Here is a 72089-nt window from a genome sequence, read left to right on the forward strand (position 1 = left end):
TACACGGTAACAGTTTGTAATTAAAAAAAAAAAACCTTCTCTCTCCTTTCATTATGACCACTGTTTTTTGGAAAGCCATGTATATAGTTTTCACACTGTTTATATTCAACAATTCTGCCCCTACGCATCTTTTTTGTTTAGTGACACACATTTGCCACTTTTGTTATTTTTATTTTCAACTTGTTTCATTTATCTTTGTATATACGCTTTTGTTCTTTGATTTTGCTTTATAATTATTTTTACTCCTTATTTTGTTGTCACAGTTTATCCAACATGTACTCAGATTATTTTGATATTTGTCATTGCTTGCGGCTCTTACAATCAAATTACGTCATTTCTTCAAAATTTTTAGCCAATGGCAGGTAACACAGTGTCACAATATCGAGCAGCAATAGGAATTTATTACTCAAAAACCAGATGCACAGTCAAATCAATGCTATTCTGTATCTTTGATTTTAGAAACGTACTTTTGTATCTATTACATGTGTATAACTATTACTTTCAAATGTTCAAATGTATAGCCACCCAGAGTATGAAAAGCTCTATTCATGTATATTTTTGCTTGCAAATTATTCATCTACTATTATTATTGTCTGGCGACATTGAAACCACCCCTGGTCCGAATGGTGTTCCTATTCATAGTTAAGATATTTTTCACCTTAACATTAGGAGTATTAGAAACAAAATAGAAAGCTTAACCACTTATATAACTAACTTCGATATCCTATACTTTACAGAAACACACTTGGACGCAAGTATAAGTAATTGCGAAATTTCAACTGAGGGATTTAATACAATATTTTGAAAAGATAGGAATTAGCACGGAGGAGGAATTCTTGTTTATATATCTGAATGTCTTCGAGCCATTAGACGCGATGACCTTGAACCCACTTTAATAGAATGTATCTGGTTAGAAGTGTGTGTACCTACCTGTAATTTTTTTTTTCTGTGCTGTGTATATCGTCCACCAAATAGCAACAAATCCTTTTGGAATAATCTTATGTGGTCTATAGAAAAAGCTTCTGATATTTCCAGTAAAATAATTTTAGTTGGAGATCTTAATGTAGATTTCTTTAACATTCCTCGAACACACATCATGAATGAAATTCTGTTAAAATACAATCTCACAAACACTATCCATGAAGACACTCGTATCACGAGCTCATCGAACACACTTATTGACCCAATTCTAGTAAATCCAGATATTTCAGTTCTTCACTCAGGCGTGTTACACACAGACAGTGCAATAAGCAATCACAAAGGAACATATATTTTTCTTAAATCAAGCGTTAATCTAGACCAATCTTATGAACGTAAAGTGTGGGTATATAAAAATGCCGACATAGACAAACTAAATTTACTTATTGAAAATACCGACTGGGCAAACCTCATTTGTAATGCACAAAATGTTGATCAGGCAACTGAAAACTTCTCTTTGGCATTCATGAATATAGTTAGACAATGTATACCAGAAAAATCTGTTATTATACGGCCGAAAGATAAACCATGGTTTGATTCTGCATTGCGCAAAACTCTTCGTATAAAAAATAGACTTAAACGAAAAGCCCAAAAAAGCAAAAAAGACTCTGATTGGACAAATTTTAAACAAGTGAGAAATAAGTTTAACAATATGAAAAAAACGTGCAATTGAAAATTACAACAATAATCTAGAATTATATGTTACTGACGCTAGCAAAAACAACTCGAAACTATACTGGAAATTATTGAAGGATGTTTTTAAAACCAAGGTTACCTCTGATATTCCACCATTACAATATATAACAGATACTGGTTGTACAAATATTGCTTATTCAAATGAAGAAAAAATAGATGTACTCAATAATTATTTTACATCTGTATCATGTGTTGATGATAGTGGTTCAGAATTACCTGAGGCATATCATGTATGTAACAGTGAAATTAGTAGTATATGTATTATTGAGCAAGAAATAATTGATATTGTAACAATACTTCCTACAAACAAAGCCGTGTCAAGTGCGTGTTTTATGTTGTATGCGTCGAATCTGGTTAAAACTGGTTTGGAAATTATGAAACGTTAATGATTAATGATATTTTCTTTAAAAACACATTTTTTTTTATTGTTTAAAATTTGTTTGAAGCGCTCATGTTGGACAGACTATAGTGTATAATGAGTTAATCCGATCGGGTAGTAGATCACAGACAAACAGACCGACTCATGGCAACTCATGAATACATTTAACAGGGCATTAATATTAAAATATTAATTCCAAACTTCAAGTTTACTAAATATGGTTCAAAAATTGAAGTTTTCGCAGACAGAAAGGTGGACAAAAACATTATGCCCAGATCTTCGACCTTCTAGAAAGTACTGATGAGATATAATCCCAAAACTTTTAAGAATTCATGAGTTTAGCAAGTGTAACTTTTCTTTATTGCGTGGAGGGTTCTAAGCTTCAGGCAGAAAATATATTATATAAATAGTGCACGTTTTTTAGGGTAACAGTTGAAATTGACACCCCAAGGAAAACCATTGTCAACCGACGCGTCAGCGGAGGTTGACAATGGTTTTCCGAGGGGTGTCAATTTCAACTGTTACCCTAAAAAACGTGCACTATTTATTTTATTATACTGAATGTCTTATTGATTTCGGATATCATACAAAAAATTCGGAGATCGTCGTTAAGTTCACGCTTAGAAAGCTTTCACACTCCCCACTTCTATTTTTTCAATAAGAAAGCTTCGGAAAAGATTTACCAACCTCTTTCTTGTTTGTTTGCTACTCAAAAAGTCCTTTATCATCTAAAGTTTGCACTCGCAAGGATGTTTCGTCTGTCGTTTGTTGTTTTCAAGTAAGCTACATCGGACGCAAGCTTTTATTGACGTTGTTTATTCGACTTCTTTCAAACGCACAACCGACGTTTTGAGAATTCTACGGTGAACCGTACGCGCATCATTTGAACGCATGTGATATTTTCGTAATGTTACCCGTTGTCAAGTGTGTTGCTAATGCTGAGGGTAACATTACGGATTGTTAAATGCCTCTAAACCAATCAGATTTTAGTATTTAACATGAAAGTATAATAAAAGCGAATTGAAACCGGATGCAATGCAGCTTGCACATGCACCTGAGCGCTTGACAGATCGCTAAGACAACTCGCTCTTAGGACTATGCACCCCAGTCAGAATCGACTCACCGTCGGGAAAACTCGTTATATTCACACGTAAATGTACATGTATAACTCGCCTAAGCATATGTATTTTAAGTGATCGACTTACACGGAAAGTTTACACTTCTTTTAATCTTATCAACAATTCTAAATACCATATAGGTACAGTGTATATATTTAATTTGCTGTTCTAATTATAAGCTCGGAATCTTGATTAGTGAAAAAAATGTTATAGCTTTGTAAATTGTATGAAGTATAGAAGAAATATTTAATATACGTGTATTCGCCAATTTAGACAGGGAATATCTATGATACAAGTAACTTATAGAGAATTAAGTGTTGGTGGGTTGGGGTGTGGTTGCTGATTCATATGATCTTATAAAGATAACATCCACTTCGGTATGTGAATAACCATCCCTTTATTCTGAGGTCACTGATCAAGCCAATATTACAATTAATAATAGATGTGTAGATCATAAGACTGAACTTTTGTCCCCCGCTTTTACTGAAAGTGGGGGATATTATTTTCGGTCCGTCCGTCAGTCCGTAGGGCAGTCCGTCTGTACACATGTATTTCTGTCTGTCTGTAATATTTTCGTTTCCGCGCGATATCTCGAGAAGCTTTTGGACTTTTGCAATGAAATTTTACACAGCAACTTTCCATGGCTTAAGAATCATATAAATTTTGAGGTCAAAAGATCAAAGGTCAAGGTAGTAAATTCATAAATTCTGTCTGTTTTAACACTTTCGTTTCCGCGCGATATCTCGAGAAGCCTTTGAGATTTTGCAGTGAAATTTTAAATCACAACTCCCTATGGCTTAAGAAAGACCCCTATTGATTTTGAGGTCAAAAGGTCAAAGATCAAAGTCGTAAATTCATACATTCTCTGTGTGTGTGAAACTTTCATTTCCGGGCGATATCTCAAGAAGCTGTTTTTGCAATTAAATTTGATACCTTAACTCCCCATGGCTCCACCCGCCCTTCTTAAAGTGTCCCCCCTCGGACCCGCCCCGCCCCCCCCCATCACTGCATGCTCTTCTTCTTTTTTTCCCTTAAGCGGGGGACACAGATTCTCTGAATTAGCTTGTCCTGATTACACCCCAACAGCATATTATTCTACGTCAATGTAACATTAACTGTACAAATCACAAACACTTTTTATTGGTAAGAATACAATTCAATTAAAAAAGAGAACAAAAATCAATATTCAATACAGTCAATTTATTCTAACAGCTTGGTCAGTTTCATATTACTTTGAATTTAAAGTCGACCTTCGAAACGTTTGGGCCGGAATGTGTCGAGCACATTCTGTCGTCGGTGACAACATGTACTGTGAACATATGCACACTTTGTCGCCGATATATTGTGTTAAAGAGTATTTACTAAGGTCGTGAAAAGAGAGAGAGAGAGAGAGATTGACACACACACACAGAAGGATAGGCAAAGTGTAAAGCAGATAAATAAGTAAACAAGCTGTATTTATTTAGCATAACTCGAAATAATGTAGGAAAAAAGTTTTGGTCAGAAAATTGTGTCCAGGATTGGTGTACATCACTATGATATGTCAAGATACCGTATTTCTTGAGATATCTGATAAATCAGTCTATCCTTTTTCCTCGTTATATATACTTGAAAATATATTTTTTTCAGTAGTAATGATTATTGGAAATTATTTTTTGCGTGATTCTTATTCATGTGCCGATATAATTGGTGTTGGGGTTAACATTTTTTTGCTCACCTGAGCTGAAAGCTCGTTAGCTTTTCTGATCACATTTTGTCTGTCATCCTTCTGTAAACTTTTCACATTTTCAGCTTCTTTTTATTATAAGTAGATCTACTTCTGGGCTAATTTCAACCAAACTTGCCACAAAGCATCCGTGGATAAAAGAGATTCAAGTTTGTTCAAATGAAGGACCATGCCCTCTTTCAAGGGAAGTATAGTTATGAATTAGTGAAAATTTAGTGACATCTTTTAAAAATTTTTCTCAAGAACCACTTTGTAAGAAGAGTTAAAATTCATATGAAAGCTTTCTTATAAAGTGTAATTCAGTTCTTTTAGATCATGCCCCTCGGGGAGAAGGGTGGGGCTACAGTAGGTTATCAAAGTTTTTCATAGAATAACTCTTTCAAAATCTTTTAAAATTCTGAAATACGCATGCTTTTTCTTTTCACTTGCATCCAATAACTTACTGCCCGACTATTGCATTTTCACGTGACCCACAATCATATATATATAGTACTGGATAATGCCGATGTCGGCCGCTAGTGAGTGTGGATCGTGATTGCTGATCTGTGGGAAGAAATTTTGTGGATTTTCTCCGGTGTAGCTTTAGACTGAACTGAATCGAAGTGCAATTAACGCTAATCTTTATATTACCCATGAGAGTGGTGCGAGGCAAATGATGTCAGCAGTTTTGAGGAAAGGATGCAAAACTTTTACAAATTTCAAATTAAAGCTTTAAAACTTTATTCTCAGAGAACAATATGAGGCCTTTCAACATTTTTTGGAGGAGGTGGGGGAGGTAATGATTTCAATATCCTACGTGCTCAATAATAATAATGAGTAAAACTATAAAATAAACATATGGCAGGAAATAAAGAGTAAACAATAAAATTTAAAAAAATAAAAAAAAAAGAAAATAAATGTTCGAAACTGTAACCCTTAATTTGATGATATAGACAGCATAAGTACTGATTTTACCCCATTTCATTGACCATGCAAGTAATACCAATTAAAAAATACATTTTTTCCCATACAAATGTCTGGAAATGTATACGGGGTGGAATGGGCTGATATAAGGGCATAGATGGAAAGGAGAGTGTCTGTGAAAAAAAATAGTGAGAAATGTGTCTTTAAATGCGTAGTAGAAAAGGTGTGAATAGGCCACATTTCCCTTCTAGATCTTCTGAAGGGGTAAGTGAAATATGCAGGGTAGGGTACATGTAACTTGCGGTGTTTTAGCAGGACTTGCACACTATGGATTCTCCTTAGATTCAGAAATATGTTGGGGCTTGAATAAAAAATTGCTATGTTCCAAGATTAATTTAATTAATTCTGCATAAAATTGAAATACATTCCACATGTAAGAAAAGAAGAACGCATGGTAACAAAATAATTGACCATATTTAATAAAGGAAGTGAATGCTATAAATGACATTCGAAGGAAATATTTGTGAAAAGTTTATTTTTTCCAAGCTTCTAGCTGCAATCATTTTTTCTCGAATCATTCTTAGGGGAGTACCGGTAGCACTTTTATGGAGTTCAGCTCAAAGCTAAATTGGCACGGAATTCTTGGGATGCATCTGACAGTGAATATCGCCACCCTGTACATTTTTTCGCCGGCGATAATATGTACCTGGCTACCCTTACTGTACATGTCGTTCATTGATACAAATTAACACCGACGACAAATTGATACTTTTTTCCCTTTATGAAGAATGGACGATGGAATGGTCCATGCATACATATCGGCACATAATGTCATAATGTGATAATACAATGTAAGTGCAGCGAACTTCTACATATTTTATCACCAAAAATATCGTTTTAAAGAATGTTTTACTGGGGTCGGAGAAAGAGAGATTCTTTTATTTTTTTTAAAAAAATCTATATCTCTTCATCATGTTAATTATCATAATAAGAACAACCCGAATACACGTTTTACATGCAATATGGCATTTTTATTGCAGCTGCTTCCACGGAGTTAAAAATGACACTTGTGCTTGAAAAAAAAAAAAAAAGATTTGTCATTTAGTGAACATGCAATCTCATGAAATCTTAATATTTGATTCTCGATTTGAATACGATTTTCGTGTATACTCACACGTATTGATGTACACAGAGAAATTTGGATTTATGAACTTAACAGTAGCTTATTGAAATATGCCTACTTAACAAGTCTGTATGAATTACACGTCAATAATATGTATACACATTTTATAGTGTGTAAGTATTTGAAAGTTGCCTTGTATTTCAAGTTAAAACGTTATCCAACAGAATTATTGTTGAACACCACTAATTCTGTATCAGATGTAGGTAATTTCAGGAGGGTTCACGCTTCATTAAGAAGCTTCAATGGATCAATTCCCTCTCTGGGAGCGTAATCTTTTGATCTGAACTTTCATATCAACAAGTAGCCCTATAGAGCATACGGATAACATAAAAGTTTCTGAAGATATTTTTAGGTTTGGGAGTCTGATGCACAAACACTAAATATAATATGTCAAGATGACATTATTCTGAAGTTTGAAAATGAAGATACACTTATTTGTATATTCAGTTGTTAATAAAATTTGTTTAAATAACTGAAACCATCTTAAGCAGAAATAAAACGTGTATGCATACGCAACAATATTTATAAAATATCCTGTTTACACTTTGACGCGAGTGGAACTCGTCAACACAATTTTTATAGGGAACGTGGTTTTTATTGTGAAAATTATTTAATACTCCATACTGAATCACACAATGTAACGCAAACTATAATCCACTGCACTAGTAAATCCCAAGATATAAATCCCAATGTACCAATTTGATAAAGTAATCCTTGTATTAATAGATAAACCTTTACTTTTCTTTAAGAAATAAAACCAATTTTATTCTACCATTTATTTACAGTTTAAAGAAAATAAAGAAACTTATGAACATAATGAGATTAATTCACCCCAACTTTTTTTTTTATTCACCTCACTTACCTAATAATTTCCAAGTTATATGTAATTACCAATGAATATTTTATTTTTTATTCAATTCCCTAATTAATCAATCACCAGAGCTACACCTTGGTAAATATTTCGGTGTAAAATTGGTGCTGGTGTTAATTCCCAGAAATAAGAAAAGTAATAGCCGTTTAATAATTTAGGCTATCACAAATAATTTCTCCAAAAGCCCTTGGTGTGCAATAATTTTACCAAGGATTTCGGTGAAATATCAGGTGCCACTTGGTAAATCCTAACCAAACTATAATAAATGTTTAATTACCAAATCCTCTCTAGCCCGTCTTAATTGTGCCTCCGACATCTTCAAAATAATCAACAAGTCTACAGAGCAATTAACCAATTGAACCCTATTTATACTGGTCATCCCCTCATTGACAGTTATATACTGCGGATTAATAGAGATGCTGGCTACCAAACTCCCCCTACCAGACGGCACCCCACTGTGAATAACTAGAAGTTGGGAAGCGATACAAATTAACAAACAAACATTAAGCAATGTATTTACACAGCAATTCACTACTGTAAAATTATATCATTAAACAATTATCAGGAAATATAAAGTTACAAAACTTACTTAGCTGCAAGCATAAGCGTAATCACGGGGGAAGGGCGGCTGAGGTTAGTGTCCTATCTTTTTTTTTTTTTTGAGAGGGCAAGGGAATTTTTGTGCCCACACCTACATTTCGGGTAGAATTGTACAAAAGAAGATATAGTAACATGTCAACTAGGAAATGCTCGTAGTAGGTTTCAAATTGTAAAACAAACTGTTACTTTATTTGCTTCTCAAATATTTAACTCAGTTGACACCCCCACCCCACCCCTTCCACGTAATGACTTCGTCTTCGGCAGGTTTGTGATGGAAAAATGATCTGAAAAAAGGATACATCGTACTCGTCCATTCCATTTTTTTATGAGCTGCATACCTTCAATTGCAGAAACGCGTCACGAAATACATATTATAGACTTTTTAAGCACCGTCAAATCACTAAATACAAGAAACAGAATTTCATGTAGGGAATGCCCCCCTTTTCAACACTTATGTACAGATATGTGGAGTAAATTCATTGAATCTTGATTTTGGTAATCTTAGATTAATTTTATCATTATTTACCCAGTTCTGTTAAGGATTATAACAATAATAACTTGATTAATAAACATTAATAGTAGTGTACCTCATATTTCAGTAAGAGTTACAGCAACATAGAATATTCAAATGATAATATAGTTTGTTATATTTTCAACAGTGAAATACTGTAACATTTATTGAATGAGAGTGATTTTTTGGAACCCTCAGAAGGAACCTTCTACATTGTGAAAATAATGTTGGTTTCACATAGTGTAAATAACTACAGTAAAACTCGGTTATAGCGAAGTCCTGAGGACCTGTGAAATTACTTCGCTATATCCGTAATTCGTTATATCCGTATTAGGAATTCGTTAATTTCATATAGATGGGGATCCAAGAAAACTTCGCTATATCCGTGAATTCGCAATATCCTTGTTCGTACTAAACGAGTTTTACTGTACCGAATGCGCCATGTAATACAAAGGGGAACTTATGGGAAACAATCCCGGATTCTTAAGAAAAGGTTAATGGACCACGAAAAAGGTAAATAAATTATGTAGTTAAAATAATTTAACTGTGTCTCACGGGCTGCATTTCATTTCCGATATTATTGAAAATCTTGAACTTTTATTTTCCGGTGTTCTATACTTTTCATATTCGGCAATAGAATTAAACTGGAAACTTTACTCGATATAAAATGTGTTCTTAATGATAGGTCTTCATTGACTACTGTATTAATATTCAATGAAGAAATATTGCATATGTTAAGCTTATGTGATTTAGATCTGGGATAGCCGTTCTTTTGTTTGTCTTTTTGTCTGTAAATATATTTTCGAAGTGCTACGTTTTCTACAGTTTTCGTCCAGTTTTAATATAGCTGCAGAACTGTAGCTCTCCGGAAAAAAATATTGACAGACCGGAAAACTACAGTGCCATCCATTGAAAAAAGTGTATATTTATTGCGCACAGAAAATTACGCTTTTTCTCGATTAATTTCTCCGTGTTTTTCAAAGTGCCATCTCAAAATATTACTAACCATGTGTTCTAACATATTTTTTTACTATTTCAACAACAAAACATTCCTTATAGCCATTGTAACTATCCCTCCTGGGTCTGAAATTGAAACCGTCGAAAATTTTGCCTATGTACACTGCCATTTTGGGCGGCAAGATAATTCAGTCCAACGCGCTTCGTGCAGATATCAAATATGAGAGTAGTTGATAGAAATCAAAGGAATATTTTAATATCGAGCTTTTCTGCAGTTGAGGTAAGAATTTGGAGAAATTAATCCAAAATTGAGCGCAACTGTAAATATACAGTTTTTTCTATGGGTGGCACTGTAGCTCTCTGGTCATCCATCACAATTTTTTTCAGAGCAGCGAGCTACTGATCTGCAGCTAGTTTTAATAAAACTTGGAACATAAATTGGTAGACTACATAAAGATAGAATATAATTAGGCTTATTATATGTACTAGGGATGTCATCGAGTACTCGACTATCGTTCGGTCATAAAGACTATCGACTAAATTGTTTTTACTCGGTTACTCGTTAAAATGTGCTATTGTAATCTAAATTCATTTATAAATCGCTTTTTTTTTTTATCTTCGGTTGTTATCAAAGCTTAGACCCTTTGATTTGCGAAACGAATTGTTTTTAACTGAATGATTACATACTTAATGTCTAATTAAATTAATTCCATGGTGAACATTAAATTCCACCATGGAATTAATTTAACACATTTGTTCACACAAAACTTGCATAATTAAGATTTATCACAGGCTTCTCTTAAATTTTGATGAAAAGAACAGTCTAACTGTTCCACTGTCAAGCGGATCAATAAATGAGTTGGAATTATAGACACGATTGATCGTTCAATTACTTATACATGTATTAGCATCTGGAGAAGAAATTACACGCCATAGTTAGTATTTGATAAAGTGAACTTAAAGACAAGATATGCGGTAGAGATTTTAATTAATATACAGAAGCATAAATTATAGGTGTGACAGTGGCTTGCTTTTAATATTGAGTGTACAAGCATTTTGACAAGAAAGTACAGATAAACAGATAAGACAAAAATTATTTTAATGAGCACTCGATTATCGCTTGACTAAAGACCCCGGTTATTCTATTAGGCTACCCGAGTAAATTAACATCCCTAATATGTATATTTTTAAAGATACGTAGATATATATATACATGTAAAGGAAAAAACTGTCATTATGCTAAAATGTTTAAAGTAAATTATGTTGAAATGCAGCACAGTTAAGGCTACAAAAGGGGGGGGGGGGAGCCTAATTTGTACGGGAAATATTAATTATGACATCATACAAAACCAACAATTCTTTAAAATAACACAAAATGAAATGATTTGCTATTTTAAACTGTAGTAGACCATCAAACTACATCAAAACTTACTATAACATGCTGTTTTGTCATTAGTTAAATCCCACATAGCAAGATATAAACAAGTCAATGATTGCGATGCACTTGTCGATGTGACGTCATTTCGTAAAACTTGACGCAGTTTGTACGCAGTGAGAGGCGGATCAAGTAATATTTTTACAACGAAAAATGTATTCTATAATTAAATAAAATATTATTTGCGGATATTTAAGTGGCCATAAACTTGGATGCAATGTCTTCTTTAAGATTTTATTCATATATTTTCTGTACATTTCCTATTTAATTGATACTGCCGTATATTTGTATGCAAGTACATCGGAGGGTAATGTAAGGGTCGTAACAAGTAATAGCTTTTCAAAAAGCTTGCCTGACTAATCAATCAATATCTATGGAACGTATATGCAGGAGAGGTGCTAAACGTTTCCATCATCAAGGAGCGACATAGTTGCGATACTTCATTATCCAAGTTGACTTTCTCAAATTTCATAACCAAATACTACAGATTAACGAATATCTAAGACATTCCACTATTTGGTCATTTATTAGTTAGGGCACGGGCTGACTAGTTACGTTGAAATGAAACTGCAAGTGCGCTAGCGTAGATTATAATCAAAGGCGGATCCAGCACAGGCGCGCCGGGCGTGCGCCCCCCCCCCCCCCCTCCTGTTTGAATTTTTTATATGTAGAACTTATATGTTCATTATCCTAAAATCAAGGAAAAAACACCTCTTATTTGTAAGAATTTGTCAGCTTCCGGGGGCTTCGCCCCCGAACCCCCATCAGAGCTTTGCTCTGGACCCTCTGGGGTTTCAATACAGCCCCCCAAAACCCTGCCTTCTACTGCACCCTCCCGTTATGAAATTCCTGGATCCGCCACTGATAATTCTGGGAAAATAGTTAGATGATTCGTTTTAAAGAAATTCATATTACATGTACTCTCTTACTAGAGGGCGCACTTCTTCATGGTCAGTGATAGATTGATGAGACGGCCTCTATTTATGTTTTCCGTCGTTCTCGACGACGAAGTAAATTATGAACAGTTTTAACTGGGAAAGTTGTCTTGAAGTGTTTGAGACAAAAATGCTTCAATGCTACTCTAGAAATCAAAGTAAATAACCTGTACACTTTATAGCTAGCGCAAAACAAGATACAAATACCCCCCCCCCCCCCCCCCCGGACAAAACTCACGCGATGATGGTCTTACCATATACAAGTGCATGTATTATAAATGAGCTTAAAATACCTCTTTATGTACAGTTTTGAAGTTGTTAGCTTTTCTTTTCAATCGATTTCAGGACCTTTCTCATAATTAAAATAATGTGCTTTTTTATGAAATGAAAACCAGTACAGATCTTGATGTCTTCTTCATTTTGCCGATTCTTTACTTAAAACCTTACGGGAGTGAAGCCCATTCCTCTACGAGTACTGACCTACACTCTTGTCACTGTATTAAAATGAAACCCTTGTTCATCACAAAGCATGAAATAATATGCTAATCGCTGACTTTCTAAGCTTTTTTAAAAAACCTGACCTTGTAACGTACATCATCAATAAATGTAATGTTGAAAGAAAGGCTAGGTGGAAAACAGAATCAAGAAGGGATGTCCCATTTACTGGGTGGAGGGAGTTTGTTTATGATTAGACTAGTCCACTGATGGAATAAATAGTAAGAATAATCAGAAAATCCATTGCTTTAGTGTTGCTTGTCCATATACAATGTGTTCTCTTTAAAAAATGAGATAAAATGTACTGTTAATAAAAAAAATCTGGAGCTTAAGAATCATGTTAAAAGAATAAACTTTATTTATTACCATAGAAGTTATCACACCCATTCAATAGAACAACCCAAGAAAAAGGCGCGAAGATAATTTACATGTGACACTTGGCGCGAAATGATTGTGTCACCCCTTTCGTAGAAGGCAAATGGACTGATCCACTAGTTTAGAAACGCAGAAAAAATGTTACACGGACATGTTCGTACAAAGAATCGCAAAGAATAAATATGTGCATGCAAAAAAATTGAAGGAATTAAACACATCATTATTTTGCAACAGTTATACGATTCTTTCTTCTGCAAACTGTATTTGTTTAAATGCAGTTAACAAATTCCGATGTAAATCAGCTTGCAGAAAATCTAGTTCATTAAGAATGATCGCTTAGTTTCGGATCCCTGAAATATTAATCCTTATACTGCCTGACGCACGTGGCGTCAGGCAATAAATCGATCTAGTGCAAGGGCATACACTCAATGGATCATAGTAAACTTTTACAAATAAATTCTAGAAGTATAAAGGTGTCATAAAAGTGCTGCGATCCTGATGAAATCTTGAAAATGAATTAAATATATCTATATTTTATGCCGTTGACCAGCAAAAAATACAGCATGCAGTCATACAAATTTGATTTTAACAATGAAATAGCAGAATCTATATAGGATCGCAGCACTTTTCACAAACTACAATGCGTGTTGAAAATATTTATAAACTAAACTTACAACTTTAACTTGGTTATGCCCTTGCACTAGTGAAATTTATAAGTGACCTCAATATTGTAAGTAGATGTGCTAAAATCACGTGACTGTCGCAACACGTGACATGTCTAAATATAAAATCTAATCGTCCTCAATATGTAGTTATTAACCGTAATTACATTTGTCCAATATAAATAAGGTACTAAAAAGAATCGGCATCCTGATTAAGAATATATTTTTTAATCACAAAAATTGCTGATATTTCCATTGCGCACCTTAACTGTATTAGGAATGACTCTAATTCTTGGCCAAATTATTCGAGTATAACCTGGTTTGGGTCAGTTTACGCTTTATAATCCGCGAAGCGGAAACAGGTTATACTCCAAGAATAAGAGTCATTCCTTATAATTTAATTTTAAAATCATTAAATAACTATGTAAGTAACGGAAGTGATGGGAATCGAGGGGAGGTAATAACTGATACATAGGTATAGCAGCCATGTTGTTTGGTTACAATTGGTAAGATAGAATTATTGTTTGAATTTAAAGGTACATTTATTAAATCTGGAATTTTCCGTGAATCCCGAAGACTGGAAATGAGAGGATTGTATGGATACAGATGATTCAGCTGGTTGTCAGGGGGGTGTGTCCCCATACCAAACCAGGTTATACAGAAATAATTTGTGTTCCTTTTTGGATATTAACCAATCAGAGGCTAGAATACAAACAAAATTAAATTATACTGCGATATATATATTAATAAAGACATGTTAATGACTTAAAATATACGCGGAAGTCTGATTTTGCCGTCCATGAGATCTTACACGATGATCTTTATCTTGGGCCGAAACTGCAAGTATCCGAAAAAGCATGAGGATTGAAAATCTTTAAGCCAAAATTATGTGTTCCCAACTGCATCCGCCATTGTTCGAAATAATATCCTTACACATTACAAATATTTCATAAAAAGTCAATGTTTTGTAAATTTTCAAGAATTGTTTTGATGCTTATGTAGTGTTGTAATGATATACTGATATATCCTGATACAATGTACGTTTGGACCGCAGTCGGTACATGTAACCGGCCAGTACGGCAATCCAGAAAATTCCTTTTTTTTTTTTTGGATATGGTTTGTAAGTTAAAGCTGAACACGATTCGTAAAAGGTAGAAATCTAGGTTTGTCTGCCATATTACTTTGCATTTTCCGTTACCTGTACAGACCCAAAATAAGCCGTTAACTTGGTCACAGTTCAATGTGATCAGTTTTCATCGGTGACGGACGAATTGTATTCTACATAGCAATTGTAAAACTCTCGGGTAGCGACAAAAGTAACTGTGCTTCTTCCACGGCAGGAAAAAAAGTTACTAAAGAAACTAACATCAGTTGCACAGGTCAGTGCAAAACAAACACTAATACACGTAAACTGCAATAAAATGTAAACAAGGGTAATGTAACATAACCAACAGGAACACTTGTCGTACATTCCACGCAGGTATACCCCTGACAAGAAAGCAGTCAGGTGTAACAAATGCGAAAAGTATACCCCATTCCGTATATCGGAAATAGGAAAACTAATATGGCGTATGCATTTTTACGAGTTGTGCTTTGGATTCAAAAGCAATAAACATTGCGAATAAACACAGTCTTTTTTTTGTTTAAACGCAATAATTACTGCGATTTAGGAGATTGGATCATGTTACAAAAAGCATTAAGAATACCCAGAAGTATAATTTTTTAATCTACACATAGAGCTTGATTAAAAATGAAAACAAAAAATGAGTGTTAGTGCTCTTTTTTGGCACTTTGGATCATTTTATATGACCTTTTTGCACTGTAATTATGTCTAACAAATATATCAATTTTTCGAAGTTTTTCCTTCAATATTTCTTATCCAAACAAATCATAAAGTCTTATTTTATCCAGAATAAACACATTAAAATTTATGACAACGAAAAAGTTTCAAATTACTTTGCATAGTCAATTATTTGACCTTTCTGCATTCAGAAAATGTCATTTTTCTGGCATTAAAAAAATAACAAGCAATAAAATCATTTTAAAATATGCTATAGAAAACAAAGTTAATAAATCATTTGACTTCAACCTTAAACGTCAAGGCGAAGTGATTATTTCAAGAATACGTATTGGTCATTCAAAAAATTAACATGCATACTTATAATATTAAAACGAGGGTTTGAGCCAGAATGTATATCCTGTGACTGTCCGCTAACTATTAATCATATTCCTTTGGAATGTTCCGATTTCTCGCCTATTCAAAGGAGACTTTTAGTTAATGTGAGAATGATGTAAGAACTTTCTAACAAATGTTAATACAATTTTAGAATATAAGCATGAAACTGGTTTTTACAGGAAAATTTAGAAGTAAGTAATTCAAGCAATTTTGATGAGAAATATACATAGCTCAATTTATTTTTTAACAGTTTACGTATTTTTAAGTCCGTCGGATAGGACATTAAATGGTGCCCCTTGTCAAGGATTACAACCCCCTTGGCACGTAAAGGATCTTTTCTCTGGATTTCGAAAAAGAGTAGGCTCATCGGGGGCCGCCAAAGAAACCAAAACTTTCAAAACCCGATCATATAAACAGAATTATCCACCGAAATATGGCTGAAATATTGCCGACTCGGCGTTAAACATTAAACAAGCAGTCAATCATTTTAGAATATAAAGATTTTGCTGAATTTCAGCAGAATGGTTAAAAGTATATTACATATTCAGAAAAGAAAATTAAATGTGGGGGTTTATGATGTAGTTTAAAAAAAATATTAAAAATGTGTCAATTTTTATCATAAAGTGAGGCTATTTTTTATCTGGACTTTCACAATAAATTTGCTACATTTGTCACAAGATGATAATAGAATTCATGGCAGATATTTTGATAAATAATTTGGGACAACATAAAACATTTCACTGCACAAAATAACTCTGTGTGCAACTTGCATGGAAAAATAGGAATTCAAACTTAACGGTGGTGTAAATACTTCGAAAGAGAAAAATCTATCATTTTTTCTCAAAAAAAAAAAAAAAAAAAAAAAAAAAAAAACTTCCGTCAGAATATTTTTCTAATGCTTTTGGTATGGAATTTAATCTTGGAATTTTAATTGAACATAGTTTAATTGGCATTGTAGACTCAAATTTATTGTAAGAACTAAAATATTATGCAGATTTTTTTTAAATAGAGATCGAACCAAAAACATGCTCAAAAGCTGAGGAGCGAACCTCTTTAAACGCAATTTTCTCAGCGGGTTTCCGTTCAAACCCTTACTCCTAAACTTATACCAAACCTCTTATAATTTTTGATATTCTTTTCTAACTTATAGAACAAGAATGAAAAATGATATATATGTTTTAATATCAACATACATGTATCACGAAACATTTTTTTTTTCAAATCTGTGTGTATCGATACCTATATCGTACAAAATTAATTATATATTCAAATTAGGTTGCTTTGTGAGGAAACAATAAGAGACATGACCCGCCCCAAAATCCTCTCTCAGGATCAAATTGAATAATTCTTCAATAATAATCCACTAAATAATGACCATGATGACCAGTTATCAAAATGAAACTTATTGTGTTCTGTTCACAATGTACATGTAAGATATCACGCCATTTGCGTTGTCGGTTTATGATACAAAATACGATAGATGTGTTCGGTATAAAATTTATAATTTCTTTATTGAAAATTTCCTTCCATTGTCAAAATTCGAGTGTTGGTAAAATGGGTTGGTGCTGTCGGACCTGTACGGGCAAATTAAAAACCCGGGTTCTTAAATATTCTCCGTTAATACTCCGTCAATTGAATTGAAATGGGTGGATTATGAAGGTCGATCATAATAAGAATATTTATTAAATGAGATGTTTAACTTTTAGTAATTCTATTTGAATAATATTCAAGTTCTGTGAAATGGGAGTAAAATTTCTTGTCAAATTAGACATATATTTGCTTTCAAATATATTTTGTTGAGTGTTTTCTGCAGATAATACTAATCGGAATATTGCAGTTTTAGATTACCCTTTTAATGTTTGTTGTGTCGACATATATCCATCAAAATTCATACAATCTTTAAAATCTTCTTAACTACTGTACATTATGTAAACATTTTCACAGGGTGCACCCCCTTCCTGTAAATTATTAGGATCAATGCACAGGCACTTGACGCTTTAAACCTTTCTCTTCATTGATAAAAATATCATCATATTATAATGGTATTATGGTATGGGATGGACATTATGGGATGAATGAAGTGATTATACCGGTTTCTGGGTCACTGTATATATCTATATATCGAATTGTGGGATACCTATAGTCACTATACCTGTTTGTGGGTCACTGTACAAATGTATATATAAATGTATTCTGGGATAAATAAAGTGATTATATGCCACTCTGTGGTTCACTATATTTAAATATGCATAAAAAATTATTGGATACGAAACAAATAGATTAGATATTTTGTTAAAAATCTCATAATATAAGGTTGATAAGCTCTGTGTTGAATAAATAAATAATACATTTTGGGATGGACATTATGTGATTAATGTAGCAATCATACCAGTTTGTGGGTAACTATAATATATGTATATTACGAATTGTTGGATAAACAAGCGATTACATAAAATATATTGTGAAAATCTCATAGTATTAATTTGATAATCTGTATATTGAATAAAGAAAAAAAATACATAATGGATTGGACATTAAGGGATCAACGCGATGATTATACTTGTTTTTGGTTAATTAATAATTACGTTTAAAAGAAATTCTGGGATAAGTAGGCGTTTAGATAAAATATCTTGTTAAGAATCTAATAATTTCGGATGAAACGTTGCATAATGAATAAATAATTAATACACTTTCGAGTTGGACATTACGGGATCAATGTATAGTACATGCTAATACCTGTTTGTGGGTCACTATATACACGAATTTACATGTATATGAGGAATTGTTTGAAAAGTAGGCGATTGCAAAAAAAAGTGTAACATGCAAGAGTCTTATAATATAAGGCTTATTAGCTGTATATTGAATAAATGAATAAAATATTAGTACGATAAGATGAACATTATGGGATCAGTCAAATGAATGCGCCAGTTTGTGGGTCACTGCATGTATATGTAAGAAATTATTGGATAAGTAGGTGTTATGCATAAAATAATCTTTTTAATAATGTCATAATATTGAATAAATAAATAAAATATTATGAGATGGACATTATCGGGCTAAGGTAGTAATTATACCTATTTTGTGTCACTATCTATGCGTATATAGAAACTGTGGGATATGTAGGCTCGGGGATGAAATCTCTTGTTGAGAATTTCTAATATTAGGCTGATAAGCTATATGTTGAATAAATAGATTATGGTAATAGTAAATATATTACGATAAGGGATTGACTTATGGGATAGATGAAGTGATTATACCTGTTTGTGGGTCATTGTATATACGAATTGTGGGATATATATATATTGCATGTGATTATACCTGATTGTGGGTCACTGTATATATGTATATAATGAATTGGGGGATAAATGTAGTGATTGTACCTGATTGTGGGTCACTGTATATACGTATACAATGAATTGGGGGATAAATATAGTGATTATACCTGTTTGTGGGTCACTAATAATATGTATATAATGAATTGTGGGATAAATATAGTGATTATACCTGTTTGTGGGTCACTGTATATATGTATATAATGAATTGTGGGATAAATATAGTGATTATACCTGTTTGTGGGTCACGGTACATGTATCTATGTATATATGAACTGTGGGATAAATATAGTGATTATACCTGTTTGTGGGTCATGATATAGATATGTTTATAACAAACTTTTGGATATGAAAGCATATACGTAAGATATTGTCTTTAAAATCTCATAATATAGGGTTGATAAGCTCTTTATTGTTTAAATGAATAATTCACGAATGGAGGGTCATTATGTTATAAATGTAGTGATGATAGCTGTTTGTGGGTCACTATATATATTTATATGTATATAACGAATTGTGGGACAGGCGATTGCATAAAAATATAGTGTAGAATCTCGTAATATTACTCTGCTATCCTATATGTTGAATCAATAAAAATACATTACGGATTGGACATTATGGAATCAATGCAGTGATTAAATCTGTATATTTACTTTTAAAAATAAGAATTCAATGCTTAAATGTGGTTCACTATATACATGTATATAAGACAATCTGGGATAAGTAGGCATATAGATAAAATATGCCGTTCAATATCTAACAATGCTTAATGAATAAATAAATTATAAATAATACATTGTGGGGTGGACATTATTTGATAAATCATCTTTGTCACTATATATATTTGTGTATGTAAGAAATTGTGGGATATATATAGAGAGAGAGGATATCCCTAAAATATCTTGTTAAGAATCTCATAAATCGTATATAGCAGTGAGTCATTATGTAATATGACCCCAAAATACTTGAAAAGTAATATTTAAAATCTTATATTGAATCCAGCAAAACTGTTCTTAATGATTCATTCCATATTGTACATATGTAAATATACATATATATTTATATCAAACATTAATTCTTATGTCTTACATTGTGAAATGCAGCACATAATATATATAGCATATGATAATATTGTGGGTCATGATATTCATATATATAGAGAGCATTGTGCGATGTATATACTTTATCCCACAATGCTCTATATATATGAATATAATGACCCACAACGATATACAACATTTTTAATCTTATCTCAAAAATTATATTATATATTATATAATGACCATATATAACGCCTAAATCATGAATATGACATAGCTATGCAATGTAGAAATGCGAGATCCCACAAACCTGTTTAGTAGGTCGGTGCCCACAAACAACCTCATATACCTATATATATATATATATATATATATATATATATATATATATATATATATATATGGCTCTAAATCATCTGGGAGGACAAATAAAGAATTTTGTAGACACGTTTTTTCCTTAGATTTCTTTATGTGTATTTGAAGTTTTGACTCTTAATAGGACAAAAAAATGTTTGAATAGATAATTAAGTAAAAAATAAATATTTTATTAATGTTTGAAATGTGTGTCACGTAACACATGACAGACATATAACCTGACAGACGTATAATAAAAAGTGACATGATTAAATTACATTTCTGATGCTTAGCAATACAAATAATCTGTAAAAAATAAAATTAAACAATTCCTAAAACAATGCAAATCTTTTTTTTCACTCTTACGTAGAAGAAAAAAGATTTTTAAGCTACTTCTGATGCACAAACTGATGATCGTAACACTGACAAACTTCTTTACTTAGCCAGCCAAATCAATCATAACCTTTCATTATTTTATCAAAAAGATAATGTTGCCGTAAGAAATGGACATTATTCAGATTTTGATTCCTTATAGATTTTAAATTTGAACTTTTAAAAATAAATCTCTGCTGTACGCTTTGTAACATACAAAATTTCCACCATGTCTGTCATGTTACGATATTTCTTGAGCAATACCTGTTTGAAACGAGCCAATAAAATTTAACATTCAAAGCTTATCTTTTATTCTTGGAAATTATAATACAAAAGATATTATTATTTATGAAAATACTAATGAAATTTAAAAAAAATAAATTATTTCATATAGATCAAACCTATATCGTAACATGTACGGATGCACGTAACCCTGACAGACTCGTTTTAAAAACTGCAAGAAAACAATTACAAAATTGTATTGTTTAAGGTATAAAGACAAATTCTGCCGTATGATACATTAATATTCTTAAATAAAAATACTTTTTGGTTTAATTCACTGAACGTATAAATCTGAATGCACCCGTTTGATTCACGTAACATGAACAGATATTCGTTTTGTCCCTCACCGTTACGATAGTATTCAGGCAATGTCTGTCAATTGGTACGTTATGTAAGAAATGTCAAATTTTAAGTGTTTATGTAGTGATGAAGACCGTGCAAGTTCATAATTCAAAAAAAAAAAAAAAAAAAAAAAAAAAAAAAAAAAAAAAAATCCAAAATACACCTACTAGTTGATAATATATGATGATATGTTTTTAAAATGTAGGATAAAGACAACTTATATTTTTATGAACGTAACATACTTTGTGTAACGTAACACTTGACAGACAAACGTTCGTTGCTTCTCGGTCTCTCTCGGTAGCTCTTCTTATCGAAATGTAAATACATTTGCATAGAACACTGGAGAAAATTTAAATATTCATAACCTTTAAGTCAAATGTATAGGAAGAAGCATCTCCAAGCTCCATTCTTAAAATAGAACGTAACACCCACTTGCCATGACAGACACAGGAAGCATCCCACAGATTTGTTAATTTCTAAGCACACGTGCTTTTCTGTTGAATCTGCGATCACTTAATTGATAAATACGTAAATTTTCTATCAGTAGACAAGAAAGATAAAATAGTTTGCATAAACAATGGCCCATTTTATAACAATGTACCCGGTGTATAAAGAGAAGAAGAGAAGAAATAAATTTCAATTTTTCTTTTATTTGAGACATAATGTGCATTAAAATATTTTTGTATGTTAATTTTATCCTTCCTAAACAGTAGTGAATGAAGATATTCTGTGTACAAAGTATTATCGCCGTATATTTGTCTTTTATTTTGACATGGTTGAAAATGTCCCCCTACACATGCGTAATTCTAGTGGAATTATCAAATTCATTTCAAGAAAAAAAGTAAGTTGATGATAAAATCTGCTTATTTTATCCTTTTTATATATTTGCAATATACTTTTCAATATAAAACATTTCTTATTTCAATTTTTTTAATATATATATATATATATATATATATATATATATATATATATATATATATATATATATATATATATATATATATATATATATATATATATATATATATATATATATATATATATATATATCACGACGAAGTCCCAACCACTTAATCTTTAAGTATTTTTTACCCGTGATATCTAGAATCCTCGGATATCTCGAATTTTTTTCTTGGTTCCATTGAGTTCGAGATAACGAATGGGTGGGCGTGGAAAAAAAAATAGGTGTAAAACTATGTTCTAAATATCAACATGTACACTGGAATTCTACATCTTCAAATAACAATGGATTCCAGATTACTCTACATTAGCATATCTTAATGTACTTGCACAGAATGTCAGTATCCAAACTATGGACCTGGTTGTCTTCGTGTGTGTAACTGTGATTCACTGTCATGTAATCTGTTTAGGGGTTGCATTTCAAGTTCCTCACCAGGTAATCTAATGCACATTCTTGAATTAAAAATTAAAACAAAACAAAACAAAAAAGTTTTCCTAGCTGTTTCTGCACTTTATAAAATTACTACTAGGTTAATGGGTGTTGTACAAAATGTCACATATTCTTGATAAAATGTATATACCGAACACATAATTAGAAAATTTCCAATCATATATGGAGGGATTTGCTAAAATGTTACATAAAAGATTAAATAAACAGACTTTTTTGCGAGAAAAAAAATTCTAAAACTGTTGTGTTAAGGATTCTTAGTGGACCTCCATGAAGAAAGCAAATGAATTTAATGTCTGAGTCAGCTTTATAAGGCCAATAATCTAAAACGATATGTTTCTTTTTCTTTTTTATCGTAGAAGTAACTGATAACGCAAAGAAAAAAAGAACAATCAAATTAATCATATATCAAAGAAATAAAGTGATTGTAATATTTTAATTAATTTGAAATCTAAGAGAGTTGTGAGTTCTGGGGTCATTGGTTTGAACATAACAATGCAAGATATGGCTGCTAAATATCCATCTACAGTGTATCTGATTTCAAGAAACCTTATTAAAGGTAAGGTGGAGTATGAAGCTTTTTATATTACACGTACCTTCATCAATTTTAGCAGCTGTAGGTGATATAATACTTTCTGTATCACATATTTAATTGATGTATTTAATATATGGCTATATTACAACACAGTTTTCAGACCTTTGCACAATTAGATTACACTCTGATAAAGTTTTGGATTACAAAATTAACTTTATTTCATCAGTCAATATAAGAAATAGCACAAGCTACGCAGGATATTCTTCGTGTAACCATTCTTTTGCCATCAAATATTTAAAGATATAACAATGTTTGAAAGAAGATATTCAAGAGCTTCAGCTCTCATCTCAGCGACTTGAGGTAATATACCTTTTACTGATATATGTTATTGTGGTAAAGTGTAAATATTTGATTTGTAGATCAGAATGAAATACAGAACTTCATATGCATATCAATATCAAAATAGTAACAATTTACACATGTAAACTGTAAATGTTCGAAAGTAAGTCAATTTCACATAACTTTCAGAAAAGTATCGTTTAGCAAAGAATGTTATTGTTTCTCAGTTAAAGTTACTATGATTGTCTTTTCAATAATATGTTTAAACAATAGTAAAGCCGTCATATCCAATATGAATTAATATTAATGATTTTAATAAAAGATTGTTAATAAAATTACTAACATGCATTGATGATAATTATTTGTATTTTTAAGCAAATATCTGCAGATGGGGCGTACTAGGTTAAACTCAATCTTTAAAACGGTTAGTGGTGAATAACAAATTTACTTTGAATTCATTGATCCGATATTTAAATGAGATAAGATTACTCAGCCAGTCAAATAATTCGATTTATTCTGCCCGCATCTGTAACTTTCATGAGACGTCATTTCGCATCACAAACAGAATGCGGCGGAAAGGTGATACGTGATTATTTTTCAACGATGGTAAGAAGATGTGTGTGGGGCACTTGCAATTCAGACGAAAGATATCCCGAAAGATTAATTGGAGTTCGATTTATTCCGTTTCCGCAGCCTAAAAAGGATAAAGAAAAATGTTAAGATGGATCAAAGCATGTGGTAGTCCCCATCGTGAACTAAAGGTTAACAATGTTGACGGAAATAGAAACAAAGTTGTGTGCAGTAAAGTAAGTACATGTAAAATGCCAAATGCATGCGATTGTGGCCTGTGCTGTAGTGTTATTTATATCAGAGACATTTATGTCTCTGTTTATATATTATACATATATATATATTTGTTTATTATTTTCATGGAGGTTAAATATGCTAAACGTGATGAATTTTCTACCCCGGTAGCACTACTAATACACATGTATGTAGCATATATAGGTGCATATTTACTCAACGATGGTGTCCATTTTACTTTAATTCAGCCAAGATTAGGGATGGATCTGGTTAATGCTAAGTTGCATATTTAAATTAGTTTTAGCTTACGCTGTTTAATACAAGTACCCTTGATACTGTATACTGATAGTATAATACACTTGTTGTGAGGCATAAACTTTGATTAATGAGAAATAATCATCTCAAGAATCCATATGCATCATTTAAAAATGTTTATTTCAATATATTTTGAGTATTTCAACAGCACTTTCTTGGGGAAAATGGACCAACTCAGTTATATCCAGATCCTATTCCTGCATGTGGAAGTACATGCACTCCAAGTCGACCCTTACCAAAGAAACGGAGTGCATGTAAGTCTTCAAAACCAACACCAAAGGAAAAAAAACAAAAGCTGGAAGAAATATTTTTGGATAAGTATGAATATTTTTTATCCTTGCAAGCCTCATTATACCCATATGCTTTATAAAATTTTTCTAAGATTAGGAAATTGATCAAATTATTTATCAGTTACATTAATAAACATTAAAATTATTACACAACTGACATTGTGACAATGTAACTGTCTTTTAGGGAAAATTCGGATCCTCATGAGCTCAATGAAACTGAGTGCAGTGGAACCCTTTAACAAAGCACACAGACAAGTGAAAGATGTAAGATATTTTGTAGTTGTTTTTTTTTTTTTTTTTTTTTTTTTTTTTTTTTTTTTTTTTTATTTAACTGCCATAGTCTTTCATGAAATACAGAGCTTTGACAACATAGGTTTCATAAATTCAACATCAGGTAGTATTTGCTCTACAAATATACTTTTCTGTGTATTTATAACTAAGTCACAGAATCTACAGCCTGTAATCATAAGTTGCCCTTGTATCTGTGCGTAGTAATTATGATTTTTCTTTAAATTCATGTTGTTTCCATTTCTTCTCAAATAAAACCCTGGTAAATCACATGCCCCCTCTATGTCCATGTTTCTTGCACTATAAGGACACTTAACTTCAATGAGTCCAGAATCCCCATTATCGCAATCTACACCATCATGCCTCTAAGTGGTCTCTTAAATTTAGGCGCCATCTTGCGCCTTATCAAAAAAAAAAAAAAATAGTTGCCAATGCAAATTTTTAGTCGCCAGGCACTTTTTCTAAGGCACCAATCTTAAAAATTAAATAGAATATAGGAACCCATGACGTGCCTTAGAAAACATGGCATATCCATTGCTAAAAATAATTTCCTCTTCTTTTATTTTTTTTTTTTTTTTTTTTTTCGCTTTTTCAGAAAAAAAAGTTAAAAATGAGAAAATTTCCGGAATTCGACGATCGCTAAGTCAATTTAAAAAGGTCGCCAATTTGGCGACTTATGGAAAAATTTTAGGCGCCAATAAAAATTTTTAGGCGCCATGGCGACTAAATACGTCGCCAGTTAGAGCCCTTACCATCTGGTGATGCAGCTAAAAAATTAAATTCATTGTTAATTACTAAGCCACATTCATGTATATGTCGAGAAGGAAATTTTTCAAGGTATTTGTCTTTTCCATCTTGTTCATGTTTACGACCATAATCCATAGCAGGGGATGATTTAGAAGACCTGTTAAAAACATCATTGATAAACGAATCAAAAAGCCTTGCTTTTTTGTGATATCACCTTCTCAAAGTTGGAAGCTGTAAGCCTGCCCTTTCTGTGTTTATACCAATCACCAGAGTTGTGTTGTTTTCTTGTCTCAATCTCTATTTTTATAATTTCCTCTTGTGTCATCACTTTATTTAAATTTACAAACTCTGGGGGCAAAGTAATAGGGGATTTATGATGAATGGAAGTGTCTTCACACCCTACACTGTTGACAGGCTCATGGCGTTTAAGATCCCTAGTCTGCAAAAAAAAAAAATCAATACATTAAATTTATTATACATTGATTATACATTTCATGTATTACATAAATTTTATTTATTTCAGTAGTGTCTCCTTTGGAATTCTTGTCCATGACAGCAGAGGTACAATCACTGAAACTGAAAGTTCTAGAACAAGAAAGCATCATTTCTGACCTTAAAAAACAACAGATAAAGGAAGTAAAATCAGAACATTTTGGATTGAAATATGTTCTAAGTAACAAGACCAATCATAAAAACTTATTTAAACACTATGATGGCATTACCTATGTTCGCTTTTTGGCACTTTTGTCTTTTTTGATCCCTGACTATTTTACCTTGAGTTACGAAAAAGGACGTAGTGATTTGAAAAATCTGTCAAATGAGGATGGTCTATTTCTTACTCTTATCCTTTGTAGACATGATTTTAGTTTGGCTGATTTATAGCAACAAAATTTGGACTTTAAATTCAGTCTGCTGGAGTAGTTTTCAACACTTGGATTGATCACATGTATATCAAATTTGGACAATTATCAATTTGGCAACACAGAGAAACAATTATAGAAAATATGCCATCAAAATTTAAGAAAGATTTTCCGAACACTTTAATAATCATGGATGGCACTGAAATGAAAACACAAACTCCATGTGCACTAGGACTACAGAGCCAATTTTATTCGGATTACAAAGGCAGCACAACACTAAAGTGTCTGATTGGTTGTGATCCTCGAGGAAGTGTAATGTTCATATCAGAACTTTTTACAGGGTCAATTTCAGATAAAGCTTTAACTAAGGACAGTGGTTTTCTGGAACTTTTAGGCAATCTAAAAGACTGTGGACATATTTTAGATGGAGATGCTGTGATGGCAGACAAAGGCTTCACAATTGAAGAAGAACTAAATAAAATTAATATAACACTCAACACTCCACCTTTCATAAAAGGGGGAAAATAAATGACATCTGGAGAAATTAAAATTACCCAAAAAATAGCCAAACATAGAATTCATATAGAGACATTGATTGCCAAGATTAAGAAATTTTTAATTGTAAAGCATGACATACCAACTTCAATGTTTTCTAAGATTAATAAAATCTGGTCTATCTGTTGTTTTTTAAAACGTTTTCAGGATACTTTTGTTGAAGATAAGCAATAAATCCTTGTGTTGTAATTTATTTTTTTTTTCTTGTTATTACATTGTATTTATTTTCTCTGTGAAATATTCAGTGAAACTTGCATACTGGGGATTGAAAAGTATAGGGCTATTTTGATTGTGATATGAAACTGTAACTTCCAAATTCACGAGAGTGTTTTGAACTTCTCCAAAGTGTTACTCTGATGTTGGTGCTTCTTTAGAAATCATATACTCCAGTGGCGTACCTTTTATGTTCATAAGCTTCTCTATGTCATCATTGTCTACTCGTGGAAGTCTTAAAAATATTTAAAAAAGAGGCTGGATAGTTGCTGGATAGTTGAGTGCGATAGTGTGTTAATATTTCAGGGACCCATCAGAAATTAATACATAGAGAATACTATGATACTTGATATAACCAAGTTTGTTATTTTTCTTAATTTAATTTAGAGTCAAAATTTGAATTACTTGTAATTTTCGTATAAAATGGCAAATGCCTGGCTTCCTCTTTTTTCTTTGGGCCTGGCAACAACAACACGGTTTAGGAGTACAAGTTTTATTTTGGTACCCCGGGGAACATGCCACTAGTGCAACTTTGGTGATCAGGTGCATTTTTGAAATTGTGCAGTTTTAAGCCTTGTAGTGTTTTAAGAAGTCCAACAATGTGTGAACAGTGACCATCGAGTCTGTAAGGAAAAGGAAGTCCTACTTTGAGGATATATGTATTAATTTTGTATTTTTACTAAAGTGTATCATTATTTTAAAAGAAATCCACAAGCTCTGTAATGGTTTGCATTAACTCGCATAACGATGTGACAAACTAAGTGCATTCACTTAGTTATGACGATTATCAGCAACTATTGTGAATATTATTCCGTTATATTTTTAATTTGATTTATCAAATCGTTGTGGGAAAAAACATACCCTACTTTGCATTTGCAATATGATTCGGTCAAAGTTGATTTTTCGACATTTATTTCGATCTGCAGCGAATACGGCGGCTGTGACTTCCTCTTGGATCGCCAGCAATTTGCATCAACTCGTATCCTATTTTCAGGCTTTGACACTCGGATATTATGAATACAACCTTGTGTGAAACAATTTAAACCCTTCTCCAACACTTTCTGGGATAAATCTTTACTTCGGTCGAGATACGACACCGATATCGTATCTGGAACATATACCACCGAATCTGTTGCCGAGGCTGAATCGCTCGCCATGTTGAATGTTTGTGATGTAGGTCGAAGATGACGTAAGGGGGAGGGGCTTAAAGATAACTCTTGGAACTATGAATTCAGGGTCATTAAGCAGTGAGTTGACTTTAACGTGCCAACGCCTACCATGACACGGTTTTTAAGGCCTCGTCCAAAAGACCTGCAACTTTCACTTCAAAGTGCCGGGAGCTTGGCGTAGGAACAGTTGCTACCTTTTTTTATCGACTAAGGGCATGTGCGGCCATGATTTGAACCAATAAATTCCAATAACGGAGCGACTACCGACTGAGCTACCGTGACGATCCGGGATATATTAAGATTAAGGATCAATTTTTTGGTGCTATTTAACAAAGCACTGAGATGATTTAACATAAAAAAATGAACTCAGATGACTTCCAGATTTACTGACATGTTGATCAGTATTTTGTCAAATACGAGCTTGCCCAAATTTTGCTAAAGTGTTTTACAGAAACGTACACCAAATGAAAAGCAATAAAATCATGAAAGAAAAAAAATAGCGAAATTTAATAATAACCACAAAATCAGATTTAGAAAAAAAAAACAGCGTCATTACTACTCGAATTTCTAGCATATAAATTCTTGAAAGCACATATGAACATTTTTGAAATCAACAAATCTAATCCCAATTTCTTTCAAAATGTAAAACATCGTTTCCGAGTAAATCGTTTGGCTTAAGCTTGTTGTTACTTAAATGCACTTGATAAGATATTTGAATAAATGAATGATTATATAGGTCACTCTGGTATCTAAATAAGCCAAATTCTAAAAAATATTTGTTTTTGCTGGGGACTCTTCCGCTTAACAATTCATTTGTGTAATTCATTATAAAATGCTAAATACCAAAAATACAAATAGACTTGTCTCCACTTATTGAGCGCTTAATGAATAGTTTTAAAAGTCAGAATTCTGCTTTTTAGGAAGGAAATGCACAAGGAAGAAATATAATGAACAGTTTTATAAATTTAATGATACCTCTTGCCCTTTGGGGGTATTGTTTTATTTAGTTTTCTTCCTGTCATTTCTGGACAATTTGGCCGATGTTCCGGGTAAGTTAATTGTAATTTTTACCTATTCTCTACGTCTTTACTTTTCTCAGTACTTCAGTTGGTATAAACAAAGGGAAGGTTTATTCTAACTTTCTGTGATATTTAAACACAAATATGAAAATACCTGCTAGAAACAGAAATTTGTCCTGGAATAGTTAAATATCCATGCCATTAGATTTGATTTGTGTATTGAATAGGGATATTTCACTTGCGGTGTGTTAGAAGGTAGCATTTCTCTAAATAGTATTCATATTTCTACATTAAATGTATGCCATAACAAAATATCTTTTTATTGATTGTGTAAATGGGATCAAAATAATTTAAGAAAATGGACAGTGGATTTTAGATGACAAAGAAAATATATGTTTGTAGAAACCGTAATGTATTGCAATTTATTCTATGTCTTTTTCTTTATCTTAAAGGGCAATTTATGGTGGGATGTTTTGTGTTTAATTCATATAATAGATATCATCTCTAAAAAAAGATCGACTTTGAAGAAAAGTGCATAGACTCTAGCAGGTTAATCTTTTTTTCACGATGAAACAACTTTGGGCTGTAGTGCATGAGGTCCAAATTCAAACCAAATTATATTAAAAATACATTGGCCAACATGCGTACATGTAGAACTAAAAACACCCTGACTTAAAAAAAACTGATTTTCTCCACCAATCAGGTGGTTGCTCTCCTAAACAAGAATAGATGATAACACCCCCTCCCCCTCTCAGGCAAATAATGTGATAGAAGCAATAATTTAATGTTTCAACATGAGTAAAAGAGACAAACGTCTAGATCTATTTATAGACTACGCTCTCTCAATGTTATATCAGAACAAGAAGTATGTCTCTGTGACATAGATATGATTTTGTTCTATTAAAAAGTTATCAGTGTTCTCATTCAGAAAGAGAAAAAAGTGCATGCTATGACTATCAAGCCGTTTAACTATAAGTTCATTTTTAAAATAAGAATTAAGTTACATCACTGCTAGTATAATCATAATTCCTTTGTGATTATAATATCTAGACCTTTAATATGCTGCAGAGGATAAAAATACAGTACCGAGAAAGATGTGTGTTTGCGTACGTATTATTCTTTTATTTGTATTAAAGGAAATGTTTCGAATTCACAGAAAAAAAGAATTAAATTGCCTTTTAAGTGAATTGTTTGATTTTTTGTGTTCAGTTTGTGAGTATCCTAGGTTTGGAATTGGATGCAGAGAAAACTGCAATTGTTCCAAAGAAAACTGTAACGCCTTTGATGGATGTATGTTAAAGTCTACAGCAGGTTAGCCATGGATGCATTTAAGATACTAAATATTCGACCCAAATCATAATTGTTTCCTGTTTAAAAAAAAACGAAACAAAATGACAAAATTTGGATATATGAGCATTGCTATTTTATTGACTTTTTAAGGGGGCTGGGGTTCATTTTTTTTAATAAAAATCTAAATTTGACACTTGTATGATTGAGGATTAAGATTTTTGATGAATTAAGAGTTTGGACAAATAATTGTAAATGTATTCTACGAACATTTCTTCCACTTTTCTGCTTGTGGTGGTCAAGTATTAAATAACATATAAAATTAATGAGATTAAAAAACTAGGAAAAAAAGATTTACGAGAAAAATCCATCAAAAATATGGGGAAAACATTTTTTTTTATTTTTTATTTTTTTATTTTTTTGTTAGAAACAGAAGATACAGCCTCAACTACCAACATGAATCTTTTTCTGATGACGTCACAAGCAAATACAACAACTCATGGAACAATCATAAAAGTCACAGAACAGTTCAAAAGTAAAGGAAGAATATTGTCCTTCAGTGTCTTAAAATATCGATCCATTGTTAAGCATGGTGTGTCTAGTTTCGTGTTTATTGGTTGTTCTGGCATCTTGTACATAGGTTTCCTCGCTGTTGAAATGATGAATTTGAAATGTATTCAAATAATGACTAGCTCTACAAATTCACAAGGTTCGGATTCATAATAATGCGATCAAAATGAATCGTATTAATATATAAACAATAAATGTCTTTGCAGCAGAATTTTTGGCCACCTTTTTTGCTTTTGTTTTATCATCTAGTTCTGGGAGGCCATTTCAGTGTGTAATGTTTGTTGTAATTATGTAATATGTACTCATTTTGGACTGTTTTACCTATAATGTATATTACAGGAAATATTGGTTTTTGGCCTCCCAGTAATTTTTTATAATGTGGATTTTTATCGTCATTTTTAATAAATGACATTTTTTGGAATCACAAAAGCTGTTCTGTTTTCTTTTGGCAAAAAACTAGCTTCACTGAAGGCAGTTTGTTTGGATTGAAAGAAGTTTTACTTAAAATGTATTTTCCTAGAAAACTCTCCTCATAAGAAGGCAAATGTTGCCCCGTAGTAGTGATCTTTTGTTGGCCACTAAGATTTTTTTGTGTTGGCAAGTATGTAATCTTATCTAGCCAATCATGTTGACTAGTTGTTGGTCCAACATCAGTCACTCTTTTTCAGTGTGTTGGGCAGATGTCAATACAACTGTGTTGAATATACTATAATACATGTAAGTCCAAAATTGATTTATAAAAGGTCTGATTTATCTAAAGGTTGGTCAAAATTTGCAGGAGAAAAAAAATATTATGGCAGCAAAGATTTTTATAAGTTGTGATATAAAATTAATGATTTTTTTTTTTAATTCGGAATTTTTCTATCTGCTTGGATATACGCCAGTTTTATTTTTAAATTCCGCTCTAAAACATTAGATCGCCTTTTGTCTTTTATTCTTTTTTAGGAAAGCTTCACTTAAGCTCATATCTTTCAAAGGTTTCAAGACTGAGAAAAAATCAACACCGAGAAAACTTTGTTACTAATAGCATTTTCAAGATTTGGTCACATGTAACTATTCACAGAATGCAAACTGAAACGGACCTTTTTTTCTGAATTTACAATTTAAAAAAAAAAAATCCTAAGAAATACACTTACATTATTTTAGTTTCTATAAAGAATAGCCTTGACATACTTAAAAAAATCTTAATCTCATAACAACAATAGAGAAGAAATCGTTTGATTGATATTCATTTACAAGAATGAACACTTAGTGTTCGAATTGTGAACTCCCTTCTGTCGCGTCAACACGATTCTGAGATCAAGGCTTTCATTTTATATTTGAAGCGTCTGTGCTTTGCTGTTGTAGCAGGTGTGGTACGTATGAAGAAAGAATTGAACACTCATTTAGTATAGATCTTCAGTATCATAACTTTTTTTATTATACTTCATTATAATTATTCTATACAATGTGTTATCTGATTGGTTCTAGATTATCACGTGACAGGGCCACAAAGCTTCATATTTTCCTGTCGTCGTCATGTTTTTCATCATATCCAACCTTTTCGGAGATCTAGAGAATTTTCCTGCAATAGTTATCGTTCATTGAACGAATACCCCCGAGAGTAGTCGACGTCACAATAGCCTTGTTCACGTCACAAATCTGTTAATTGTTTCAATAACACTACGTTAAAATTGAAAGTGAATTTCTAAGAGCGGTGCCGAATTTGAAGTTTATGTTTATATGCAATAAATGTATAATATCGTGTTTCAATATGGTTTGCCCGATTTATATCGTGTTTCAACCAGGTTTTCCACTGACAATAGCTTATACTTTAAAAATAAATCACAACTATTTCTTAGAAGTGAGCTCAGCTCAAATATTCATATAAGTCTAAAACTTGTCTAGGTAAGATTTAAATGCTGATTTAGTGTTATTCTTATACTGGGAGTCTGCATACATGGAGTGGTGATGCTTTGTGTTAATGAACACTTTATAAGACGGCCAAAAAATATTTATGATAGATAAGATTAAGTATTTTCAATGATGAGGAAGATTTTTTTTCTGAAATTTCCTTTCTCTAAAATTGGCATTCTTCTTATAATAGACATGCTGAAATGAGTTATAACAATGTTCATTGTTATTCCCGGGTGAATACTACTTTCCTTAATTCCATAGCTCAAAATTAATTTTAATTTCAAATTGCATATCGTTTTGCATGTAATTGCATTGAGTTCCCTCCTTTTTCATGGAGAGCTCTCACCTCCCCGTTTCTGCTTAATAATATAGAGTATCGTGATCTTAAATACATGTAATCAAATAAAATGTGTTATCAGGGTAAATCAACGAATATAATGTTTTAAATACAATTCCAATCGATAATATGCAATAAATGATACTTAAAATGTGATTTGGTATTAAAATTGGCACACCTTGGGTCATTTTCTGACTACACTTTACATGCATTGATCAATTTAATGAGGTATGAAGTATTTTCTCTTAACTCTCAATCAGCCACGGTCAGAATCGGGGAGGATCTTACCTTATGGCCGCGGTTTGTGAAGATACAAAACTGTATGAAAACCTTTTGAAGTTTTTAAGTTTTACTTAATCTATATTATAAAGGAACATAAGACTGAATTAGAATTCAGTTTTTACTTTTAAATTGAAAGATTAAACTGTCAAATTTTATCTCTCTTACAGAGTAAAGAAAAGACGTATACCTCCTTAAATCGTTTACATTTCACTCATAGTTTGAACTAGAAAAAAAAATATGTCGAAGTCAACATAATTCCACAAGATGTTTCATTGGTTTTATTTCTGAAGCAATATCAATCAATTTGCAGGAAGCAACGTCATTCGCTTGATGTGTGTCATGTAGAAGGATACTAGTACATGTACATCCAACACCTCTTTGGCAAAATATTTATGAAGTTTTTCGGATTGGAACCTATTCACACAAATGAAAATAATAAAAGAGAGTTAAGTAACATATACATCTAAATGTATATATTTTTTTAATGAATTTATCATAAATGTGGAAAAAAGTCCTTTATGTAAGAGAATTTAGACTCGGTTTGATGATAAAAAATTCCGTGATGCGGTTTAATTTAGATAGAACCTTAACTCTAATAGTTGGAATAACTTTCAAGCGTTGTAGAAAATACACCTGAGTCAGTTTTAAGCCCGGGTACCCAACGGAAATATGTGGAGGGCGACAATTCTTGCAGCCAAAACATTTTCAATGCTTAATTAATATAGATGGGGCGTAAATCCTTGCAAATATAGAGGTAAACGTATAAGTGTGTTAAGAGATTAAAATGCTTTTCTTAGAAAACTTTCAAAACATTACAATTGTAACAGTAAATATTTTTATAAGCATTATTTCGCTTACCTTTTAATCCTTACCTTAAATGATTTCGATAGTAGGGGTTTGTGTTCAAACTTGTTTTAGCAATATATGACGATAGCGGGAAATGGTTATCCTGTTAACATATATTTACACAATTCTCGTACCTAGTGGGTGACAATTCATCATTTGAAGTGGTATGATTGATTGATTGTATGTTGTTTTACGTCCTATTCGAGAATTTCTCACTCATGTAGAGATGTAACCATATACCGGTGAAGGGCTTCAAATTTTGACCTTTACTCGGCACACAGGGCCATTGAGCAGTGAGGGATCTTTATAGGGCCAACGCCTGTGGTGACACATGGCCTCGGTTTTGAAGGTCTCATCCTAGGGACTCGCAGCGTTCACTTCAAAGTGCCGAGTGCATGGCGAAGGAACAGTTGCTACCCATTTTTTATCGACTTGGGTCAGTCGCGGCCGAAATTCGAACTCACGGCCTCCCGATCAAGGAGCGAGCGCTCTACCGGCTGAGCTACCGTGAACAGTTATTTGAAGTGGAAAAAGAATATTTCATTTCAAAATGCCTTATTATTTTTAACACAAACATAAGAACTAGGCAAAATAATTTGTGTCCAGCTGGATTTTATCCAATTAACCGGAATATTTCGGATTTATTTAGGTTGATGAAAACTCAATTAGATCAGGAAAGAACAGCACTTTAGACTCTTGGCTGCAATATAGTTTGTACTCAAAACAGCTTTCAACAGGAAGTCACAATAAGAATGCATACAAACATACGATTTAAATAGCCATAACATTGTTTAGAAAAAAACGTGAAACTACACATCACTTTGCTGCTAGACATGCCAATCTTCAGATACATTTTTCTACTTACACTAATTGAATCTATCTCAGGACAATATGGCCGTTGCACTGGGTATGTTGCCATAAACTTGTACATATATTCGTAATATTTGTAATAGAGATATAAAACAATTGAAGGACAATCATAATTTCACCATTAACGCAAGGTTCTGTTAAGATTTCAGTGTAAAAACACTGCATAACTGATTGTTCTAAGAAGTTAAAAATTCAGGAAGGAAAATAAAGTAGTTTCTTAGGACATTACAATTCTGCCAATATGAAAAGAGTTATTGTATAGACCAGGAGATATCATTACCTTATAGTAAGATTTCTTGTCTTCAAAAAAAAAAATTAAGTTAATCTGAACATTTACTGAAAGACAAGTGGGAAAAAAAAACAAAAACAAAAAAACAAAACAAAAAAAAACTCAAAATCTCAAATACAATCTCTACAAATAACTTGAAAGAAATGATGAAATGAACTTAAAAAAAAATCTTTATTTCTTTAAATTAACATTTTAAACACACATTACAATTTACAGACCTTTGATCTGCTGCAGGGGATTTAAATACAACTCGGAACAAAATAACTGTTTGCGTAAGTTTATTTTATTTAATCTTTAATCACTATCTCTGTAAATGAAATATCGTATCCAATATTTATATTCCCCTGTGGAGTTTATTAACGGTAACAAAGAAATACAAATGGAAGTGGTTCACCATTCACCAGTGTAGGCATTTTGAAGAAAAGAAAATCCAGGATGTTTTTTCTTAGCAGGGAATATGATATGTACAAATTGTCCAACAATATGTAATTAATCGTAGGGACAATTTTCATAGGGAATATTTTCATTCATTTTGACTTTTCAAAAGAACTGTATTTGATGTATATGAAGAGGGATTTTTCTTAAATGCGAGAAGACAACAATGAAAATGGGTGAGGAGGATCAGGAAAAAATTTGTTACTTTTGCACTCTAAACAAAACAAAACAAAGCTCTACATGTATAGCGATGTAAATCCTCAACAATATTGCAGGTATAATCAATATCAAATGTTGGTGAAATTTGCTTCATGTGAGTCCAGAAATTTACACATCTGTTCTCATGTTTTCACTAGGAAGAAAACAAAACATTTAAAAATATGCAACAATAATCACTCTTGTTAAATATTTGCTTGCTACATGTAAGTTTGACGCTTAAAGGAAATTGTAAGTACATGTATTGTGTTATGCAAAATTAATCAATATTTTATCTGATATTTAGCTTGTGTATATCCAAAGTTCGGGAGAATATGCGAAGAAACATGCAATTGTACAAACGAAGATTGCAATCCGCTCTGGGGATGTATTTCTTTGTACAAGCAAGTTACAACAGGTGAGAGATGAAACCAGGGTTACTGATACCTTCCATCATTTACATTTACCACATGTCAAATCTAGAACTGAGATCGAGAGGAATCGAATAATATACATTATCAATAAATGTTTTTGCCCAGATAACATTCCTTATGAAAAGGCCAATGTCGGCCAATCATGTTGGCTGTGGATGGTCCACTATAGGAATCTCTATCACACTGTGTTGGACAAGGTCCGGATTAACCATAAACTGGCCAAACTGTGCAAAAAAATCTGGTTATGGCTACAAAGATTTCTACAAATTGTTAAAAAAAATTGTTTTTTTATTCATGTGTAATGACACAATTTACAATGTACCAAAATATCAAACAATTTTTATTTTAAATCCCAATCCAATTTTTTAATGACTTCATCTCTTTTTGTACTTATAATTCGATAATACATTATTGTATAATTTGGATGAAAAGGCTTGGTAACTTCATCTTAGATAACCAAAATAATTCTTTTATATATAATAACCCACTTGCAAAATACGGGAATGATATCATTTAGATTGAATTGGAACTGTCTTTGTCAAAGAATGAAACCATGCCGTTCAGTGAACTGAAGGCGACTGACAGTTTACTGAAAGGTGACTGCAAGGCAGAGCTCTCTTATTCAGTCACCTTTCCAGTGACCATTTAGTTGATTAAATGCAGTGTTCCATCCTTTGTTTTTCCCATTGTCCAGCTTTTTTCTTTATATTTTCTCTTCCTTCCTCCCTCTTACGTCTTCCATGATTTTCAAATATCCAAGCCAGTTTCATTTCCGAACCCCTTTTACTTCATGGATTATCTCAGTTTGTATGGTTTATAAATTTAGGGAACATTAAAATAATCAAATGTATTTACAAACAAACAAAACACTAACTTATATTGTTTTCAACTTGAACAGAAATGCTCTTTCTGATTTATAAATAACCACGGTAATACTTACTGAAAAACTTCAACATGAGAAGTTGGCCTTACACTCAATATTCAGATACATTATACTGACGATGTTTTATCAATTACCAATAGTTACTTCGATTCACATGTCGAATAGATATATCACAGTGAACTCAAATTAAAAGACTCAACAGAGTCTGCCACATCTATTTTTCATTTGGATTCTTTACTGACTTAAGATGATGAGGGACAACTAACAACTAAATTGTATTTCAAACGATGGAAAGCTTTCCCTATTTATGTAGTAATATTCCGCTATCAGCTGCATATGGGGATTACGTGTCCCAACTTATTCAGTACTCAAAAGCATGCTCTGAGTACGATTTTCCAACCAAGACAGACTACTGACAAATAAGTTGATGTTAAAGTGATTTCAACAACCTCATTTAAAGTCATCATTTCTTAAATTCTATAATCGTTATAATGATTTTGTTAACAAATATATAACTAATCATTGGGTTGTATTTTGTTTGAGGTTTTTCATTCTAATTGTTAGACCTTTGTCTTAATATTAAATTTAACTACGGACTCTAACTGATATTAATACTTAGAGCTTACGGCGGGAGCGACTGTTCAACAGGGGATGCTTACTCCTCCTAGGCAGCAGATCCAATCTTTTGAATATCCGACGAGTCCATATTTTGCCTTGTCCACAGATTCTTATTGTTTAGGGATTTTTAGATTGATCACTGTTTGTTATTGTCAAATTTCTTCATTCCCAAAATCAAAATGAATTTGATTTACCATGCCTTTACTGGATTCCTAAACTTCATAAAAATCCTTACAAACAAAGATACATAGCTGTTCCAGTAAATGTCCTACCAAGCCTCTTTCTTTACTCCTCACTGGAATATTTACTGTAATGAAGGAGAAACTTCAAGAGTACTGCTCAACAGTATATTCAAGAACTGATATAAATCAGATGTGGATACTTAAAAACTAAATTTTTGGAAAATTTGAAATCACATAATTTAACTAAAATCAAAAGCATCAAAACGTACTACTTTTCAACGCTTTATACAACCATTCCCTACGGTAAATTGAAATCCATGTTTTTTTGATATCATAGACAGCTGCTTTTTCAATAAAAATGGAACTCGTAACTATACTTACTTTGTCATTTCTGAAATTATTTGTTAAAAAGCACTCTAATTGTGCACACATGTACTCTGAAGTTGGTATTAAAAAGATGCTTCAGTTTTTGATTGACAATATCTAAAATGTATGTAGTTTTTGGAGATCAGGTTTTCCAATAATCTGTTGGAATTCCCGTGGGTACCAATTGCGCCCTCTTATTAGCAGACCTATTTTTGTATTCATATGAGGCAGAATTTATTCAAAACTTCTACATGAAAAGAAGAAAACACTTGCTGTGGCCTTCAACTCAACATTTAGATATATCGACGACGTATTATCAATTACCAATAGTAATTTTCATTCATATGTCGATCGACTTGATATATCCCGGTGAGCTTAAAATAAAAGATACCACAGATTCTGACACATCTGTTTCATATTTAGATATTTTACTAGAAAAAAGACGTTAATGGTAACCTAACAACAAAGCTTTATGGTAAACGTGATGTTTTCAACTTTTCAATCGTCATCTTCCCTTATTTCTGTAGTAATAAATACTTATCACCTGCACATGGGGTTTATGTCTCTTAGTTGATTCGATACGCCAGAGCATGCTCTACGTATGAACAATTTCTAAAACAAGGCAAGCTATTGACAAACAAGTTGACGAAACGGATATCAACAGTATCGTTTGAAGTCATCTTTTCGCACGTTCTACGGTCGATATAATGACTTTGTCAGCACAAACAACCTATCATTGAGTCAAATGCTGACTGACGTTTTTCATGCTAATTGTTAGACCATTATTTATAAACTGAACTGTCTACAGATTTTCAGGATTTTCTTTCCCGATCATGACAAGAAGCAAAAGGCGGGAATGACCGGTCGGCAGGGGATGCTCACTCCTCCATGGCACCTGATCCCACCTCTAAATTTTGAGATCCGTCTTTGCACTGCTCCAAATTTGTATCGTTTCATTAGACTTCTGAAATTGAATACTGTTCGTTATCTTCATATTTCATTCTGAAGACTTCCTTGAAACAAAGAGATAAACCCTGTTTCTGAAAACTTTTTGATTTGGCCAAAATATCTATAGTGAATAACAGAAAATCACAACATTTTTACGAAGTTTTAGGAGACCTTGAGTATTACAAAAAGATTCAAAGGATCAAAACAAATCTGCAAACAAACAATAAAAAAACTTTAACTTAAAATTGAAGTTCCTCAATAGAGATAACATTTATCACTAGCTTAGACGAATGAAGACAATACTTACATTTTTTCTTCCTTACAATAGATAGAAATGCTGACTGTTATGTCGGTTTTTTCTTCTTCATTTATTCTGTGCTTATTAAATTTTCCCTTATGTGTATGCCTTTCCAATTAAGTTTCCAAGATAACAAACGCGAAAGATAAAATGTTACTCATAACATTTACAATATCACCTGCGGCTTATTGTCGGAACGTAAACCACAAGGACTTTTTTTAAAATTACAATTCTAACAAATAGCAAAGATATACTGTTGCATTTAGTTTCATTTAATTTCCATACACAGTAGCTATTAACGTTCTGAAAGAATGGTAAATATCATAACAACAATTAAGAAATAAATAACAAGTTTAAAAACTTCAATGGGAATTGAAGTGGGTCGGTCACGTGATCAAATCCTGTGAAGGCCGAAGGCCTTCTCAGAAGATTTGATCACGTACCGACCCACTTCAATTCCCATTGAAGTTTTTAAACTTGTTATTTATTACTTATATATACATTTGAGACGGACAATCGAATGTAATCGAATATAAATATTGCACTAACTGTACGTCGTAGATTTTGACAAATTACGCTAGGTGTAAATTGTGTAAATCGGCTTGAAAAGCGGTTACGCTTCAAATTCATCTGGCAAAGGATTCTGTTTTGAAGGGAATATTCTGTGAAAGGCTACTTGTGATCAATTATAGTGAGCATGTTGGTGTCTGGGAATTTTTGTATTCATGAGAACCCATATTCGATGTTAAAAAACACAAGAAACACGTCCGATGTTTGATAATAAAAAAGTTGGAGGAATTTCGGTCGGAAAGGGATGGATGGAGACACTTGTCCGGACCAGATAACTTGAAATCAAGTACACAATTTGATCAAAAACATAAAATCTACGATTTCAGTCAGGCATATTTATTAATTTATGATGTTGACATGGAGACACTGGCGACAGCTTACATTGTGAAGACAACGTCACAACGATCTCGATGATGGAGGTGTGCCTACCGAACTTCCAAAGTACAGTGTTTGTCAGCTGTTTGTGGCGTGATTGCATTACATTGATGCTTTTCAACAGATTTTCAAATTTATTGTGAGTAAAGTTTAATGAAAAAAAAATTATAGCATTCAGAGGTCTGCGAGAAAAATAAGGGTAAACGTTGAGACTATGCAGCTCAGACATGAAACTTATAACACGTAGTTTTCTATTCTGTATGTAAAATTGATCAAGAACTGTATTAAATACTCGTTAACATTGTAAATAAAATGATGATTATTTTACTTGCGTATTTTGTACATTTTTATGCATGAAAAACATGCTATATTGCTTGGTGGAGTAAGTCTTTTAATGTAGATATTACTGCGCTGTGTGATTAGGTCACGTAATGACCTATGACCTTCGAAAAACTTCATACAGGTATGAAGATATTTGCTCTCTGCATGTTTATATAATAGAGAGATATCACAAATGTATATATTAGAGAATGGCTGTTTGATTGAAATTAATTCACAAAGATGAATAAGTCGCCCGTACAGGGCAGTGATTAGGATGTATGCTCTAGAGTCGCGGCGTGAGGAATTGCTATTAACGTCGTCGGTTCGAATCCATTGTGGATACCGGTCGTTCGGATAAGAGACTATAAACTGAGTTCCCTGTCGCAGTAATCCCTTACTGCTCAAAGGCCGTAAGTGCCGGGTACAGGTCTAAATTTGCAGCCCTCCACCGGCAGGTTGTGGCGTCTCAGTGTGAGTAAAAAAAATTCTCAAGGGGACGTTAAACAACACATCAAACAAACAACGAAACAAAGATGAATATCCATTGTTGTTATTGTGAACCCTCTTTTCTCAGGGTGGGGTCGGGGTTGAAAAGGTTCAGTTTTATTGTCTACAATTGCAAGTATAAATTAAAAAGGTTCATTGTGTACACATTTTTGAGAATATTCAAGTTAATAAATGCATGAAAGGACATTAAACAAAATCGACTGGTTTGTAATTTGAAGACACCATTATATAAACGCAAAAACATCTGTTCGTCTAGTACTTTAGGAAAAAATTATGTAATGTAATCTATTTTTGAAATCGGCTTGAAATATGTCACGTGTTTCTATGATGTAGATGACAACTGCAGAAACAGATGATATAAAGGCAAGTTAATATTACGATTAAAACTAAAGAGCACCATTGTAATGCATAATAAAAATGTTCAATTATGGATGTGTATGTTGCTAAGAAAATTGTGTATATTTATAGGCACAAGCACATGATATAGCTAGATCCTATAACATATAGGGTACTCCGTTCAAACTTTTTGAATACTTTAGCAGAACCAGACTCTCTTTTTGCAAAGATTCAAGATATGTAATGCTTACAGAATATATTAGCCTGACTGTAAATGTATCATATTTAGAGTGTACAATATTTGGCGGAAATTGATTTTTGAACTTATATGCATGTTAGTCTATATTTGATTTAGCGCATTTCTTAATATTCTAATTTATTTGTATACGTGCAAGACATTTAGTGTTGTACTAGAATTAGCGAAAGCTGCTTTCCGCCAAAGGTGCTAAAAAGAATACTCAGTCAAATGTAATACGTTTACAGTACTGCTTAAGGTATATCAACATTTTTTTTTTATTTATGCATTCAACATCGTCTTTTATGTATACAGAATATAATATGAGACATATGATTTATCCTTGAATAAATGTTCAGTGTTTTCGTGTTCTGTGGTATGACCACACGGCGCAAACTCAAAATACGACGTATTTCTACTGAGAGTCTAACAGAGACAAATATTCTGATATGAGTATTTTTTTTTTTTTTTATTTTTCCTTATTCTGTCAATTCTATGTGATCGTATCGTAGTTTCAGTAGAATATGCAAAAGAGGTAAAATTTGACGCCGGAAAAGGGAGCGGGTATCTTTTGGTTCAGTTTTGTTTCCCTTTGGAAAAACTCGCATATTTTTTTGAAATGTTTGAACCGACAGGAGAAAGAGGGAGAAAGTTTAGAAACCTGTTTCCATTGGCACAAAACATCTGTAAAAGGATGGCGGTCCTAGTGTTCAAGGTCAGTCATGTCGAAAAGAAACGTTCCTCAAGTGCGAATGAAATTCGCGGATTGAGCTGTTAAATTCATTATATCTCTACTTTTGTATCGATTCATTTAGAATATTGTGTGTTGGAATCACCGGTTCATGAATTTCTGAAGGCACGTAAACAAGATTCGGTCAGTATTTAGCACCACAGTATCTCATCAAGAAAAGTGTATTGAGTAAGCGGATATTGGAGAGTAATGACGTTGTCGAACGTCATAAAAGTCAACAGCGACAGTGTTGGGTGATCATATACTTGTACTGTTATTAATATTTAATATTCAGTTGGAAAATAACAAAGCATCAAGCTAATATGAACCGTACTTTCTAAACATTATACAATTATGGACTCTTTCGGTGGTGAATATGGTCTGTTATTCACCAGAAAAATATCAATATTGACCGAGGCGAAGTCGAGGTCAATATTGATATTTTTCTGGTGAATAACATACCATATTCACCACCGAAAGAGTCCATAATCGTGTTATTATATAGTCCGGATTTGAATAAATAAGACATTAAAGACTGTATGACGACACCATTTTCATTTACGAACTTCTGTCGTAGAAAAATTAAAAAACAAATTCCAGATTACAAGTTTTAACTTCCGTGTTTTCCTTTCGTTATGTGTAACACATCAAAATATTTAGAAAATAATCCTGCGATAATAAGTTGTCTAACGTTTTTCCTGCTTAGATACACAACTGGCTCCGGCAGTTGCAATCGTTTTTACAACGTTGTTTAAGGTGTTGATTGTGACGGCACAACTCAGCTGCACGCGCACTGACCCTCCGGTGAATACGGCTTCAAATCCAGTGAATATGTAGTGTTATGAACTGTTTGCGTTTGTATAGATTATAAAGGGATTATAAATAGACTATATAATAATTCTTTTTATGTTTTTTATAAATTCCGAAGGCACTGTCTGCCTAGTATTAATTTTATTGCAACAGTCCACGAAGAACCGATATAAGAAATCTTAGCAATTACAGCAGAAGAACACATTTATGCATGCAGAAATATCGTTATAAAAATATATATATGAAACCGCTTAAACATGTATGCTTTGTGTAGTCTTTTTGTATCCAATTCCAGGATGAAAAATGTAATTTTCAAAAGAAAATTGTAACCTACTTTGGGGATGAAATTTTAGTAACAAGCAAGAAACTACAAGTAAGTGATAAAAGGATTTTTTTATTCCTTCACTTCATAAATGTCTGTAAATCCACGATCAGTATCTTCTGATAAGGGTATACCTACCATATATATGCTACATATCCGCCAAATAAAAGATGAACATAAGGTCAGTGCCCACGAGTAATTATATTATTATTGATACTATTATTGTATGATTTATATTATTTCTACAATTTGTATTTTTTCCTTTTTTATTTCAAGTGTCCTTTAACATTCGCACAATAAAGGACAACTATTGCAAGGAACATTCAAAACACCATGATGGACTACACAGATCAAACAAGGATCAGTAAGATCAACGAATTAAATCAATCATTTCCTTCTTGTACTTTTATAAATGAGTATTGTACGACTATCATGATTTTCTTTACATCTTTAGTTCGCCTATTAATCTTGATACTAATATGCATAATTGAATAGACGAAACTTTATCGCTTTAGTTCCACTGTAATATAATGTAATTAAAGTCAACTCATATCGTAGATAAAGGTAGTATTCTTAAAAAAATCTTCATTTGAAGAATGCCGCTTGAAGTTTTCAAATAAAGCTTTTAACAAGATTGAAATTTATTTATATCGCTGCTTCCTTTCTTTGGTATTGCATTGCTATTTCGGTTTTCTGTGTCCCCTTAAAAAAATCAAGAGGAAGCCTGCAATATAATTTATATTTTTGCAATAGCGTTCATTTACAAAAATATTTTTAGAAATATGACTTTATAATCTTATTTCCAATAATTCGAAAACATATTTTATGGCAATTCGTTTGAATTAAATCTTTTTGGGTAAATAGGATTGTGGATTATCCGAAACCTGCTTGTCTTAATCGTATGTTCTTATGTGAAACATGTTCCTTGACCTTACAGGTACAAAAAAAAGATACAGAAGGCATCAAGATGTACAAGTTAAAATAACTTTTGTATATGAGTATACTTTTGGAGGGTAGATTCCTTTTTTATTATTGTCGTTCTCGTTGTAGAGTCGATCATGAGATCAATATACGAGGAGGTTTCCACTAGCGCGAAAAACTTTAAACCGCTTAAGGTACATCAACGATATTTTTTTTTTTTTACACATTTAGTTAGCATCATCATTTTTTCTATCTCTCAACTAAAATGTAAATCATAAGTTTTATTTTTTAAAATAAATTGTTAATGCCTTTGTAAGCAATGGTATGACCCGTTGGTGCAATCTCAAAATATGACGTATTTTCTACCTGAGTATAACGAAGAAAAAGTCGTTGATACCAGCATTTGACATCCAGTTATCACATTAATTCACACATGTGGTATGACACAATCGTACTGTAAAATTTGCAATTTTTACATCATTCTGTAAGTTCTATTAAATCTTGTCGTAAATTTTATATTGAATGCCCGAACAACTAGGGAGATAAAAATGATGTCAGAAGTGGGGAATGGTGTATTTTTCCCAAATTCTATAGGGTTTCACATGGTAAAAACTTACATTAATTTAGGAATTCTTTGTCCGGGCAATAGAGTAAAAAAAGTGAATCTAGAATACCCTTTTTTAAATGTCAAAAAAGATTCAAAGAAAGAAGAGGGGCATGCTTTATGTCGATTTCTAGTTTTAATGTCCAAAATGAGAAGTAACGTTGCTCATTTGCAGTACACAACTAACTCAGACAAGCAAATTATGCTAGCATAATCCAGTGAGGATCTTTCCCTATGTATAGATCTATTTACAATATTACGCATTGAAATCAGTTATTTATGACATTGTAAAGTCATATAAACAAGACGGGTTTCAGTCTTTACTTAGCTCCAGAGTGTGTTCGGGCAGGGGGAGTGGATATTGAGAAACAATGAAGTCACATACGTCATGAAGTTCAACAGCGCCGGATGATTGTATAATGGCTTTTGTATTTAATGCTTTTTTCGAAATGTATCAACGTATCAAGTTAAAATTTACAAAATCTCTTAATTTCTTTGCTGTTTTGTGTTCCTTATAATTTTTGTAAGCACAGATGCGCTGTATAAATTATATTGTCTAACTCCGAGAACTTCTTAATAACTCTTTGTAATTATGAAATAAAGACTAAAGGATATATCAAAAGGAAATTTGCCTCTTTTATGACCGCTTAAATATTACGATTTATCACATTTAAATTTATAACTGTATCGAACATAAATACACATACGGCGTGAATATCATGAAAAATTTAATAAAAGAATATTTCTTGACACAAATGTACAGAAAAAATAAACATACCAATCTTAAATTCCTATAGTGTGATATTTTTTTTTTCCCAAGGGGGGGGGGGGGGGAGATTAAAATGCATAGCCTTTTATGCCTCATCATTCCATTGATTTTTTTTCAATACAACGGCATATAATGCAAAATGAGAGAGGTTTTTTAATAACACATACAGTTCGTAATACTCTCATATTTCGTCACACATACACATACATGCTCACAAACAATACATTGCACTCATTTAAAAACATCCCCTTGCACTCATTTTGCTATTTGATGTCGAGAGTGAGTCTCCCAATCATCCCAGTAAATGTTTTCCCATTTCGAGTCAGCATAACTCAGAATTCTCCAATTACCTGTGTTGTAATAAAATGTACTATTTGCGAAATAATTATCAAAGGCATTTTTCTAAACAAACCTAGGCACGTTATTATAATATAATCGATACTTGCACAATAACGAAAAAGATCAACTTTCTTACTCTTTAATAATAAAAGAGAATGATTCTGCCTTTCGGAGAAAGTTTGTTTGTTTGTTTTTTTGTTTGTTAAACGTCCCTTTCGAGAATTTTTCACTCATATTGAGAGGCCACCACTTGCCGATGGAGTGTGCAAATTTTAGACCTTTACTCGGCACTTACGACCATTGAGCAGTTAGGGATCATTTCCGTGCCAGCACCTACTGCGACACGGGACCTCGGTTTAAAGAGATACAGAATCAAATAGAATCCTACATCCCAATTTAAAAAAAGGAATATGAAATAAGTGCATTATATGATTTTTATTAAAAAATAACGTTTCTAGAAAAAATGAACAATATGCATTACCACATGAAGATATTGATTAGATTTTGTTCATTCCTGAAGTAATATTAGCAGGAATTTTAATCAAATTAAAGATCTGAAGATGGCCTTTCCGAAGATCCACATGTACATTACATGTAAATAATCACTGATTGTAAGAAGGTTAAGATAAGGATACAAATAGGCTTAAGGCTTTACCTATTGACAAAGGACGGGTGCGTGGATTTTCGTTTGCAAGAAAGAGGGGGTTATATTAGGCTTGTCCCAGAAAAAACCCAAATATTTATATTTTTGTTTTCGTTTCACCAAAGTTGAAAATTTGTATGAATCTTTTACACCTTTTGGGATTCCTACATTTGAATTCTAAAAAATATCTCTATAAATGACATTTTTTCTTCAACGCAGCACAGTTAAGGCTGCAGTAAGGAGGCGGGGCCTAAGAACTACGCAAGCTAACTTTCTATTCCCGCCTACATTTTACATCCATTTAATTCAATACTTATGACAATTTCACCGTAAAATCTTTGTTGAATGCAAAGAACAGTTCAATGGTAATTGACTGATAATTTTAATGCCAGTGTTAAAAAGTTAATTATTCCTAATTCCAGCTCTTAAAATAAGGGGGGTAGACGATATTTTCCATTGAAATCGGGCTTTAAAGCATCAACACATTTTAAAATATTCTTGAATATGAATAAATGTTCCTAAAATCCTTTCTTATGTTTTACGCATATAAAATTAAACATATATTATTTAAAAAATACAATATTTCAGTTGTAAAACCCTTTGAAAGTGGTAAAAAAATAAGCATTTTTGTAGTTTTTTGTCTGTAAACATACGTCCCCCCCCCCCCCCCCCCCGTGAAACACAAAGAGCTTTGGTATGAATTTGTAAAATGACAGTCCATATTACGTGTAAAAAGGAATTTTTTTCACGGGGGGAAAAGATGTTTTAAAAATATTTTCCGTTTTCCGTTGATTTCTATTGTGAAAAGCACAAGTTTTACCCAAATTATAGAGTTACCTCTCCTTGTTTTCCCAAAAAAGTAATGTTTTATGAAAATTCATATAAATATTTATATACATATGAAAAATCATCAAAATATGTTAACTTTTGAAAATCGACTTGGAGGTAGGCGGGAGAACAATGCTATCGTTCGCAGTTCTTTATACGGGAAATGCTTACTATGACATCACACAAAAATCTAAGTTCTTCAAATTACCTCAAAATGAAATGATTTGCTATTTTAAACCTATGAATAGCTTTAAACTACATCAATACTAACTAGTGCATGCATTATTGTCGTTGGATAAATCCCACACAGCAATATATAAACAATTCACTGATCGCAATGCACTTGTCAATGTGACGTCATATCGGAAAATTTGACGCAGTTTGTATGCAGTGAGAGGCGGATCAAGTTATATTTATACAATGAAAAATGTATTTTGTAATTAAATAAAATATAAATTGTAGATATATAAGAGGCCATTAACTTGGATGCGATGTCTGTTTTATGATTTTATTCATATACTTCCCGTACATTCCCTAGACAAGCGATACTGTCGTATATTTGTATGTAGATTCATTGAAGGGTAATAGAAGGGTCGTAATAAATCGATATATTGCAAGGGCATACCCTCAATGAATTATGACAAGCTTTAACACATAAACTCAAGAATTATGAAGATATTTGAAAAGTGCTGGGAACCTGTTGAAATCTTGCAAATGAATTAATTATATCTATATTTAATTGACTTGACCAGCAAAATATTCAACATACGGTCTAACAAATGTAATTTTAGCAATTAGATAGTAGAATCTAAATAGATTCGCAGCACTTTTCACAAACTACAAAGAGTGTTGAAAATAATTATATGTTAAACTTAGATTTTTAACTTGGTTATGCCCTCGCAATATTAGAATTTTTAGATGACCTCAATACTTCAGGTATATTTGTTAAAATCACGTGACTGCCACATCACGTAACAAGTCTTAATAAGAAATCTAATCGTCCTCAACATTTAGTTATCAACCACATTGCATTTGTCCGATAATAGTAAAGTCCTAAAAAGAAACGCCCATCCTTCTAAAGAATGTATTTTCTATCTAAAAAATTCGCCGATATTTCCATTTGGCACCTTAACTGTGCTGCGAAGTTAAAGTTATCTTATATAAATGCTGTCGGCGCAACACCGACGACGTCAAAATGTAGTTTCTAGCGTTTGTGATATTGTTGACGAATTTTACTTTTTTTCCCTATAGAATTTTTAAGTTTCTTTTGAGGCAGATATTGGACATTGCATTTGATTTCAGACAGTAACCGAGTGTATCATATCACACATTCAAGAGTCATTGAAAGATTGCATAACTGATTCAATGAATTTACTACAAAAGTTAAAACGGCTGTTTCCATGTGTGCATTTCCATGACTTCTAAGTTTGTCGTTATTTTTGTTCCTCTACGAAGGGCCTTCGTCCAGCAATCATTGATTTTTTAACAGGTATAATCCAGATTCCAAAGCACGGTTTTGTGTTGTTCAAGCGCTTCTAACTCTTTTACAGTACGGACAGGAGCCTTACCCCGCTCAACTCAGTACTGAATGAACATCTGATATACCACATTATCATCTAACGTCGCCATTTTAGTTATATCTAATGCAAAGCATTTGTATTTATAGCGTCATAAAATTGCCATTGATGACGTCAAACTAATGCATTTTCAAACATTAGTATCAAAGATGCATATAAATGCATGGAGTTGAAATGCATTCACTAGTTGTTTTGTAAAAATCATTTATAGTCAGAGATTCCATAAGATATAACTATTTGCTGTTTAAATTTCTCATCGAATTTACTTTTACAGAAAATATAACGAATAAATATAAGCATAAATAAGCATAAAGGCATAAGAATAAGAATATGAAGTATATAATCATAAATAATAATCCGTCTACACTCTTGCAATTATATTTAGATGCCTTGCAAATGATATCTGAGTGTCTCATGTTAACAGGAAAATCAATGGTAAGAACGACATAAAATCTCCTAAGAACGACATAAAATCTCGAAGGAATGACATACAGTACCAGTACCAACCAGACCCAACCTGACACAAAGCAGTCCCAGAGCAGTCCCATAGCGGTCCCAGAGCAGTCCCAGAAAGCAGTCCCAGCAGTCTCAGAAAGCAGTCCCAGCAGTCCCAGAAAGCAGTCCCAGCAGTCCCAGAGCAGTCCCAGAAAGCAGTCCCAGCAGTCCCAGAGCAGTCCCAGCGGTCCCAGAAAGCAGTCCCAGCAGTCCCAGTGGGCGGGGTTAATTAATTTAATGGGCGGAGCTTACTCAGAAATGAGATTACCAATAAACAATGTAACTATAAAAGGCAGTTGAAATTGATGATCCATTTCTTTCTGAGCAGTATCAATTCTCATGCGACAGTCATTTTTTAACTGTTAAGAAAATCACACTACGCGTATAGAAACAAATAATAAATATTGAACAAAGAAGACGTTCACACCTATAAATACCATGAATATTTAAACACAGTTTTGTGGTATATTAATTTTTCACCAAAATAAATCAATTTCTAAATTACTGTGATTGATATTGGTTTCCATATTTATTATTTTTTTAAATTTTTTTGTATAGATTATTAAGCTTGAGTTATTTATTTTCTATCAAAACTAGCTTTAAATAGGCCTTATAATTATAGAGCAAGGCCGATTTCCATACTATACTCTGAATGCAGTTTTCTTAAGTATACTGGAGCTTTTGAAAAATTCTTTGTGTATTATATTTCAGTCATGATTATTTTCACTGACTTGCCAATTTAATTATCGTTAAATTATCTATGTAACAGAAAACAATAATACTTTTATTATATAAACGTTTGAGAGTACATCTGTAAATCACGCGAATGGAACCCTCAGATTATGTTCAAAATCAATTAATCCCGAAATAAATTTATACACATATATTGAAACAAAGATTTTTTGCAGTACATAGATTGAAATTAGTGTCATTGTTGACCAGCATGTTCAGTGATGTGTAACACTGATACCCAAATAACATGCATTGACTTTCTGCTAATCATGCCCGAAGGCGATTGAAACTTCAGGTGTTGACACCATTTTATACATTTGTATTGCTTTTTATTAATCGGCAAGGAAAACACAAACAAAACAAAAAAGAAATAAGTCACAATTCCCAATATTTTAAAATGTTTATAAATTTACTCTTTTAATTACTTGTTTATAAATCAAAAACAAATTCATAAATAAATCCCCCAATAATTGTTCACAAATATAATGTTTTAAATGACTGAAGAATGGTAGAATAATTTTATTTCATGGTCATTTAATACATTATTAGGTTTTATTTGAGGGCGGTAAAAATAGCATGGAATGCTCTTTTTTAGCATGCATATGGTTTTAGCTTTTCAATTAAAAAAAAATCCAGTACAGTACGTCCCTCTGAATGTCTTATTGTAATGACAAGTTTGCTTGTTTTTTTTTTTTTTTTTTTTTTTTTTTTTTTTTTTTTATATAGTGCTAATGCAAACTTTGAGTACATGTACATTCCGTAACTTGACAGCATTAATTAATTAAAAAGGCCTCGATATTTTTTTCAAACACCTGTATTAAAGTTTTAATTAGCATTAATTATTTAAATAGGCCTAGATATTTTTTTTTTTCAAACACCTGTATTAAAGTTTAATTTAAAGGATAAAAGTCATCTCCTGACTTCCCTTTTAACTACTTTCATTTTTTTAAATTAATTCTAGACTACAATTGTGTAAATTTACAGCCCCTGAAGACATTTAGTAATTACATGTATATCTATCTCTACTTATTAAAATGTAAAAAAATAATCCTTGTTTTTTTTTTTATTCTTTATCTTAACACCTCTCTGCTGAAAGTAAACAAAACAACAACAGGGAGCCTGCAAATTCAGAATACACAAGGGGCGGAGCTATCATGTCACTCAGAACCTTTTTCATGCATGAGTGAACAAAGCAGTCCCAGGGACTGCTGGGACTGCTGGGTCTGCTTTCTAGAGCAGTCCCACAGCGGTCCCACAGCAGTCCCACAGCAGTCCCGGAGCGGTCCCAAAGCAGTCCCGGGGACTGCTTTTTGGGACTGCTTAGGTGTCAGGTTGGGTCTGGTTGGTACTGTAAAATCTCCTGAGAACCACATAAAATCTCCCAAGAATGACGGAAGAAGTTAATTACATGTATGTCATTTATCTTACTAGAATTGGTATCTTCTCTTTATCCATACTTAACCAAAAATACTCTAAGTGTAAGAAAGATGTTCAATAATGCATTATGATTAATGCTTAGTATGAAAAGTTTATGCTTGGTATGAAAAGCTTCTGCTTTGTATGGAAAGTTTGTGACTTGTATGGAAAATTTGTATTTTAATGATAAATTAACATCGCCTCAAACCCCCTTTTCTAACTACCAAAAGAAATGATAGAAAATGAAGATCTCTAACCTAGATATGGTTTCCCCATCTTGTGCATGAATGGATACAATTTTATTCTCACTCAGCTACGTTAAGGAAGGCCTGAGTTCATATTTGTGATGCACCGTAGGGGAAGTTTCATTGTGACATCATTAAAAACTTAACAAGCGACAAAAATCACAAATTTAACCACATGATGATGCGTAAATAACAACTCAAATTCATTTCTTTCATTAATTATTTATTTAAGCATGTAAAATCACAACGTTTGATAACAAAACTACCGAGTTATAAGAAGCCAGTCTTGTGTCATAAATGACGTCACTATCCTTGACTTGACGCAGTACAAGTGATCCAGAGGAGTGGACCCATTGGTTTAGTAATTACAAAATGCTTAAATAAATATGAAATCATCACCAATTTTTAAATCTACCCAATAGAACAAAAGGGAAATAATTTATTTAAAAACAATTAAATAGATTACCAAATCATCTTGTTCCTTTGGAGCTGCACAGAGACAGAGAATATAAAGAATATCGATAAAACGATAAGCGTATTCCTAATTACAATGTATCCTCAAAAGTGCAAGGGTATAGACTAGACTGTTTGAACTGAAATATGGAATCTCAATTGCTTATATCATGTATATTTTAAAAAGTGCTGGGGGCTGATTCTGGTCGGCATAACATCATTTTTATTCATAACTGAATTTAAGCGAAGTAGGAATTTTTAGCTATTGTACGCATTTTCGGCAAATTAAGCAGTGTTTCTCAAACAGAACAAACTAGCTCCCAATACTTTTCGGATAGACGATGTAATCATTTTTTAATCTATATCAACATTTTTCTCCAAAAACATGCATATGCCCTTGCACTAGAGTCATTTTCTACATTCAGCTTAGCGATTCTATTTTTATACCAGTCATGTGAAACACAGCTGATATATGCGATGTAACTGGTACTGAGTATGGCACAAACCTATCCATTGCGGATATCTACGAGGGGTGATCAAAAGGTTCGCGAACTATCTCTATATTTAAAAAAAAACAGAATTCAGATCAAAATGAAATTTAGCACAAATATAGTCTTACACATGTTCTATAAATAGCAGATGTTAAATAATGTTTTGCTCCGTGTTTGTGACGTCACAATGTGAAAATGGCGTCAGTATGTAGGTCACTTGTGCAGAAAAAATGGTTGACTCAGTCGTACTCGAGCAACGAACGGCTGTAAAGTTTAACGTATATCCCTGAAATTCCTTTGCAGTAGAATATAATAATTTGTACAAGGTTTATGAAGACAAAAGACTTAGCAGAAGTTCAATAATTAATTGGATTGAATGTTTCAGTGAAGGCTTGGAGATGGTTTAAAATGATGTTTATTCTGTTGCCCAGCGAAAGCAAGCCGGTAAAAAGATGTGTCCTTAGTTGAGCAATTTGTTTTGAAAGATCGCCAAGTTACAGTAAGAAAAATAGTTGAATATGTGAGCAATAATATAGTTATTGAATTCCTAAAATATCATTTACTTTAGACTTTAAACATATGAGATATGAAAAAAGAAGGGGTCCATGCTTTTTCCACATTGGATAAACTACGCTCCCGAGACAGAGGACTCGGGTTGTGATGGTCACCATGCTAATTTTGGGAAGGGATATCCTAATCCATCAATCCTACTGGCGAGATTTAACCATTTCTGACAGATGGTCTGTTCTTGTTAAAATTACTTGCGTGGTAAGAAATATAAGACTCGGAAAAATCTCTTAGCTTCTGTGAACGGACCGCTAGGAAGCATGTCACGTGACCGCCTGGATCACGTGATTCGCGCATGGGCAGAACAATGACAGATGTGTAATAAAATTGGAGATGACTACTTTAAAAAGTATTGAACACTTAAACCTCCTTTTATGTCTTTTAAGGAAGTAATTCAATTAATTCCCGAACTTTTTGATCACCCCTCGTATATTACCTTTCCCTCATGTATACAGTTACTTTGTTACAAAGATTTTCAAAAATAATACATATTAAGAAGGTGCTAAGATCGTATTTTCCAATTCCTTCCTTCACATGGCCGAGCATCAATAAATTAATTATCATCCGTTTGGCACTTAATATGCATACATTTTCTTTATACATCACAATTAATTTGTTTCCCCCACGATGCAGATAACATGACTGTTTATCCTAAACAAGTAATATTTCAAAGAAAAGTCAAATAAATATACAATGGCCAAGTAATTGAAAATATTGAATAAATCTATATAAAAAAATCGATTTTTATTATTCAAGATGCCAAACATTTGTTTTTTTTCCAAACTATCAAGGTTTTGAATGACTTTATAAAACTATAAATCAATAGAGGATATATTATGGAAGGCATTGAAGTATTATATTTCAACATTTCCTTTTATTGAGTTAAAATAGAAGAAAATTTATATATCTGATTACTTCCTGTCCTAACAACAACACCCGTTGTATTATATATAATCTAGAGTACTTTTGTAAGGAAATGCAATCGATATGTGTGCATATAAACAATATATTATATCAAAACTAACTTGCATCTTTCAATTCAATTTCAATCCATACAAAATTATCAAAAGGATTGGTTAGTTAAAATAAACATTGTTTTTAATTGATAAGAAAGCTTACATTACATTCTCTTTTGGGAGGTAATTGAAATATCAATAATCACCTCCTGCATTGTTGTATCCGTCACATGAATTATTACACGAACATCGAAATGATAGAATGTAGTTTATTACGATTTCTAATAATGTTCTTTATCTTTTACCTCCCCTGTTATCTTTATAACCTTAAGACATATTTTTTATTGGTTTAAAAAAGTGATAGAGACAAATTTCAAACAATTTATTTTAAGGATATTTTACAATGATGTAGAATATGATGGTTGGATTTGAGAATACTTTTATGCCCCCGTATCGAAGATTCGGAGGGATATAGTTTTTGCCCTGTCCGTCCGGCTGTCTGTTTGTCTGTTTGTCCGCAAAAACTTTAAACTTGCCCATAACTTTAAATTGGTTAGAGCTATGGCTTTCATATTTCACACATGTATTCCTTATGAAAAGACGTTTCTTTAGGTACCACCATATTTGACCTTTTGACCTTGACCTTTCAGTTTGACCCAGTTTTGCAAAATTTATCAAACTTTAACCTACTTCACATGTTTAATCCTATTGGCATCCTTTGGATACAAACAACTTTGACCCTTTGACTTTGACCTAGGAGTTTGACCTACTTTTGAAAAACTTTAACCTTGGCCATAACCTTTGAATTGTTAGTGCTAGAGCTTTCTTACTTCACAAGTATAATCCTTGTGACAGGACCTTTCTTTGGATACAAACAGCTTTGACCCTTTGACCATGACCTAGGAGTTTGACCTACTTTTGGAAAACTTTAACCTTGACCATAAATTTTGAACAATTGCTAGGGCTTTCAAAGTTCACATGTATAATCCTTATGACAAGGCCCTCCTTTGGTTACAAACATCTTTGATCTTTTGACCTTGACCTTGGACTTTGAGTTATTTATGAAAAACTTTAACCTTGGCAATAACTTTTGAACGGTTGGTACTAGGGCTTTTATACTTCACATACTTAATATTTGTCACACGAACTTTCTTTGGATACCAACAACTTTGACCCTTTGACCTTGACCATGGACATTTACCTATTTTTGAAAAACTTTAGCCTTGGCCATAACTTTTGAACAGTTGATGCTAGGGCTTTCATACTTCAAATATATAATTCTTTTGACAGGACCTTTCTTTGGATACCAACAACTTTGACCCTTTCAACTTGACCTTGGAATTTGACCAACTTTTGGAGAATTTTAACCTTGGTTATATCTTTTGAACGACGGGTGCCTCGGCTTTAATATTTCATCTGTGTATTTCTTGGGAGAAAGCTTTTCCTTGGGTACCATAAATTTTGATCATTTGACCTTGATGTTTGACATACTTTTGAAAAAAAAGTTTGTTTCCATATCTTTTAAATGGTTGCTGCTAGGGCTTTCATATTTCACAGGCAAGACCTTACTTTAGGTGTAAACATATTTGATTTGCATTTGAGAAAGTTTAGCATTTGCTATAAGTAGCCATACGAGGGCATCACAATTGCATCTTGTTTTTTTTAAGAAAATGCAATCATTAAACATAAGAACTAATTCCAACCCCCTCAAAACTCACTCACAATTTCAATTATGTCCTGTAATATGCCTATTAAGGCCACGAATCTGACTCAACTGTAAGATGCTTGTATATCAATTTAGCAGTATGTAGCAATGTAATTCTCGAGAAACATTTTCCCAAAAAAAATCGTTATGTTTCAATAGGATATTTTGAGATCCCATTTGCGGCGAAATCCATGCCCTTTTTGTTATATTTTGACGATAAATAAACAAAACAAAATGCAAGGCAAAACATTTCAACGAACAAAGGCGTGTTAAAAACTTGATTTTCTCAAGAAAATGGAGAATATATTAGAGGATGCAAATTTATTCAAGGAAACCTGGCAAATAATAAAATACCTGAGAGAATCCAGACAACCTGTAGTTCAATGCTTTTGTATAAAGCACCTTACATATACATTGTACATGTATACGTCCTTGTAAAGAATCAGAAACCGCGTAAAGAGTGGTCGATATAAACAAATTATATCCATGGCATAGAATTATTTTAAAAATATGATATTGCATTGAAGTAATTAGAATCTATTCAAAGTAATTAAAACCATTAATATAGGTGAATAATAATATTAAATCTCGCATTTTATTTATTAAAGTTTGATTTTGTAAAATGTCAGTTAATAATGTTGATGTCTTTCCAACACATATTGATACCGTTGATGGGCTTACAAAATTAATTCAATAACGCAACGCTATTTATCCGCTTTGAATGGCAGTTTATGTATACTTTCAGAATGATATTGGTTGCGCATGCTTGAAGCTATTTTGTTATTTATCCTGGTTACCGATTAAAGACCCATCTAAACCTTAGTTTGCGACTCTTGGATTATTTTTGAAACAACTCTCACTTAAGTTCATTTGTATTAACATTTTGTATAATGTTTGGTCTGCAAATTCTTTTATTTATTTATATCATGCCCCATGCCGTAATGGGACAAACTGACAATTCTACCAACATAAAAGTAACCGCTCAGGGCCAATGCATAGCATCTAGCAAAGTCATTAAGGTTTTAACCATCATAGGACAGAAACAGTGCATTCGAAAATGCTTACAGATTAGTCAATGCAGGTCTGTGAACTATCGAAAACAACAGCTAAACTGTGAACTTATTGCAGCAAAACACGGGGAATCGGGGACCTCTTTAGTTCTGGATTCAGAGTGTGACTACATTGAAATGGAAAATCAGCCACAGGTTAGTAAAGTTTCTGCTCTGTTCCTATGATATAGTCCAGTGAGTATTATACAATTATGCACTCTTTTAATTATGAACACAGTTTGATATTTTTTAAGGAATATCAAGCTATATTCACCAGAATTTCGATAAGATTACACAGTTTTAACTTCTGCGATTTCCCTTTTAAATATGTAAGGCATCATTTCCCGTCGAAATATTTGGATAATGAGCAAGTCATTGTTTTGGACAAGCGAGGTATATTTTTAGCAAATTATTTAATTCGATCGGCTTAGGAAAATAAGACAAAATGTCAATTTGTTTGAGTATTTTGACAGAGAAGCTTATACATGATAATATATGTAATGAGAACCAAATACAATTTTCAAAGAAAGAAAATATTAAGGATATTTGTATTTAAAATATTGCTGTGATGTCATTCCTTTGTTCTTTCAGTCTAAAAATTTACCGGAGGCAGTCCGATATAAGTGAGCAGTTTGATATTAATTCTATAATCAGACTGTCTAAGTACAGATATCCTTCTAAATCTGACTGTTAATGAACAATGGAAATTAAAATGTGATTATTTAGCAAAACAGCAATCCTTAATCTTTATGTGTACAATTATTATTTCAAACGGAATATTATTTGTTGATCACATAATATTGGGGAAAAAATAAATTATAAGTACAAGAATACACTGTAAAAGAAAGGAGAGATAAAAAATTCATACACAAGCTCCCAGGACTTGAAAGAAACTTGCTTAACGTAAAGCAATGTTTTCATTACGTGTTAAAAATTCAGAAATACCCTTCTCTAATTTTTTTGTTTGTTTGTATTTGTTTAACGTCCTTCTCGAGAATTTTTCACTCATATGGAGACGCCACCACTTGCCGGTGGAGACCTGCAAGTTTTGTCCTATACTCGGCATTTACGGCCATTGAGCAGTGAGGGATCTTTTTCGTGCCAGCACCTTCTGCGACACGGGACCTCGGTTTATACGGTCTCATTCGAAGGACCGGTCTCCACGTCCCACAGTGGGATTCGAACCCGCGACGTAAGGATCAACTCCTTACTCCGCGACTCTAGAGTAGACGCTCTAACCACTGCGCCACGCGGGCGACCCTTCTCTGGTTTGAAACCATTTAATATGTAAAAATATATGTAAATTATGTAAAAACCAGAGTTGGCTGGTAAATCTGTCATTTTAAAAACAGAAGAGCTCTACTTCTGGCCATTATCCATTGCACAGGCAATCCTTTATAAAGTTTTTCTCAATGTCTTAAGTAGAAATTAATATACCTTCAGCATCTGCTTTTTTCCGGGCATGTTTGTTCAGCTTAAAAAGTTCCAATCGGTATTTTCCCCTACATTCCCCCAAAATATCATTCCATTCCAAACAATTCTATCTTTACATACTACAATTGTGTAGCTGATTAACAAAAATACTGAGTAGTTTTCATTAAAGCAACCATTCTTAAAACAATGTTTCAATGGTCATTCACACGTTTTCTTTTGTTACAATATCAGACCGCCTCAGGTAAATCAAGGGGCAATGTTTTAAGTACGATATATGCCTCATACAATTCTGTATGAAAAGAAAAAAAAAACATCAGACAGTATTCTGCTCTAAAGGACCTCAAACTGTCAGATTTTTTTTTCATACAGAACTGTATTTGGCATCTATCCATATATCTATTGCTATGTCTTATTTATAGGCACGGGTGAATATCCATAGCTTGATGTAGTTAGTTTTATGTGAATAAAGATGGGGAACGCCTTAAAAGTTAAATCAACTCCTGGCGAAGAGTAGGCCAAGGTGACTTAGGTAGCGTAATGGCACATGAGTCTTTTTTTTTTTTAAGGAGCTGGCTGGATCTTGTAAGACAACATCGTGTAAAGAGGAGTGTGTGGCCCTGAGTAGCGGAAAACCATTCTGCATACAAGACAGTGAGTAAAAATGATATTTATTATATCACTCGTTCTGCAAACACATTTTTGCTTAAGAACTTTTCAAGCATCTTGGAAAAAGAATTGAAAAACGGATATTTGCTTTTAGTCTAGGACAAGAGTTGACCAGGCTTTGATTAAGGATGGGTAAACCATAGCAAAAAGATCTTTACTGGAAAAATTTAAGTATTTATAAGCCTTCGATAAGCTGTAATATATATTTGCAATTGCTACTATAACAAAATGATGCAGATCCATTTTAGACATATAAAAGGATGTCCTAACGTCAGATTTTGAAAGTCAACAGTTAAGTAACAGAAAATGTTTCCAAAATGCCACTCGATATACATTTATTAATGTTTTTTCAACCATGCAATTGTCTTCGCAGTTCATTACTAGAGATAATTACAAATATACATAGGAAAAAATAATCATTTTAAAGAAAATATGACTAGAACAATTTTGCATTTTCTAGTTGAAAATTTGTTAACATATTTCTAGACAAAACATTTTGTATTCACCGATAATTAAAAATATAAAATTAATGTTTCTGATATATATGTGGTATTTTTGTTCCTCGATTTATTTCAATTGTTATACATCGCCTTGTGTAAAAATTGCAAGATATTCAAAGATCAGTTCCAATTTAATTTTGGAACCATAAGCATTGATATAAAAGAAATCTGAAACAGGCGAAAGTGTCCCTATTGTCACAGATTATTTGAAGCTTAGTGTGCCTTTATATTTATGATATGAAAATAACGTTATTTTCTTGTACGTTGTATGAATGACTACAGCCTGAAGATGGAAGACTTTTTTTTATGATCGGCACTTTCAGTTGCCTGTGAATGTTACTTATTATTAAGAATAAAACCACTGTTTACCTTTTTACCTTCTTACTAGTGGTCTTCCTACTTAGTGTTAGGTGGAACATGTTACACAAATCATCGCAGATGAAACATATTTACGAAGGGGAATCAATTTTATTATATGGAGTTTCAATGTCTTCGTGAAGAGTCGTTCTTTTTTAGTTAATCTTTTTGCCGAAAGTGCTTCAAAACAAGGACATAATAGTAAATTGTGCATACACGTGTACTTTTATTGCTGAAAGTGAGTGAACGGTTTAATGATAGAACATGTACATGTTAAATGTATAAACCTTTTGCATTACAATTTTAATCAGGTTAATTGGAGAAAACTTAAGTATATTAAAACTTTTGACATTTTTTTCTACTATTTCTTTATTATGGTTTTATGCAGAGCCATATTAATGTAGTGAAAATATTTTTTTTTTCACTTTATTGTCTTGAAGGTGTTGGGATTCATTAAAGGTTATTTTATGTTTTACACTTGTGTTTGCAATCGGTTCTTAAAACAGAAATTAATCTTTTGAAGGGTCAAAAAATGATTTTGAGATCGATATCAAATCTCACTTTTTATGCAAAATTGCAACGATTTTCAAGGAAGTTAAAGGTCATTTTCAAAAGAAGGTCTTAAGAATTTGAATACTAATTTCCATAAACGATCAACAAACATATTACTAAAGACAAATTGATGAAATAACCTTTAAAACATATTTTTAGAAAATGCATGTATGACCAAATTTTCTTACTTTCAAAATCCTTGTAGAAATATGGTTATACAGTACCAACCAGACCCAACCTGACACAAAGCAGTCCCAGAGCAGTCCCGGGGACTGCTTTCTGGGACTGCTCTGGGACTGCTAAAGCAGTCCCAGAGCAGTCCCACAGCGGTCCCAGAGCAGTCCCAGAGCGGTCCCAGAGCAGTCCCAGCGGTCCCAGAAAGCAGTCCCAGCGGTCCCAGAAAGCAGTCCCAGCAGTCCCAGTGGGCGGGGTTAATCAATTTAATGGGCGGAGCTTACTCAGAAATGAGATTACCAATAAACAATGTAACTATAAAAGGCAGTTGAAATTGATGATGCATTTCTTTCTGAGCAGTGTCAACAAATGTTTACAATTCTCATGCGACAGTTATTTCTGAACTGTTAAAAAATATTTCTGAACTGTTAAAAAATAACACTAGGCGTATAGAAACAAATAATATTGAACAAAGAAGACGTTCATACCTACTAATAACCTGAATATTTAAAATCAGTTATGTGGTATATTAATTTTTCACCCAAATAAATCAATTTCTTAATTTACTGTGATTGATATTGGTTTTTTTTTATTTAATTTTATTATCGTTAGATTCTCTATGTAACAGAAAACAATAACACTCTTATTATATAAACGTTCGAGTGTACATCTGTAAATCACGCGAATGGAACCCTCAGATTATGTTCAAAATAAATTAATCCCGAAATAAATTTATACACATTTATTGAAACAAAGATTTTTTTGCAGTACATAGATTAAAATTAGTGTCATTGTTGACCAGCGTGTTCAGTGATGTGTAACACTGATACCCAAAATAACATGCATTGACTTTCTGCTAATCATGCCCAAAGGCGATTGAAACCTCAGGTGTTGACACCATTTTATAATCTGTATTGCTTTTTATTATTTGGCCAGGAAAACACAAACAAAACAAATAAGAAATAAGTCACAATTCCAAATATTTTCAAATGTTTCTTTTTTATTTAAAAATAAATTTACTCTTTTAATAACTTGTTTATAAATCAAAAACAAATTCATAAATAAATCCCCCAATAATTGTTCACATTGTTTAAATGACTAAAGAATGGTAGAATAATTTTACTTCATTGTCATTTAAAAAATTATTAGGTTTTATTTGAGGGCGGTAAAAAAAATAGCCTGCTCTTTTTTAGCATGGTTTTAGCCTTTTCAATTTAAAAAAAATCCAGTACAGTATGTCCCTCTGAATATCTTACTGTAAGTTTGTTTGTTTTCTAAATAGTGCTAATGCAAAAATTGAGTACATAATTTGACAGCATTAATTAATTAAATAGGCCTAGATTTTTTTTTCAAAACACCTGTATTGGAGTTTTAATTAGCATTAATTAATTAAATAGGCCTAGATATTTTTTTTCAGACACCTGTATTAAAGTTTAATTTAAGGAATAAAAGTCATCTCCTGACTTCCCTTTTTAACTACTTTCTTCCCTTTTTAACTACTTTCATTTTTTAAAATTAATTCTAGACTACAATTATGTAAATTTACAGCCCCTGAAGACATTTAGTAATTACATGTAAATCTATCTCTACTTATTAAAAAAATTTCTAAGAAATCCTTGGGTTTTTTTTTAATTCTTTATCTTAAACACCTCTCTGCTGAAAGTAAACAAAACAACAACAGGGAGCCTGCAAATTCAGAATACACAAGGGGCGGAGCTATCATGTCACTCAGAACCTTTTTCATGCATGAGTGAACAAAGCAGTCCCAGAAAGCAGTCCCAGGGACTGCTGGGACTGCTGGGTCTGCTTTCTAGAGCAGTCCCACAGCGGTCCCAGAGCAGTCCCACAGCAGTCCCAGAGCAGTCCCAAAGCAGTCCCGGGGACTGCTTTCTGGGACTGCTTAGGTGTCAGGTTGGGTCTGGTTGGTACTGTACGTAATCAGATATGTCAGCAATACAAACTTAATCAATATAAAAGTAACCGATCATTAACTTGCTGCATAGTGAAATTATTTTTGTCAATATCCTCTTAATTATTCCATTAATGTTCCAATTTAGTTATTTGAGCTACCATATTGCAGAATGTCCTACATCATGGAAGATAAACAGGGGAAAGAAGTACTGCTTCGCGAAAAAGTCACTTCAATGGCAGGCTGCCAGGGTACGTTTTTTAGAGAGCTGGATGATGATGGCAATATCTTGTAAAGAAGAAGGGATATAAACAAATTAAAAAATGCAAAATTGCTAGCTGAAAAATGTGATTTTATTTCGATTTAAATTGAAGTAAATGGCTAGAAAATCACATTCACTTCTTTAGGATCCTAAAATTGGTAATTTGTTGAACATTCAGGCTCCCTAACAAAATAAGGATGCCTCGTGCTTTCATAAAAAAATGTCAGATCATTGATAGTGTCAAAAGAAGGGGTATTTTTTATTTCTTTTTTTAATTAAATAAGACACTGACAGCCAACAATCGCATTTAGTACCCATGAGAACTCCGACAGATTTTTGGAAGGCGTGAATTCCATAAACTACATAGATAATTTCAATAGAAACTCAAGCATATTTTAAGGATCAATTTAGGAGTACTTGTATCTACAATCAGAATGTTTTTAACAAAATAATTTTGCAAATGACGAATGACAAGATGAGTAAATTCTACTTTATTGAAAAGGCAGCTGTTTATGATGTCAAAAAGCCTGGACTTTTTTTTATGGAGAGGAATGGTTAAATAATGTGTTGAAAAATCGTACGTTTTGATGTTATTGATTTTGGGGAAAAAAAAATTGTGTTTTCAAATTTTCTAAAAGTTACTTGGAGTTTCTAAGAATCCACATCTGATTTAGATCACTTCTCGAATATGTTGTTGTACAGTATTCATGAAGTTTCTCCTTCACTGCTCTGAATATTTTAGAGAGGTCCAAAAGAAAGAGATTTGGTAAAACATTTACTGGAACCCTTCTGTATTTTTTATGTAGTTTACGAATCCAGTATATCGTATAGTTCGGTAATTCAAATTTAATTTGAGTGTTTGGAATATTAAAAATATTTAAAACTGACATACGATTTTGTAGAAATTCCTCCGTAAAAAGGGAACATAGAGTATACGTTAGATTTTGACAAAATTAAATCCAGGTTCATCCAAAATACATTGAAATAATGAGCCTTACAAATAAAGGCAATTTTATAACCTGCTTTTTCGGCTGGGACCAGTACATATTGATCGTGTAATCTATTTTTTTTTAATTCTGAATTATTGGAGACAGCGTATAGATGGCTTTCATATTGTCCCTCAGCCGTGAAACGGGAGATTTTACCATCCATCGGATACGTTTAATCAATTCTAACAAAGTGCCAAGGTCTTTTTCATGCTTGGCCTGTCGCCTGGGTAATTTTCCACAGAATATCTAACATTAGTGAAATTATGACTCCAGTTGAAATATCGGAGTTCCATAAATTTTGATTCGTTTGAAATAAGTGATTTAAGGTCACAATTCCTTAGTTGGAAAATTGAAGTCCGAGGAACAAAAGGGCTTCTCGAGCAGTATAATCCTCTTTAAAACACTACAGTTTAAAAAGATCATGATTTGTAATACCGTATTCCTTGTCCATTCAAATCAAAAACTTTCTTTTATTTGGTGATGTATTTGCTGTGAGGACTGTTGGCACATTTCATGACAAAAAAAAAATAAAAATAAATAAAAAAATTAAAAAAAAAATAAAAATAAAAAATAAAAAATAAAAAAACATTCTTGATGGTGTAGATGGCCTCAGAACAGAGGTAAATTCAAATCAATATTAAACAATTTGTGATGCCAAATTGAAAAAAAACAGTGCCTCTTGTGCAGCGTTATTTCTAAGAGCTGAAATATTTTAATTTTAGAATACTTTTTTATTTAATTTTAGTTTAGTATCTTAAAGATAGAGAAAGAGTATGTCTTAAACAATTTTTTTATGCAATGGTGAGTTGGATGAAAAGTTAAGATGCAATAAGTCGAAATAATTTAACATCTGATACTCTTCATGCCAGTTTTTGTTTTCTAGGGCACTTAGATATTTTGACATACTCCACCAAAATATAATATATTAATGAATCGCTGGAGATTAAATTGAAGATAAGTCATTATTACGCCAGAAGGTTCCTGAAATACGTGTTTTTTTTTTTTTTTTTTAAATTCACCAACAGGAAATATTATTCCATCCCATTGTACTTTTTCAGGCTAATAAGTATATTTGTATTCTAGTCAATTGTAACCATAGACACATACTTTAATGTGATTTTAATATTTAATTAAGATACGTATTTTGTTGTCAAGAATCAAAATTTTAAAATTCTTCTACATTATTTACCTTCAAAGTTCAAATATGAAAAATAATAATAAAAATAAAGCACTTGTTTAAAAAAAGTGCATTACAAGACCATATATTTAAAAAATGCTCTTAAAAGACAAACTTGTACACAAATTTTCATAAAACTCTTGTGTGTCCTTAGATAACAACTATGATGGATTTGAAGGATATGTTTGTCCGTTCTTATTTAGAAGCTTGTAGGTCTTCACATTATCTAAAAAGTGAAGTGAATATATTTCTAAGAGAGTGTGGGTAACCTATTTACTAAAACAAGGAAAAAAATACCTATTTTTTTGTTTTCGGACAAAATGATAGCATGTTTGAAATAATACTGAAAAGATAAATTTGCAAAATTGGAAATATGCACTAAACACCACATTTGTAGTTCTTTTCCCTCATTGATAACCGCATTCTGTTTCTCCGTTTTGTGAACACATTTAAGTTTGATTTTATCCTTTCAGGATAGCTGCATTTCGATGGGAGCACATCTTGTGGTAATAGAAACTGAAGCTGAACAAACCTGGATTCAAGGCCAAGGTGCTAGTTTGTTTTCTCTTCGTTTTGAGTACTGAACACCAGTTCCTTTAAGTGTATTTATCGGACAAAGGTGAAAGGACATATTATCAATAATTTTCTAAACACGAACGCACAGCTTTAATTACTAAAAATAGGGTGAATTCAATTCGTATCGAACACCTTAAAGCATACTTTTAAGACGAATTATTGCTATAACTGATAATAATAATAAATAATAATTAAAAAAAATTCGGTAATTTGATCAAGGATCGGACCACGTACACCTTGGATTTGACATTCTAAATATGTTTGAATTAAAATTTTTTAAACTGAATTAATATTGAATTATTTGCAAAAAACTGATAAAAACAAGATACATGTATAAGTAAAACCTGAAAGTAAAATCATTTTATAAATTAGCATTGCAGTTTTAAAACAGTAGATTAAAAAATAGGTTTTGCGGGTAAGTTAAGGCTACTCCCAGGTATTCTCACTTGCCGATACAATATGACGTTATAGTACGCTATACAACGTAAATCTTAGATATAACAATTCTTTCTATTTATATTTAAAGACTTATTTCAGGTCCTAGAAATAAATAAAAGCATACGAAACATAATATAAACCAAATCTTGACATTTTTGAATGGTACAAATAACGAATTATTTGTCACGTGGTTAAGTACGTAAGATGTCGTAGCTTTTGATTAAATATTCGCCGTGTGAAAATGAAACATAATAAGAATCCATGTAAATAATTATATGAAATAGGAAAATGGAAGCTACAAAGCATATACAGTAAATATCACGTGTGATTCATTAGGAATTGATCATGTATGCTGATTTATTTTCATTTTTTTTTCTGATAATGAAAACAGGCAGTGTTTTGAATCGAGATCAGCCTTTTTGTGTAGTTCTCAACAATAAAGATGCAAAATGTTCAACATTACACAGCATACTTTGAAACATAATTTTTGTTGATATCGAGAGCTTGTGTTCTATTGTACTTGGTAAGTGCTGCTAGAATCGTGTGGTTAACATGAACGAATAAAAAAAAAACTTCGATATTATGTACAAAATGCAAAGATTTTGGTAAGGTTTAATCCGAAAATATGAAATATTTATTTCTGTGAGAGGGGCGTATGATTCTAGCAGTGCTTTTCATTGCTCAGAGATACTTTTACATAATTATTTTTATAAACAGAAAAGAATAATACCCTGAGTGGTGATGAACTTTCCACTTTTCATTAAGGCATATTTTTGCTATTTAGAGAAATCACATGATAACGTGGCGCTTCTCCTAGCCTACGACTCATCGACATCTATACACATGATATTAGTGGTAAATGTTTCTTCCGTGGCTTTTCTGATTTATCATTGTTATGGTTTACAAAAAAGTGTAAATTTGCCGAACAATGATCTGGTCGCTGTCTTATCAAAATACCTGCGTATCAGACATGGAAGGTCTCGTTTTTATGAAGCAAGTATACTTTAAAAAATAATAAAAGAAATTCAGATGTAACTGAATATTATATCTAAAAGCTAATTCATTTTTATCCCCTCAAGCAACTAGTTGCGGAGGGGATATAGCATCGCTACTGTGCGTATGTGTTTGTGTTAGTGTGTCCGTTACAGTTAGTTGGCAAGATTTAAAGAGAACCTTTATACTATCAATTCTCAGCCTCCACATACTTATGTGACATTGTAAAAGGAAGAACCCTATTCATTTTCAAGGTAATCGGTGAAAAATATATTTTTCAAAAAATATCGCGTTTTTACTACCTTCAAACCCAGAAATTTTATGCGAGTTGACAATACTCACCTCCGGTTAATTAAACTCGGGTAAATTCGGGTCGCTTCGATAGAGTCGTTCCGGTATGTTGGTGTACTATCTTTGTATTTGCGTATTGTCATATCACTGTGCGTTGAGACAGTCTTTATAAATTAAAGGTGTCATCAATTGAAATAATTTGATGAACATCGCGGTTTCATTACCAAATTACCACAAGCATCTGTTTACAATGTGGAATTTATTCTTGAGGAGCATGTACTTCTTGAAAACTATAAAGACATATCACAACTTTCATCGACCTCTGAACACCGGTATATTGTCATTTTTCAATACGAAAAAAAATATTGCTTCTGTGGGTATTCTCAGATTTGATGCATATTGCACGCAACTTTGAGGTATACTCAGGTAGGTAAATCGCTGAAATTTAGAGCATACACGATATGTTTCTACTAGGAATAAGAGAAACTGCCCAATATGCACGTTATGCCCCATCAAGATGATATGCACCTTGATTTTTGTTAAAAATGGACCCTCACCCCCCAAAGATGATATCAAACTTGACTTTTAAAAAAAAATAAATAAATAATTAGTGTTGCAATACATTTTAATTTCTTTACCTTATTTTAAACTTTATATAGTAATACTGGGTGCCCTTGATTACTAGATGATTGTATCTTGTTTAAATTCCCTCTTGAGAACTTTTCTCTGGTATGGAGACATTGCCATTACTGGTGAAGTTTCTGCCGCGAGGGGACGCTCCGCTGAGCGGTGCTCTTGTATTTATTCTACAATTATAGGATTTATTTATGATTTAAAACTATGATTACGAAAATCAATTTGGACGAAATAACCCCATTTATATAGTTACATACGATAAGACCTTAATAAGACCAGTTTATTTGTCATCTAGTCCGATGCATAGTGAAATTGTTACTTATCTATGGCGAAACTAGGTCACTGTGAGGTAGGCCTGCATCTAAAAATAGACCCCACCCCCAAAATTATAATAATATTTTGCAATACTGAATATATATCAAAATATGCAATGCATGATTATGAATTATTTCTTAATGAGTGACAAATATTCAAAATTTCAAAAGATACATTTGTTTAACCTTTCCGATATGTATATTTCATAATTTACAAAATATGAATATACTCGAATATTTTCCTTATTTGACAACTAGGTACACAAGTTTATCTCCCTGTATTATACAATTTCAGCCTCTGGGAATGAATGGTGGATGGGGGGAACAGATGTGGAGTCAGAGGGCAAGTTTTACTGGGAACACTCTAACAACACATTGAATTTCACAAATTGGTATGAAGATGAACCTAACGGTGGTACAGGTGAAAATTGCCTCCAAATGCTTTCCGGGGGTGAATGGAATGACAGAATTTGCAATTTTTTTCTTTACTATATTTGTGAAAAAAAGATGAAACAATAAGGGACTTTTTAATGAATGTTATAAACTACGCGGGTACGTTAAGGCAGTACACAGATCGTATTTCGGAGACTTTAGACTTTTTTCGTAAAATGTAACATTGATGAATCGGAAAAGCCATAGATAAAACTTTTACTATTATTATCTGTTGTATAGACGTCATTGGGTCTTAGGCTAAAAGAAGCACTCCACTACGACGTCATCACGTGACGTCTATAAATAGAAAAATTGCCTTAATGAAAAAGTGAAAAGTTCAACACTAACCCGGGGATAATTAATTTCTTTATGTTAAAATAATTATGTAAAAACATCACTGGACCATGAAAAGTGCTGCTAGAATCCTACTCTTCAAACACGGAAAAAAATATTCCAAAGTTTCACATGAAACCTTACCAAAATTTTTACATTTTATACATACGATCAAGGAATTGTCATCAATTTATGTTAACCACACGATTCTAGCAGCACTTTCCAATTACTATAGCATACAAGCTTTCAAAACAAACAAAAATTATGTTTCACAGTATGCGGCGTAGTGTTGAACTTTTGCATCTTTGTTGTTATAGAGCGAAAGAGGAAAGGCTAATCGGGATTTCAAAGCACTGCCTGTCTTCATTACAAGAAAACATTATAAGAATATATAAGGGTACCTGATTCATAATCTTTAATTCCTTATAATTCACACATAACATCCACGGTATATACTTTAAAACTCCCATTTCATATATTTGTTTACATGAATTCTCGTCACGTTTCATTTTCACTCGGCAAATATTTGATCAATAGTTATGACGTCATGGGTTTGGTATTTAACCCCCGTGATAAATACTTAGCTATTTATACCACCCAAAAACGACAAGATTTAGTTTATATTATGTTTTTGAAGGATTCCACTCATTTTTTGGACCTGAAATTAAATTTTAAATATGGATATTAAGAAATCATTATTTGTAAAGATCACGTCATAAGCTTACTATGACGTCATATTGTAAAGGCAAGTAGGATATCTCTGGGTGTAGCCTTAACATACCCGCGTACAGAACCTTAAATGGAAATTCTGATATAAGGAAGATGTTTCATTTCTTTAGAGAATGCCTTTCACCATCTTTATGATACTTTAATTTTCTAGCTAACAAAGTAATGAAATTTCAGATTTTGAGACAAAAAAAAAAAAAAAAAAAAAAAAAAAAAAAAAAAAGCTATGGAGTATGATTGCTAGTTTGATATAACATGTACAATAGTTATTTACTAAATCGCTGTCAAAGCATTGATTAATATTATATTTTGAAATTACCCTTGTGTACGA

The 72089-nt window shown here is 32.4% G+C and overlaps 2 protein-coding genes and 1 pseudogene across 2 annotated transcripts; 2 read left to right on the plus strand and 1 right to left on the minus strand.

The window, feature by feature from the left end:
* Window positions 1-24469: 24469 nt before the first annotated feature.
* On the plus strand, window positions 24470-28055 carry LOC133178538 (uncharacterized; annotated as a pseudogene).
* LOC133178539 (uncharacterized) lies at window positions 26667-29305 on the minus strand. The gene is made up of 2 exons (XM_061313241.1): window positions 28941-29305; window positions 26667-26890 (listed from the first exon to the last, which is right to left on the minus strand). Exons 1-2 carry the CDS (start codon window positions 29234-29236, stop codon window positions 26851-26853), a joined length of 336 nt encoding a protein of 111 aa, XP_061169225.1. The 5' UTR covers window positions 29237-29305; the 3' UTR covers window positions 26667-26850.
* A 29586-nt stretch (window positions 29306-58891) lies between these two features.
* On the plus strand, window positions 58892-67603 carry LOC133178779 (uncharacterized). Its single transcript, XM_061313479.1, has 4 exons — window positions 58892-59155; window positions 61000-61084; window positions 64763-64842; window positions 67493-67603. The coding sequence occupies exons 1-4, from the start codon at window positions 58892-58894 to the stop codon at window positions 67601-67603; spliced, it is 540 nt and encodes a 179-aa protein (XP_061169463.1).
* Window positions 67604-72089: the final 4486 nt, after the last annotated feature.

Source organism: Saccostrea echinata, unplaced genomic scaffold (genome assembly GCF_033153115.1).
Source record: "Saccostrea echinata isolate AGI-Se365-2 ecotype Australia unplaced genomic scaffold, CSIRO_AGI_Sech_v1 ptg000003l, whole genome shotgun sequence".
Classification (NCBI taxonomy): Eukaryota; Metazoa; Mollusca; class Bivalvia; order Ostreida; family Ostreidae; genus Saccostrea; species Saccostrea echinata.

Excerpts from the sequence above, each read along its gene's own strand:
- LOC133178539 (XM_061313241.1), bottom strand. The coding sequence starts at position 29,236 with ATGGCGAGCGATTCAGCCTCGGCAACAGATTCGGTGGTATATGTTCCA. Across the intron at positions 26,891-28,940 it reads TATTGCAAATGCAAAGTAGG|ACTAGGGATCTTAAACGCCA; the intron begins GTATGTTTTTTC and ends TTTTTTTTGCAG.
- LOC133178779 (XM_061313479.1), top strand. The coding sequence starts at position 58,892 with ATGGGACAAACTGACAATTCTACCAACATAAAAGTAACCGCTCAGGGC. Across the intron at positions 61,085-64,762 it reads ACCATTCTGCATACAAGACA|AATGTCCTACATCATGGAAG; the intron begins GTGAGTAAAAAT and ends ACCATATTGCAG. Across the intron at positions 64,843-67,492 it reads TTCAATGGCAGGCTGCCAGG|GATAGCTGCATTTCGATGGG; the intron begins GTACGTTTTTTA and ends TTATCCTTTCAG.